Raw genomic sequence first — 70,855 nt, forward strand, 5'->3', positions numbered from 1 at the left:
ACATAACCCTTCTCCATGTGCACACTTTGTACCATCCGACGCGCCGAGAGATCGACGGCCGGAGATGATGAAGCCGGCGGAATAAATTCACCGTTGGGGCCTCCCCTTGAAGAGACAAAGCCGGACAAAAAGCCGACTATGGTCCTCATAGCCAACGGGTGCAGTTGGGCAACGGCAACGTTCATGGCCCTAATGATGGCCATAACGTGCTCATTTAGCGAAACCGAGCCCGTACTCCAAGTGTCGCATGTATACGCCGATGTGGCCCGATGGAGGAGGGCAACAGACGGCCTGACCCTCCTCGGGGATAACAATTTTGTATCCCCTGCCAAAGAAGAAATGGCCCTCGAAAAATGTCTCGCCGAACAATCGGCTAACTTATGGGTCCAAGCACGGTCAACGCGTACCTTACAAAAGCGTCACCGTGATCCATAACGCATCGCCTCCCCTCTTTAGGACGAGCCTTTTCAAAGATCATCACCAAAATCGTCTACGTCATCATCGACATCATCGTCATCCTCCCATTCCTCCAAAATTTGAGGATCAACTTCAGGAGAAGGAGACCTAGGGCCCCCGTGCCTTATCGGAGGGCGTCCGGCTTCTCCTCCTCATCAAGACGCGACGGGGAACCCCGGCGCCCGGTTTGCTAGTCCCGGCATCGCCGAAGACATGTTTACTGAAAAAACTTACAAAGTTAAAAATTGGAAAGTTTGTTTGTTTACCTTGAAGAAAAACACCCGCCGGAGTAACAACTCTGAAAATTAGAAGACAAAGAAGCCCTTGAAAGTTTAGAGAGAAGAAAATTTTGGAGAATGAAATTGGTGGCCAATTTCACGGAATAACTGCCCTATTTATAGGGAAAAGCCCATAAGGAAGGACCAATCGTGAATGCGACCCCATGAAGCGTCAACCAATCAGCGTGCAGACACGTGTCGGACATGCAACCACGGGATGTCAATCGTTGCAACAGTTGAACGTCAATCAATGCAACAGTGACCAAGCGTCTTCAACACGCCCATTCACATCTCTCCGCCTATTCACCTTCCTCAAAGAAATTCCCAAGCATCCGTCCTCCGCCGCCACATGATCAACCAAGCTAGGTAGCGCCGGCCGGGGCAAGCAAAAACAACCGCTCTCTCAACCCCGGTCTCGGCCGGCGTCGGTTTCTTTTCCACATCGGATGCCCTTTACACATCCATGTGGAGGGGATATGGTACGGCCTAAGAAAGACCAGTAGCCGAGGTAAAAGAAGCCGACGCATGAGAAGAAGCCGATCTGAAAAATTTTTACAAATTACTTACGCAGAATATACGCTCAAACATACATCGGAGCCCATACCACGGCATAGACTACGCTGGGGGAAATTGATGGGGCATATTCTGCACCGCTGACCAAGTCAACATATTGAGCAAGGTCAAAGATATCCACAGCAAGTCAACGACTTAGACAACTTAGCCGATGCGACCCATCGGCTGTCACTGGTCTCGGCATGGCAACCAGCCAGCCGGGACACATATCCGCGTACTCATATCCAAGAACCCTCGGTCGGCCTGCCATAGGTCCATCGGCCGAGGGTAGAACGGTCTTTTCACCTGCTAGCCACTTGGCCACTACGTGACAAAAGGTGAAAGACTATAAATACTCCTCAACCTTCATTGAGGAAAGGATCCACATTTTAACCTAAGAAACACTATTCATCTGGTATTATCTTCCTTATCTCTCTACAATATACATTTAGTCAAGTAACAACAACTTATCCCATAAGTTTACTGACTTGAGCGTCGGAGTGAGTTCGCTCGGCCCCAAGCCGAGCCCTCAGTTTGTTCATCGTTTCAGGAGACCGAAAGGAGGATTCAAGCAAAGACGTCATTCTACGAGCTACGAGTGGTAACAAATATCTGCTCTGGAATTACACCCGGAACAGGCATATAACTAGTATATTGTGTATAACCTTGGGACAAGGTTGTTTAAGAAAAACTCTATATTGTGTATAACCTTATGACTCCTAAGTCCTAACCGAGATAATGATGAGAATGGCATATAACTTGGGAGTAAATGGAACGAGAATGGCATATAACTAGTACGTATCTATCCAAACGTTTTTTCCGTTTCTCTACTCGGATGCCTGACCAACCTTATTCCTCGTACTACAAAAGGCATTCTACTTGTGTCTTTTGTATCATATTTGATCCGTCTTAAGTTTATAGGCTGACCCTTTTACCGATCTAGATTTAAGATTCAGTACTGTGTGCTATTGAAGATTTATAGTTTCTGATCCTATTCTGTTGCATTTCAATTTATAGGCTGCAAGAAAAGCAGCAGAGAATGCAATCAACCTACAACGAGTCGATGACCAAGTTAACAAAGCAGTGGCGGGTGCAAATCGAGTGCGCCACGGTAGCTAGAGTTCTTCTTTGTCAAAGCCGTTCAGAATAGAATGAATGGGAAATTTTATGATATAAATGCTTAATATAGGATGAATTTGGATTTACCCTTAGTAAATGTAAAGTTTTCGCCAAAATAGCGGTTTTTAGCAGGAAGATCACCCCCAGTAGCGCAAGCTCACGGGAGGTTGAGAGAGTTTTGAGCTTTTTTTCATCATTTTTCTTTCTCAATGACCCACAAGGGCCACAACCTGTGAAATGTACATAAATTTGATTATCTGAATATGTAGATCTAATGAAGATTAATTAATCAGTGTTCATATTTGTATTCCCACAAATTTTTGTTTAAAACGGCAATATCTGTTTCTAATGGAAAAGTGGTTGAATCACCTATTTTGCAATATTATCTTCTAGTTTCGGCAATATTATCTTCTAGTTTCACAAAACAAGCTCTACGATTCACAAAACAAGGTCTGAGATTCACAAAAAAGAGCAAAATTCGTAATTTCAACCATTTATGAATAATTTTTATAATATTGCCTTCTAGTTTCACAAAACATGCTATAAAATTCACAAAACAAGATCTATGATTCACAAAATAAGAAAAATAGCAAAATAGGTGATTTCAACCACTTATGACTAAGTTTCGGAATATTATCTTCTAGTTTCACAAAACAAGCTCTAAGATTCACAAAACAAGGTCTGAGATTCACAAAATAAGAAAAAGAGCAATTAGGTGATTTCAACCATTTATGACCAAGTTTCGAAATATTATCTTCTAGTTTCACAAAACAAGCTCTACAATTCACAAAACAAGGTCTGAGATTCACAAAAAAGAGCAAAATACGTAATTTCAACCATTTATGAATAATTTTTATAATATTGCTTTCTAATTTCACAAAACAAGCTCTAAGATTCACAAAACAAGATCTATGATTCACAAAATTTAAAAAAAGAGCAAAATAGTTGATTTCAACCACTTATGACTAAGTTTCGGAATCTAGTTTCACAAAACAAGCTCTAAGATTCACACAACAATGTCTGAGATTCACAAAATAAGAAAAAGAGCAATTAGGTGATTTCAACCATTTATGACCAAGTTTCGGAATATTATTTTCTAGTTTCACAAAACAAGCTCTACGATTCACAAAACAAGGACTGAGATTCACAAAAAAGAGCAAAATACGTAATTTCAACCATTTATGAATAATTTTTATAATATTGCCTTCTAGTTTCACAAAACATGCTGTAAAATTCACAAAACAAGATCTATGATTCATAAAATAAGAAAAATAGCAAAATAAGTGATTTCAACCACTTATGACCAAGTTTCGGAATATTATCTTCTAGTTTCACAAAACAAGTTCTAAGATTCACAAAACAAGGTCTGAGATTCACAAAATAAGAAAAAGAGCAATTAGGCGATTTCAATCATTTATGACCAAGTTTCGGAATATTATCTTCTAATTTCACAAAATAAGCTCTAAGATTCACAAAACAATGTGTGAGATTCACAAAATAAGAAAAAGAGCAATTAGGTGATTTCAACCATTTATGACCAAGTTTCGAAATATTATCTTCTAGTTTCACAAAACAAGCTCTACGATTCACCAAACAAGGTCTGAGATTCACAAAAAAGAGCAAGTTTAGAGCGGGTGAATAAGATGGACTTAAATTGAAGATAAGTAGTAAAATTGAAATCAATCAAATAAAAGATTGTGAAGATTTGACCAATTGACCAATTGACTTGAAAAAAGTCACACTTGCATCGTCATCTTCACAACTCCTCTGCCTCTTCCATTTTTTGTGGCAACATTACTCAATAAGGAGTCAAGGGACAAGCACCAAACCACCATTCGTCCTCAACTTTACTTTCTATTTGCTCCGATGTCAAAACCCGATTCCATGGTTCGGTTTTATCAACCACAAATTCTCCACTCCTCATCATCATTCACCATTAATGTACAACCACCATCACCATTTACCAAACCTTCAACCACCAATTCCACCACAAAACCGACACCTGCCCACATCACCTCCATCATCCTCCCCTGCTCATTCTCGGCTCAAAGCTACCACCAGCAGCCCGTCATTGAAGACCCGAATCTGCTCCACCATCACCTAAAACGAATCTACCTTATACTGGAATACACCACCATCAACTCTAATTCCTCTAAAACTGGTGCATTTTCCAGGAGGAAGTGGATGAAGACATAGGTAACTTCGTCATTGCTTAATAGACTGCTTCCTTCAGTTTCAGAAATACCATAGTCCACGAAATCGGCATCTGAACTGACAGAAGAATTTTTAGGCCTTCACAAATGCCTGCTGTATTCTTCGTGGACTGGATGTCCTGGAACAAGATCCACTTTGTTTCCAATGCACAACAAGATATCAAACCTTTGGATATCAGTTTGAGAAACCCACTTTTTGAGTGCAGCTAAAGAAGACAACTGCAAATAAAGATGTGAATCCCTTCACTATTAGTACACTATCAGTCACTATAGATAATGAAAACTTTGTCAAAACAAGGCCTTTTGTATCACGAGACAAAGACTTAAATATGCGACGGGACCACCTGTCAACATCTTACCGTGAGATTATACAATAATTACAACAAAAAAAAGGAAATACCTGTTTCAATAGCAATATTATCATCAAGTATTGTGATATCTACAATCTTTATGACTATTAGAGCTGCAAAATCATCAAAAAAATGTAATAAGTAGCAGGAAATCTCGAGGTAAAGGAAATCGCTTAATTTTGATCAAAATCGAGCCTTATAATAAGGAAATCGTTCAATTTTGATCAAATTCGAACCTTATATTTACGAAATCACTCAATTTTGATCAATCGAACCTTATATTTACGAAATCGCTTAATGTTGATCAACCGAGCCTTATATCATCAATTTATGATTGAATTAACAGAATTATATGAATATGCTAAATTTTGATCCAAAATATGAAATTACCTGTAAGTTAATCAAAATCTTCTTCTTAAATTGCTTAAATCATGTTGTTGTGTGTTGTTTTGATGAAATCTACGAACAATTGATCTTCCTGATTCGATTTTGGAAAACGAGAAATCGTGCGCTGAATAGTTTTGGGTAGCTTCTACTTCTTTCTTGTACTGTAGAGAGAGAGTAAAGTATTATAATTTTTGTGTGTTTATTTTAGATAGAGAAAATATTTGGGCTAAATAAAAAGTTAGGAATGACCCCAAATTTCCAGCCCAATGAACATTGAAAATCACTCCAATGAAGGAATTTGGTGAGTAGCCGCCTCCACCGTAATTAATCTACCTCACCGGATCCGGCCTCTCTCTCTCTATATATATATATATATATATATATATATATATATATATATATATATATATATATATATATAGAGAGAGAGAAAAAGGATCAATGTAAGTCACCTTTTATTTTGGTTGAGTCCATAAGTCCCAATCTAGACCTTTGGATCAAATAAATGAATGGCCAAGATTAGATCAAAATAAAGTGTCTAGATTAAAACACTCCAAAACCCTAGCTCTCTCTTTCATTTCACCGCCTCACAACACACTTTTCTCATTCTCTCTCTTCCTCCCACTTTCTCTCTCCCTCCGATCTCTCCCTCACAACACACCCTCCTCCTTCTCTACTACCATCCACGACAGCCACTACCCACCACCGACAACAACACCCCCGTCGCTCTCCCTCTTGCAGCCGCCTACCCCGCCACCATCCGTCCTCCTCCCCTTCTTTTTTTCTTTTTTTTCTTTCGGATCTCGAAAATTGAAATGATTGTTGATGTTGGTTGTTGATGGGTGAGTTGTTACCATTTTTTTTTTCAGTTTTTGTGTTATTTTAATGGTGGTGTCGTGGTGGGTGTCGTGGTGGGTTTCTGGTGGTTTTTTTTTTCTTTTTTTTTTTTACTGTTGACGTGGGGGATGGGGGCAGAAGATTGGGATGGTGGTTGGTTGTTGGTTGTTGCCACCACGCCGCCTCCTCCTCTTCTCCTATCTTTTTTTTCCAGATTTAAGAAAAAGTTGTGGGTGTTGTTGGTTGTTGATGGGTGAATTTGGTGTGTCTTTTTGTTCGTTTTTTTTCTGTTTTTTTTATGGTGGTGCCGCGGTGGAGAATGGGTGGGGGATGGTGTTTGTGGTGCGTGATGCGTGGTGGTGTATAGTCGCCTCCCTCTCTTCCTTTTTTTTTTTTTTTTTTTCGATCGAGGGTGGTGGTGGTGGTGGTCATGGTTGTATTAGCTTCTTGTCGGACTAAAGTTACACACTTAGCGGACTAAAGTTACACACTTGACGAACTAAAGTTACAAGCTATCAAACTAAATTTACAGCCTTATCATACTAAAGTTACAGTTGTATCGGACTACAATTACACTCGTATCGGACTAAAGTTACACTCTACTTTTACAATAGAAAAGTATATTAATTCAAATATTTACATTAAACTACTATACGACTAAAGTTACAACTTCAACGACTAAAGTTACGACTTCAAAGACTAAAGTTACACTCGGAAAAGTATATAAATTCAAATTTATACATAAAAATCACCACATGACTAAAGTTACATTTTTCACGGCTAAAATTACACCTCAAATGACTAAAATTACACTCATAAAAGTATATAAACTCAAAGTTTTACATACAAACCACCATATTACAAAAGTTATAACTCCGACGACTAAAATTACACTCCCAATGACTAAAGTTATATTCGTAAGACACTAAAGTTACATAGATTTTTGTTAAAATTACATAAATTTTAATTTACAAATTCAAATTTGTGTATATAAGTTAGCCTTAAAAGATAAGATACACTTACAAATCATTAAATGGCTAAAGTTACACTCATAAATCAATAAAGTTACACTCAAAAATGATTGGCTAAGAATGGGACTTAGGGACTCAACCAAATTTGTGGACTTACCTGAACCTATCTCTCTCTCTCTCTCTCTCTCTCTCTCTCTCTATATATATATATATATATATATATATATATATATATATATATATATATATATATATATATAGAGAGAGAGAGAGAGAGAGATTTTTGTTTCTTATATTTATTTTATGTTCTTATTTATTTTAACCATCCATTATTACTTTCTCTAACTAAAAAATTCGTTTCTCTCACTTAAAAAAATCAGTATATTTTTTTTCCAAATTTAATAATCCCTAAAAAAAAAATCGTTTCTCTCAATTTAAAAAATCAGTATATTTTTTTTCCAAATCTAATAATCATATTTATTTATTAAAATCTCATACAATATTTCAATTGTATCGACACCACCATCATCTTTCAAGTATTAATCCTTGTTTATACATCGGCTTCTCTAGTACGAAATGAGCCACTTCAAAGAGATTCATTGCTCCGGCCCAAAATACGATTAATCCGGCATGGGCTACATGAGCTTCAAGTAGTTTACCAGATAAATTGATAAGTCGAGCGTTCCCGGCCCACCAAGCGAAACCGGTGGTTTCCTGGTCACGACCGGCTAAAGCTAAAGTTTCATTAACGAGCGTTTCCACGGGGTAGAACCTCCTCAGGGAATATAAGGTTTTCATGAGGCTGATCTGGAGCTGCCATCCAAGCACGAATACCTTCGTTTAAGAGAATATTTTTTGTGTAGAAAGTCTCAAATTCAGGATCTTCGGCTGCACGGATTTCCTGGGAAACGAAGTCATAGGCACGTAGGTTCAAGGCCAGACCGACTACCCCAAGAGCACTCATCCATAAACCGGTTACTGGTATGTCAATCTTGTCTTGCGATTCACATTGTTATCATAACTTGTTCCAATTCATCAACTCGTGAAGAAAAATGGACCTAACAAAGGAAGTTTTTTTTTTATCGTTGTCCCTTATGGAAGGTATATTTATGTTTATAGCTCTAAATAATTTAATTAGTAGAATATCTATGTTTACAATTAGTCTTGCTTATAACCGTTGTAAATTATAACGGAGCGGTGTATCACCCCGAAAAAAGGTGTTGGTTGGGTTGGATTTATACCTCCATTGTAAATAATAACAGATGTAAACAAGAATTTGTGCTATGTTTATAGCTCTAATTAATTTTTAATGCATCATTAGACTGAAGATTGTGGTTACTTCATATGAGAAGCGTGGAGGTTGATCGTAACATGAACAGGTTGATTGATACCTACAAAATAAAACAAGCAAAAACAGTACCAAATTCTACAAAGCAATATAAATCGCATTATTTAACTAATATTCTATTAAATACTAAAATGAGTAAATACCGCTAGCTCGAGTTATTTATTCAATCAAAGGGATAAAATAAGGGATAAAAATATGTAAAATAAAGTGTTATCAACTAGATTTTTTGCTAGCTTCGTAGAATGAATTCAAACCCGTAAAACCTTGGGAGTATTATCTACTAAGTAAGAGTCGACAAGTAATTAACGAAATGATAAAATTCTCATTTTGTAAAATCTATAATTTTCGTGTTCTTTGTTTTCGAGGCATTAACATAAACTCATCAAAAATTTGAACCATTTTTTCTTTCCCGAGTGTTGTCGTTCATTTATAACATATGAGAACAATTTTCAATGCAATCTTATACAAGTAATACAAACTCATTTTTTAGAAAATAATGTTCTCTTTGGGATTGATTATATGTGCTACGTGAACAATTATTACACTAAGTGATATGACACAAATTAAGAATCCATTACACAAGGATGACAATGGAAGAAAACTGAAATTAAGCTAAGAATTGACATCCACCACCAAGATTAACTCTTAATAGTGGACATTACGTTGACGGAGCAATTACGTTGTATAAAGTGGGAGAAAATTGATTAGCATAACAAAATAAGGCTAAAGAGAGTATTATTATGGTTAGTTAACTTTGAGTATAGGCTATTATGTTTCAAAAAATAGCAAGTGGTTTGCCCTATAAAATCCACTCATTTTTCACAAAGGTACTGCACCACTTGAAGAAGCTAAGCATAAACAAAAATAAATTTAAATATGCTGAAATACGTAATTATCATATTGGCCTTAAAGCTCGCAGTGACAGGGGTGTCTGCACCACCACCACCCGTTTCTCCTCCTCCCGCTCCTGCAAAGGCGTACATTGCTTCTTTTCAATGGCCAATCACGGTTTGCTCCACCAATAATTGCACGGATAAAAAAGATCCTCTTCCCGAATCCTTTAAACTACATGGACTATGGCCGACGGCTCCTAGTTGGTATCCTTCTTTGGTGAACTGTACCGGTGGCGATAAATTCTCTGGGAATGTAGTGAAGGTAAGTCGTAGTTCTTATCTATCAACAAGTCTTTTAAATAATTTATTTTAATACCACCTGCCACATCTTCAAAGCTTTTATCCTAGCTGACGTATCAACACAATTCTGAATTTGACTCACTATCCGTCGTTCCCAAAAATGGCAGCCATTCAGGCAAGATTTGGTGAAGTACTGGCCGAGCTACTTCATGAGGGAGAATGCTTTTTGGGAATACGAGTGGAACAAGCATGGAAGGTGTTCGGGGATGCCCGTACAGGACTACTTCAAGGAAGGTGTTCGACTAACAAAACTACATTCACCGAAACTCTTAAATGGCCTTGCTAAATCAGGTTACTTTTATTTGTGCTTTTCCTTGTTCATTCATTCCTAAACTTTGATACGAGTATGTAGTACAACGTACAAATTTTGATTTAAAACTACAGTTGTGTATAAAACGGATTCAAAATATCTCACGTAGTCACATACCACACTAGTTGTGGGTATTGCTGAATGTTTGTTGGAAACATGTACTGATATAAAGCCATCTTATTTGTATCTTTTTGACTAAATATATAGAGAATGTTTTTCCTATTTTAACTTATGGAGTATATTTTTTGTTACAGCCATCCGGCCAGGATCATACAGTGCGACCCCGGATGCCATCCGCAATGCTATTAAAACCAATTTGGGAGTACGTTCTCAGTTAACTTGTGCGTTCAAAACCATCTTCTGGCTTAAGGAGATCCATCTTTGCATGGACCAAACCTTCCGCATCCAAGACTGCCCACAGGACGGCTGGATATACGAGTGTGGTGACGATCATAAGACGGGAATAACAGTAATAAAATTCCCTAACTGATCAAGTAAAGTTGAGTTATAAAGGATGATTGTCGTATCATTAATTATGGTTTGCTCATACAATTACTGTTATAAGGAGGATAACAAATAAATATGTATGAAGTTCTACGGTGAATAATAATGTATGAAATTGGGTGTTGAATGAATGGTTTTTGCTTCAACAAAACAGTTAAAAAGTCTGCCACCGAGAAAAAAAAAACGTAGCTAACCGAAAAATAAATATCTACTATTGCCAGTCTGCTACCGGAAAATCCTACCTGGTTCAAGCCTTCATATTCATGTTGCCTGTGACTTTCGTGGGCGAGAAAAAATAAAAAAGTGAAATAAAACGTATACAATTATACGAGACAATTTAAATATTTCACGCCCAACAATGTTTTCTAACTTGCTCCGACAACCAAACCATTTACTGACCCCTCTGGTGCATAGGCAAAGGGTGATTTTTTGTTGATATAAAACTAATATTCATATACAAAACTCGGCTTTAACGAATTTTACAAAATGAGTCATATAACTCTAGTCAATTAACTGCATTAAGAAGAATTACCACATTTGGGAATTGGTACTACTTATAAATTGTGATGCCTCCCATGATCTACTGCCTGAAATATGATTTAAGAATAGATACATACGAAAAGAAGACGATTCTTTATTTCCGTACCCTTGCTGTAAGCATAAGGTAAAGATAAAATGCGACATTGACCAAAAAAAACAACATGAATGCCTTCAGCAACTAGACTCTTCTTCCGCCATTCTTATTTAAAAGGAACTGTGCCTGCAAAGACAATAAGATTACCTTTACGAAGAATTATCCCGACACAGAAAACAAGCTCTCCACATACTTAAAACAGGAACAAAATGATAGTCCCAGATTGTTGAATGTGTGTGTAGAGGGATCATAGAGGCAGGCCTCATAGTCCTTGCCATAATTCCCACGCTGAACAATAACAAGCAGATCACCATAAGCTCGAAATGCCCTCACAGTTAATGACCAAGGGAATGAGTGGATAGGTTCAACTGTAACGACAAGTTCCCAAGACAACGGAACTCCATGATCATCCTCTCGAAATTTTGTCACTGCCCATATTTCAAAACTACAATTCATGTTTTGTAAGGTACGTGTAACAAAGAGCGCAAGCCCCTCCTTATACTTTCCTATTGTCTGCTGGTACTTGCAATCGCACATTACGTGTCCATTAAATATCCTCGTACGATGATTACTACGACACCCTGAACCCTTGGGAGGTTCAAATTCCTTGAAAATTTCAGTGCTGAAGTTAAAACATAAGATCGGATTTTCATCACTCCAAATATCCTTAATTGTGAGCCAATAATAAACACCGTTATTCAAGTAAGCGTCTGTGTCAGAAAAAATAACACTTAGACGACAACTTGGACCCTTCTTAATTCTCTTCCAAGAGTTGGACTTGAGCGAGTACAAATGGAATTCATAAATGGTACTTATATCATCGTTCTCACCACCATCGAAATTAATTAGTCCCAGAATTTTAAAATCGTTAGCTTGTTGATCAAATACTAAGCCATGAATATCACAGCCAAACTGTTCAGCGGCTTTATTATTAGGGATATTTGGCCAACGAGCAACGTCCTTAAATTCTCTGGTGGCTGGATTCCATAACGCCAAGCGAGTGCGACCCCATTGAAGGCCAATAACACCATTTATAATCCCCATACATCGAAGAGATAGCTTACGTAGTTCACAATCATTGCTAAACCTTGGCGGAATATCACGTTCGAAATCAGCAGTCATATCTAAAACAACATTGTCACCTCCAACTTTCGACAAAAGTTTAAACTGAACCGGCTTTGAAATTTTTGAAGGCAAATCAAGAAAGAGAGGTCCAGCGTCATTATCAGCTCCGAGCATGGCATATTGAAAATGGTAATGTTTCTTGGCAAACTCATAATCGGAAATGAGAGTGTACCAGTGTTTAGAAACACATTTCCATTGAAGCAAGTATTTTACAGGCAGCCTCACAAGTATTTCCTCCAATATATCATCAGGAAGTAAGCTGGTTGTTTCCATGGGATCCGCCCACATGGTTAATAATTTCAAGTGTGCCTAAATCCGAATCACAAAGATTACTTAAAGGATCAATTTGTAAGTAACAACGGCAAGGAGAGAAAAACTAAGACTAAGACTAACTAGTGTAATAAGCAAAACATACAGGTGCGGAACAAGTACTATCTAGTTATCTGGTTAATGAAACGGTCTCATACTCTCATATGATTTTCGATAATAGTTCAGACTTAAGAGGTTGATTTCATTGTTAGTCAGTTATTCCCATGAAGCAATCAATTATTCAGGTTCGGAAAGTTTTGCAGTTTTTTCTTTTGAAATGGAAGATCTCCTAAAGATGATCAACTTGAGACGCAAAACTTATGGCTTTCAGAACTTGTGACCAAGACCCTGTCAAAGTTGTCTCGTTCAAAATGAGGGGTAAAACTTAAGAATCTACCTGATGCTTAACATTTCACTTTAGAAATGGGGATTGGTGGGTTGGTGACCCAAAAAGAAAACAAAATGAGGGGCACTGACTCGGTGAGATTTGAATCCGTGACCTTTTAGTCACATGGCTCTAGATACCATAACAAAAAATCATCTCAACCAAGCTATCAATAGTTGGAATCCCAAAATTGATTTTATACTCTAACAAAACATACGATAAATTTTCCCTAAAAAATGATAAACAAAGCCCGATTATACTTGTTTAATTTCACAAAATCACTCCCTCCGTCCCATTTTCACGATGAATATAAAAGGTATACAAATGACGGGACATAGCGTGTATTTTAAAAAGATCCTTTGAACTCAAATAAACAAACAAATAAACACAAATTATGAATCCCAATTACAACAAACATAGAAAAATAAAAGGAATAAGTGTGACGAATCAATGATCTTGCCTGATTAACGCTGAAAATTTGGGAACGTCGAGATCGGCTGCCGCAAAGGAAGCCTGCGGCTATTCTCGATTCAAAATACTCTCTGAATAATAATGACGATATTGAACGTTGATGTATTTCGGATGAAAAATCAGTTACTGTCGTCTAAACATATTAAGGGTACACAAATTCTCATTTGTGACATGCAATATCCGTCACTTTGGAGTGACGGATACCATTTTACCTCACAAAGTACCCACTTTTTCTCTCTCTGCAACACTGTTCATGTGGTCCCCTTTCTCCACTAACCCATTTTGTTACCATTTTTACTCACAAATTATCCGCCACAAATGGTAACCCGTCACAAGGGAGACCAATTGTTAAGGGTATAGGTATGTACATGTCAAACGGATTAAACGGGCGGGTTATGGGTCGGGTAGTTTTGGGTTTGGGTAATATACGAGTCCGGTGTATTTTGGGTCGGGTATATACTAGTCAAGTTTATACGAGTTTTAGGACGGGTTCGGGTAAAAAAAAGGGTCGATCACCAACTTTTCGCAACATTTTTAAAAACTTATTTTATGATGTAATTTCTACCATTTATACGTTTTGTCTCCTCTTACTTATCTTAGTCAATTCAATCGTCATCATCCTCGCAATCACCACCATCATCGTCATCATTATTACCTTCACTAGCTCGCTAAGGCCTAAGTACGAGAGTAATGCTTAAGTAAGATGGCAACAATGACGTGGCATGCGGTTCGCAGTGATAATAAGGTGGCAGTGATGTCTGACATACAGATCTACTTTCGACGTAGTAGTTGGCCACGCGGTTCGAGGTGATGAAGAGGCAGTGTTGTTATATGATTACAAAATTATCAAATTATAATTGAACAAAAGTGTGAAAATAAAAATTATGAGATATTGTAAATCTATTTTTTATGTACTTATTTGATTACAAAATTATCTTCATGATTTTATAATAATAAAAATTAATTATTTAAGATATATTGTATTACAAATCTCAACCTTAATTGAGTTTGAAACTTCCAGAAATTCTCAGGAACTTCTAATACCTACATGATGTAGGATTTGACCTGCTTTCTTGATCATTGGAAGTTCCCATGAAATTTAATTCTTAAATAAACAACTAAACACTTTTGCCAAATTCACCCAAATTGGATGCAAGAATTTTGCCAAATTCACCCAAATTGAATGCATGAACTTAATTCTTATGAAATTGAGGGTTCGTTTGGATACAATTTTAGGAGGGAAGGGGAGGGAAGGGGAAGTGAGGGGAGGTGAAGGGAGGGGAGAGAAGGGGAGGGCTAATGGGACGTGGGTGTTTGGATAACAAAAATTATGAAGGGAAATGGAAGGGGAGGAAGGAGGGAGATGAAGAATGGATGGAGGATTGAAGGATGCTGGTGGTATAATTAGAGTCCAAATAATGTTTTCTTTCCAAATCTTGCCACCCTTGGAAAGATTATAGTTTGTTCTATAGAAGGGAAAATAAGTCCTCTCATTTCTCTCCTCTTTCATTTCCTTTCTCCCATATTTTTTATCCAAACAAAGGAAATTAAATCCCTCTCTTTCCCTCCCCTCCCCTTCTCTCCAATTCCTTCAATCCAAACGGACCCTGAAGTTCCTACGAAACTGACTCCTAACTATAGGGACAAACTTTTTTTTTTTTTAGAAACCTATAAAGGAGTTTAATTCATATCATGATCAATTGAAACAACTACATCAACCTTTTGAGGTAGAACCTCCTTCCACTCACGCCTACCAATAAAACCATGAGCACGCATACGTCTAACAAATTAAAAGCAAATTCTACGTAAACAAGCTCTGATGTTGCGCTCTTCACAATCACACCACATCATAGTGCATTACAACAACTCGTTTCAAATTAGAGCTTCTGAATGCAGTTAGTTGCATCATACTCCCTTCATTCAACTCCACTTTACATGTTTGCTTTATCATGTTTGCCAACGCGACTTTTACGCGGTAAATATTTTTAGTTACGTATTTGCAAAAATTATAAAAGTTAGATAATTTTAATGTACTCTTAAAGACGAATCAAATAAGATCCCACATGAATATATTTTAACTTATGTATCGAGAGAAAATTGAAGTTGAATGTCCGCTTGTAAATAGTGTGCAAAATAGAAACCTGCAAACAGGGGCGATTCTAGGATATGATCATAGGGGATGCAAAAGTTTAACAATGATTTCGGTGATGGAAACGAAAATTTAAACACAAAAAATTGATGAAACTAAATTTATAGAAGGAATTTATAAATTTTAGAAGGAATTTAAATACCAAAAAACAACAAAAATAATAGAAGGAAATTATGAAAATGAATGACTAAAACTAGGTATTAAATAGCATTAAAGACAGAATTTATAACTAAATGAGATAAAAATTGATGAAACTACCAAAAAACAACAAAAATTATAGAAGGAATTTATGAAAATGAATGACTAAAACTAGGTATTAAATACAGTAGCATTAAAGACACAATTTATAACTAAATGGGATAAAAGTGCAAAAATGATAGTTATAGGAATTGAACTCATGACCTAACCAATACAAACTAAGTTTTCAACCACTGCACCACCAAACATTTTATGATACTTATTGAAACTAATCTGTAAATATTTCAGAATAAAGGGGATGCAGGTGAACCCCCTGCACCCCCTCTAAAACCGCCCCTACCTGCAAAGTGGAGTTGAATGGAGGGAGTAATGCACTAACACAATTTAGTACCAAGCGTGATAGTGCTTCTTAATGCACTTGGTTGTGCTTAGTTAATTATAGTTACTTCAGGTAAGGAATGCATCGTTCCTCACTTGCTGCCTTTTTAGAATCATGAAATCTTACTTGTGAGTTGTAACCGTCTTTTTAAAAAGACTTTTCACAATCCTGTAGCCTTAAATTAATATGAATATAAATCCTTTTTTGGGTTGTGACTTGTTTATTTATACAATATAAGTGTAAAATTATCTCACAACAGATTAATACTCGTAATTGTTTTGTCCATGTATGCTCTTAAATGTTTTTTAAGGAAAATAAAAAATAAAAGACGTTAAAAAAACAAAATAATCCAACATTTTTTTTCTCAAACAAAAATACTTGCAAAAATAGAATTGAAGTATTTTGAAAGCAAAATCACGTGAGAAATTGAATGCAGGTGGGAACAGTGATAGCATGGGATACTTTATGTAGCCAGGTTGTTGAATCGCGTATTGATTGGAGGCAATGGCAATAATAGTCGATCTTCGCGGAAGTGAGTGGCAGAATTTAGAACATTAAATTAAATATATTTAATACGGCTTCAAATAATACATAAACAACTTAAATGAAACATGTGCTAATTTGGTTATAGTGGAACATACTTCTTCACTAGCATCATGGCTGTTTCCTCTTAATGAGTTTCGACCAAACAGTTATATTTGTCCTAAGTATAAACAGATTTAATATAATGCTATATAGGTGGATAAAAGAAGGGTTTGTCATTCCCCGGTTTATGTTTTTTTGTCTCATCCATCTATTTGATTTGTTTTATATTGTTCATGATGGATATCCCGACCATAAACAATAATTTTGTGAAGTTATAAACCATTGGTAATATTGTTGGTTTTTAATGTTATTTACTAAAATATTTATCACTTCAATAAGAGAGGTGCGCGGTTCGATTCCTAACAATTACATCCGTGTGTTTTTAAATGTAATGGTACTTGGGCTTTGAACCTAGCCACCTAGGCCTTACAGGCATAAAGGGAAGACAAGCAAAATTTATCCTGGAGGATAAGCAAGTTTTTTTTGGTGCCGCTAAATCTATTTCACCGTAATTCTGTGTTCGTTCATAAAAATTTTGTGTTGGGGAATTTTTTTTTTCTCGAAACCTATAAATGTTTTCCTAATGTAGATTCATGTTTTACAATATTTCAATGTAAATAACTTAATACTTATATACAATTAAATACGTAAAATACTTTGATTTTAAATTTTAAGTTGATTTCCAAATAAAACAGAAGAAAGGCTATTTTACTGAAATCCTAGGAGAAGATTGTTGCAAGAGCACAAGTCCGCATTGTGTACGGTAGTACTGGCGCAACAATTTGTCTGATTATTACTGGAAAAAACAAGTACATTTCGTAGAAAGTTAAATGATAAGTTTGTCTCGGTAAGTTATCGCATACTCCGTATCTTTTTGCTGGTGACGGGTGACCGACTTTCCCTTCCACTTGTTCTTTCACTTGCTCTTTGTGAAAGGTCATAAATTTGTGTGACAGAATAGTGTCATCACAAATGAAAATTTGGGAAGTTATCAAGTAATCATTTTTCCCATATTCATTTATTTATTGTTTGTAACTCTTTTGTTACTCCGTATTACACTTGGCTTAAAGTGATTATTGCATTTGACATGTATTTTCAAAATGATTGTACAACAATCTATTTTATCATATATATTTCATCTTAAATTGTAACAATTTTTACTAATAAACCATTTTATATTACAATTATTCATATTACTATTTTTTATACCATTTTCACTCTAAAAAAATGAAAATTGTACATAAAAAAACATATTTCCCGCATTTTCAGTAGTGTTTGCCCGTAACCTCATTAAAGAAAGATCATCACTTTCAAGAAACCCATAAAATAATCACAAATTCTCATTTAAAACCTACAATATCCGATTTAAGTTAAAACGGGTCAAGTATTATATACATAAGGCTAAAACAAAATGCATGGAGATTAGCAAAAAAAATTATCCCCTATACAAATAGAATATTATTTAATTCAACTATTTTATTCTTAAAAGAAACATATCCGTCTCATACAAGATCTATTGTAAAATAATTCACAATTTATTCCCAAGTTTGTCTCCCATGTGCTAATATGAACTCACTCACTCAATCACTCATTCACTCATTCACTCATTCACTCATTCACTCACTAACTTGCTCAATTCCCTAGAGACTTTCCTCTATAAATAGCAACTCTTACCATATTTATTCATCATCTCAACAAATTACATTAATTCAGCAGAAAAAATGGCTCTTTTTATTTCTTTCATCTTTCTTCTCTTCTCAGCTTATGCAACAGCTCAACTGTGTGAACAATGTGACACCTCTAAAGCTGCTTTCTTTACTACCGATTCCGGTCTTTCCTGTAAGCATTTCTTTCGGAACAATGTTACTGATCTTCTCTTTACTACCATTTTGAAATCTTGTTCATTTGACCCGTTTTAATCTTAAAAACGTTAAGCCGGCCCATATCATTTGTAGTTAGAATTAGCTCAAATTAACAACTACCCAGATGATATTTTGTGAAAATATTAAATGGGTAATTTCTAATTTGTTGATTAAATTAAATGTAGCTGGAGCATGTGGGTATGGTGCTTTGGCCTTGAAGATGTATGGTGGCCATGCTGCTGCTGCTCGTCTTAATATATACGAGGATGGTCAAGGTTGCGGTGCTTGCTATAAGGTACCCTAAATTATTTAGAGATCTCAATGTTGTTAACCCGACTTTATTTCCGATACTCGACACTCGGACATGGTATAGACTATAGACCCATTAACTAGTAAGTGTCAAATGAGGTAAAATATAGGGGGAAGGGTATTATAACCCGTGACATGTTGTCAGGTTACCTCAATCTTAACCACTGGGCTAAGAATAACTAGTAAGTGTCAAATGAGGTACAATATAGGGGGAAGGGGATTAGAACCCGTGACATATTGTCAGGTTACCTCAATCTTAATCACTGGGCTAAGAATAACTAGTAAGTTTCAAATGAGATACAATATAGGGGGAAGGGGATTAGAAACCCGTGACATATTGTCAGGTTATCTCAGTTTTAACCACTAGGCTAAGACCTCTTCGGTTGGAAACTGAATCGACCAATTGTACTTTAGATTAACTAGTAGGTGTATTAAGATTAGTATCTCAGTTTGGATATTGCCTTTCAATTTTATGATTGAATGATGTCAAAAGTTGGAAACTGAATTGGGATTACTTTGATGTTATGCACAGATAAGATGTGAGAACATAGCTGTGTGCAGTAAAACCGGGACAAACATAGTGGTGACCGATATCCACAAAGCACCGACTAACGAAACAGACTTTGTGTTGAGCAACAGAGCTTTCAGGGCCATGGCTTTGCCTGGCAAGGACAAACAACTCTTAGGCCTTGGAATTGTGGATGTTGAATATAAGAGGCAAGTAACTATTTGAAATTTCGATTTGCTGTTTTTCGTCCTAATTCATGGTAATTGGTAAGCCATAGACTTATATATAGAGTGCTGAGACGGTCTTATAAATGTTGATTGAGACTAGATCATGTCTCACACGTCTCAATGACTTTATCAGCTAAGCTTTTTCTCACGTCTTAATAAATACACAAGAATACCGTCTCATATTGAACATACTTGTCTAACACATTTTTCCGGTCTACTGAATATTTAACCTTAATCAATGTTCACATCTCAATGACTTTACCAGTTAAGCTTTTACTCACGTCATAATCCATGGTTGGTTATGCGCCAGGGTACCGTGCGTTTACAAAGGCCAAAACCTAGCCATCCAGGTAGAAGCTTACAGCAAACCCCCGAATTACCTGGCAATCAAGATTCTCTACCAAGGTGGCCAAACACGAATCTTAGGAGCTGAAGTAATAGCGGTAAGCATTAAAACATTTCAATGTACTCAACTTGTTTATGTGATTTGAATCTATGATTTAATTCTCCTACATTTTTGTGATCAACAGGCTAATACTTCGACATGGGTTTCAATGAGCCATAACTACGGTGCAGTATATGATACAAGCAAAGCACCGACAGGATCATTGCAGTTCAGATTTATAATTGCATCAGGGTTTGATGCACAATACTTCTATACTAATGAACAAATTCTTCCTGCTAAATGGATGCCTGGAGCTGTGTACAACTCTAATGTTCAGATTAGCAATATTGCTATTGAGAAATGCAAAGCTTGCAAGGGATTCAAGCAGTGAATTCCGTGGATTACCGTTTGCTTTTAGGAACTCCGATCCTATACTATGTAAGGTACTCGATAAGCAGGCAAAATGCGCAATGTGGGAGTTTGTTTCCTGTATTGCTTGTAATTTCAGTATCAAAATTTGGAGGCAAAGTACTGCTATTTCTGCAATAAAGAAAATTTAAACCTTTTAGAGCATTTTTTTTATAAGGTAAGAAAATTAGGTTTATCCTCTGGAATAGGCCTTGTAGGGCAGTTGATTATATTCATTTTAATATCAAATTTTAGTTGCACATGTCAACTAACTTAATACGGTCTAATCCCGTAAACATCAAAATCGTCCTTATGACTCTCTTTACAACAACCAAAAAAAATAGCTCTTTTAATTATTTTGCTGATGTCGACTAACTTAATACGGTCTAATCTCGCAAGTGTTGATAGCTCTGAATTCCGATATGGATTATCTGATTTATATTAAAACAAAGAGTTACTTTGGGCTAATTTCGTTAATAGGCCATAAATGGGCTTGTGTACAGAACCTAAGAAGATGGGGTCTCAGTTATACAAGAACAGAGCTTCTTTTGTTTATTCAAGAGGTTAAAATCTTGGAAACGATAATACAACAGGTGAAAATAGAGCCTTTAAAATAGCACAAATTCTTGTTTGTGACGGCACATATCCGTCACTCTTGAGTGACGGATACCATTTTACCTCACAAAGTACCCACTTTTTTTCTCTCTGCAACACTATTCATGTGGTCCCCTTTCTCCACTAACCCATTTTGTTACCATTTTATCTCACAAAATATCCGGCACAAATGGTAACCTGTCATATGGGAGACCAATTGTTAAAATAGTTGGATGTCGAGATGGAAGTGGACACGTGTTAATAGATTGGCACGGCCCAACATGGGTTTAGCATTACCCAATACGATACGACCTGCCATCGGCTGCGTGCCACTCCAAAGCTGTTGTTTTAATAAAAAAAAACTGTGCCTAAGCCCAGCACGGACAGCCCACCTATGCCCAGCCCACTAATAGCACACAGGATGGTGCGGTAGGCTGGCCCACTGGCACAACCCATTAACTAATACGAGTAAAAAATAATAGGTCTTGCTTAAGACGACTATCCATTTTGATCTATAAAACAGATCCAAATACTATCATATGTCATAATGGTGATAAAACTTATAGCGTTTCCTAGGCAACTTATCATGTTATTTGGTATTTATTTGACCCGTTTTAATGAAGAACTTGTGATAAAAAAAACCATTTATGGTTAGGACGCCCCAAAACCAAAAAAAACAAGCATTTGTGGGCTAAAAAGCGAGCAGACACAACATGGGAAAAGCCATCAATCTCAAAAATGAGGTATGGTATATATACGCCACCGACGAGTGTACGTCCTGAGCCAGTTATTTTCTCAGGCACGACGGGCAGTATAGAGGGAAGTGGGCACAAGGGTTGTTGGTTCGACACGCCTAACACTGTCCATGACCCATTTTAACACGACAGGGAATTGACAGTTATTGTGAAACTTTTGTTTTAACCCAAAGTCCCCATTTGCAATAGCACTTCTACCTTAAAGTTGTAACACCCCCATATATCAAGGAGCCTTAACAAGACCTTTCCTAGCATATAAGGGCGTTACCATCTCGGTTGCCCGATGACACAACAGAAACAAACAACAAAACAAACCACACAAGGTCAGTAACTGAAGTAATTACATACAAAACAGATACAACACAAGCACAACAACACACACACACACCATATCTCCTCCAACCAATCAACGTCACCGACTATCCACTGGACCAGCCCTGCCAGTGGGGGACCGCAGCCGTTCCCATCTAAGCCCCGCTCATCAAACTGAGCGATAAACCCATATCCATTAATGTGCACATCCCATCCCGTGGCGGCTTCCACGGAGGGCGAACTACGGGCGTGAAGCCACTCCCGCAAGTGACTCCACTCAGCCGAGGACGCACCTCGAGAACCAGAGACAGACAATCATAATCAGCTGTACCACAACAACGATAACCAAAACAACACAACACCAACCAATTACCACAATCAATCAGCCACACCGACACTACATCAACCAAACCACATCAAAAGACACTCTAGACAACCAACAGTACTGAGTACGCGAACCTACCTTTAGCCAACAGTAGCGATTCCGCGCCCGATCACACGATATAAATCAACCAAGCAAGACACCTATACACACAGTACAATCATCTATCACTATCACTACAACCCTAACTGAAAACAACGATGGCGATGATGATGACGATAACATACCTATACATAGCAATCCGGCGTCAAGACCGCTACCCGACTCAAGCAACCCATCCCCATGGTGCAAGCATCTTCAAGGACCTCAAAGGAAGGGATTATGGTGAAGGGAAAGAGAAGAGGCGACATCTAGGGTTAGGCAAAGGGTGCGAAAATGATTTGAGGTTTCACGATTATCGATTTATAATTCCCCGCTGCAAACCCGTTACTCGATCGAGTGACCCCTACTCGATCGAGCTCCCAAGCTACTCGATCGAGTAGCCTCGGCTAGATCGAGTAACACACAAGCCAAAGCTCCCATCATCACCAGTCACCACTCGTAAGGTTTCCGAAGGTCAAGATAGGTGTTTAAGGTCGGTCAACGTCGGTCAATGGGTCCTTAAAAGGACGGGTATTACAAAAGTAATTTTGTGAAATGACGACTATAACATGGGCAGGGTTCGGAAAATGTAATCTTACATAGACACCAATTCGACAATTATCAAGTTTGGTGACAATTTACTTTTTTTTTTAGCATTGTTTCAAAAAAGAAAAATTGAATAAAGTGCACTTACCTACTTATGGAATACTATATCCTTTGTTAACTTTATTTTATTATATTGACAAAAGTTTAAATATGGATAAACAAATAAACTACCTATCAAAGGAACCACATATTATCTATATTTTTTTCCTTAAAATCATGAACTTTTTAATCCTTTATCAAAAAAGAATTATTCTCTGTATTGCTCCAAAGAGATATTGATAAGGTTTAAAACTAGAAAGTAAGGGTTTATGATGAAATTAGTTGATGATATTTGGTATTAAAATTTGGATTATATGCTTTTGGTTCAAGGTTTAAGAGTGAACTAGCAAGCACTTATGAGTTCCTCTCTTTCCTATCATTTGCCGCCTCACCAAACTTATCTAAACAATTGTTATATTCAGTGCATCTCAATGTTAGCCGCAACTACTCACCAGCTACAAGCTTTATAACCGCATTCCTAATCTGTTTAATTACAAATTTAAATTACGTTTTACGTAATCTAACTTAGTTGGTCGAGTTATAAAGGATGGTATTAAATTACTAATAGCCTGAATTCGAATCATGTCAGCAAATATTTGTTCTGGTAACTCCCTTCGCACCAAAAGAGAAAGCTATATTAGTTTGTTCACAATTTAATTTGTTTAATTTCATCTCTATTCATAAATGACCTTGTTTGTAGTCAGGGTTATATAAAGGCTATAATATTAGGCTCTATTTGATAAACTAAACTGAAAAGGTAGCTGAAAAGTTAACTGAAACTGTAAAGGTAACTGATAAGGTAGCTGAAAATTAGGAACTGATAAGGTAACCGATTATATAAAAAAGTGTTTGACAAATTAACTAAAAAGCTATCTGATTTTGATGAAATGACGTAAAAGGATATGATAATTATTTAATAGTATAAATTTAAGGGGTAAAAACGGAAAATTAAATCAAATCAGGTACCCGAAATCTCAAATGCTACTCTATGTAGCATTTCATTTCCTGTAGCTTATTTGGTTAAATAAGCTACTTGTCAAACGCTTACAAAAAAAATAAGTTACCTGAAAATTTGATCAAATAAACTACTTTGACCAAATCAGGTACCTGAAATGTCTTATCAAACGGAGCGTTATACTTCCTAAAAGATCTTTGGATCCAAAAACCAAAAAGATCTTGACAAGGCTTCGTGAGGTCATGCTAAAAACAATTAAGGTAGAAAACAAAAACAAAATTGTGATGGAATTAGTTGGGGAATAATGGAGTAAATAAGATTATCAAAATCCATCCCTAAAAAAGACAAAGCGTCTTGCTTGTGACGAGCTAATTCCGTCACAAGCTGAAGACCTCTCACAAAAAGGGAGATGGATAAGGTGGGGCACCCCCATGTGTTTCCCCACTCACCTCTTATGGGTATTTTGTGAGAGGAAACGGTATCCATCACAAATTTGTGACGGATATCGCCTTCTTCAATGAGATTTTGTGAAAAAAAATAATAACAAACGATCTAGGGACCATCGTACGATATCATGTTTCTCTAAAACATTTGTGAAAACCGTTCCCGTATGTCCATATCCAACTCATAATCCGACTAGCCATAAAGAAATTACTCCCTCCAATTCACAATAAACCTCCCTATTTCCTTTTTCAATTATTCATAATAACTTCCCTATTTCCTTTTTTGGTAAGTATTTGTGTGGTCCAAATTTAATTGTATGGTGGGGTATTGTATTTGTGTGGTCTAAATTTAATTATATAGTGGGATAGTGTGTTACCTTAATTTTTGTGCCAAAATAAAATGGGAGGTTTATTGTGAATTGAAGGGAGTAGAATATTTCTATTTATACTCCCTTCCATCCAAACTAAAGGTAACACTTACCTTATTCGGACCATCCAAACCAAACTACCCATTCCTTATTTGGTAAAAAACATGACTAAAGACCCCTCATACACCCTTATTATTTACAGAAAATGTCATCATATTTGTGGCCCTCCTTTAATTAAGCTACAATTGATCCTACTTTAATTCCAATATTACCTTTACTTTTTCTCTATTTTCTTAAAACTTGTGCTCCCTCCCATGTTACCTTTGATTTGGATGGGGAGGGAGTACAAATTTCTATTTAAGGCAGCACATGTTCTAAACATAAATTCGATTAAATAGGATAAAGAATACGGAGTACTTCCTCCATTCAACTCCACTCTACCTATTTCTCTTTTATACACTATTCATAATTGTATATTCAATTTCGATTTTCTCTCGATACGTAAGTGAAAATATGTTCATGTGGGATCTTATTTGATTCGTCTTTACGGCTACATTAAAAATATCTAATTTTTATAATTTTTGCAAATACGTAACTAATGATATTTAGCGCGTAAAACACGCGTTGGCAAACGTGAAAAAAGAAAGTGATAGAGTTGAGTTGAATGGAGGAAGTATTATTCAATTAATTCGTTTTAATCTTAAAACGACCAATGCGGATTTACCAATTGTCAATTTATATAGTTGTCACTTTGTGTTAAATCAACCGTTCACTTGTCAAGTAGATGTGAACCTAAAATCCCACATCACTTTTGTTGACGCCAACACAGCAACAGCCAACAGGCTATAATGCTATATCCCACAAGTCGGCCATCATAGTCTCCTATCTTTTCTCCCTTCTATCTTTTCCGCGTTTTCTCTAGTACTCTACTCATTTACTCTTACGTAAGTTTATTCTTGTAATCTTATCCAACTTGAGTCTTTTTTAAGACGAAAATATCTATCGATTAAAATGAGTTAAATAACATTTCAGGGAAATTGACAGGATGGACTTCTTGCTAAGCTATAGACGTTAGGACAGAGCAAGGATTGGATATTCGATCTAAAGTGTTACGAAGTATTTCGGATCGGATATTTATATTAGAAATTTCTAAAATCAGATATCCATATCCAAACCAAATGTTTCAGATATCCAAAATAATTCGGACCGGATGCAGATATCCGTATTTTGAGATTTATTTTAAAATTAAGTTTGAACAACGATCATATTCATTGTCTTACATGATTGATTTTTTTTAGTATTCTTACTCAGTGTTCTCGACATAAAATTGAAGTATCACCTACATATTTCTCTAATATTTTCAACTTTAACTAAGCCATTGTATCAAATATAATCGTATTTTCTCAAAATTATACTAGAAAACTACACTGTTGGATCGGATCAAATATCCAAATATTTTAATTTTAATATTCATATCCAAACCAAAACCAAAGATTTCGGATCGGATATCCGATCCAAACTTAACTTTGGAATCGGAAATTGGTTTGGTTTGGATAATTAGATTTTTTGCTCAGCCCTAAATTAGGTATTAGGTTTTCGTCATATTCATTCATTTTAACCCGTTTCAAATTAAAAAAGAATATACCCGTCTTAAATTAAATAAATACACAGTCAAGGACTATAGTCAATCTTATCTGTCCCCCAAAACAATACGAATATAATACTTCCAGTTTAACCCAATCATATTTACTCAACCGTGTTTCTACTGTACTCCGTATATGTTAGTGTGTTACAGTCTACACTCTACTGGGCACTTCCTCCCTATAAATACCAAACATCACCATCTTCATTTTCATAACACACATCATATTCATACATATCTTGAAATACAAAATCAACTCCTAAAATCTTAATCAAACTCATTTTAATAAAAATAATGTCTATTATAATCTACTTGTTCTTCACTCTCTTCTCCATAGCAACAGCTTGTGAAGAGTGTGTGCTATCAAAAGCAGCTATCTACACCAAAGCTTCATCTCTTTCTTGTAAGTCTATTTATTAATTAATTAATTTGATTCAGACCCATTTAATTTTTTGTTCATATAACATCAAATTAAGATCGACCCAGATAATATTTTGGCATTTAATTAAGTGGGTAATCTTTAATTTTTGAATTTGATGTAGCTGGAGCTTGTGGGTATGGTTCCTTAGCTTTGAAGTTTAATGGTGGACACGTGGCAGCTGGTGTTCCTTCACTTTTCAAAGATGGTGCTGGTTGTGGTGCTTGCTATCAGGTTTGAATATGTTATCCATTCTCTTAATTTTCCGATCATTTCTTTACGTTTTTCTTATTGGGCTGTCTCGCAATCACGGCGGAGTTGCCCCTAGTAGCAAAGGGTAGCACTCGCTATCCCAAGTCCCATAAAATAGTTAAAATTAGCGATTTTGTATTAAACAACGAGAAGAAAGTTTGATAACCCGAAATTTCATTTTTGGCTCTGCCCCTACAGAGTCAAAGTCAACCAAATATATAAACAAATGATTGGGACAGTGTGAATATTTAGTTTAATTCATAGAGAACATGGTTTTTTTTTTTTTAATTTATTTAAATTGGGGGTAAGAATCAATTCTGAATTTTGAATTTGTTGGACAGATAAGATGCAAGAACAGTGAAATGTGCAATAAAGCAGGGGTTAAGGTGGTGTTGACTGACATTAACAAAAGTAATAAAACAGACTTTGTGCTAAGCAGTAGAGCTTTCAGAGCCATGGCCTTACCTGGTAAGGACCTTCAAGTTCTGAAGCTTGGAGCTTTAGACGTCGAATATAAAAGGTATGATTGTTATTCATTCATTATTTCAATCAAGTACTATTTAATATGCTCATAACCTTGGTTCAATTCTGTTAGTATCAAAATCGCTCTTGTGGCCTCCCTTTACACTAAAAAAAAACATATTGATCATAATACCGTTAAAAAGCTATATACAATGTTAATGTTGGTAATATGAACATAGTGTCATGGACACCTCTATATTAACCCGATTAAAGAATCAGACAAAATCCTATTTTTTACACGTTCCGTTAAAATGTTTACCAAATTTCAAATATTTTGTCGAAATCGAGATATAATGATTTAGTGGCCCCTTCTGATAATGAATCAAAGGTGTCCTTGTGTTGTGTCTCTCCGCTCTCCCCTCATAATGATCCTAATTAAAAACATGGAGCTACATAGCATTAAATGGTACGCCTTCGCTTGTCCGACATTTAGCGCACATTTTATAACTGGCAATTAATCAAAATTCGACATATCCGCATATGTACCAGTAGCGTAACACTAGTACAAATCTAGACACCCATACTATATCTGATATCATTGTTTTCAACTATCTTGAGTATGACAAAATAATACAGCTAATTCCGCAACTTGACCTTCTTGCATACGGAGTATTAGCTAGTACAACTGGTTGATGTTTACTAATCGGAATGTTACATTGTATGTGCACCAGGGTACCTTGTGATTATAAACGTCGAAACATGGCCATTCGTGTTGACCAAACCGAAGTGTCTACCAGAAATCCCGGTTATCTGGCTATCCAAATTCTCTACCAAGGTGGCCAAACTGAAATCGTAGCTATTGATGTTGCTAAGGTAAATTACAGCTTCTCAACGTCCTGCATACGCATATATTTGCCAGTTTACGGAATGACAGTCTCTTTAAGTTTGAAACTAACTTGTTAAGTCAATTGTCTAGGTTGGTTCATCACGCTGGACATTCATGACGCGCAAGTACGGCTCAATATGGGAAACAAACAGGGTTCCTGGTAGCGGACCATTGCAGTTCAGGTTCGTCATAACTTCAGGCTTTGATGGAAAAACGATATGGGCCAAAAATGTTCTACCAGCGAACTGGAAGCTCGGTGGTATATACGACTCCAAAGTCCAAATCGACGACATTGCGTTGGAAGGTTGCACACCTTGTGCTGATAGCCACTGGAATTAGTCACTAGTTTACCTGTAGTACTGTGTTTCTTTCCCCTTGTATAGAAAATTTTAGCTCTAAATTATTTTAGCTCGAAATTTTTTCTATAAGTTAAATAATTTTGTTTTGTTATTTGATTATTTTTTTTTATATTACAAGTTTATAAACAGCTTTGTAATTCCTTTTGGTTCATTTTCAGATTTCATAGTATTCTTTTATTTTCACCATTTTAATCGGATGTGAGAGCTTTCTTAAATTAATACCGTCTTAAATAACAAACTGTCAAATTATTTACGGAGTTGACTATTGAGAACATGATTAGAGAATCATGCTGATCAAAATTCCTAAGATCTCATGTTTATTGTCTTGATTTCTTATTGATCTCGGCTTTGACTTCTGACTCTTGACCGAGACTTGGCCGACTACATGAGAAAGGCTACTATATACAAGTATAGTTTATTAAAATCAGATGTAAACATTCCACGTTTTCTTATCTTATTTTCCTTCTAAAATGTTTACTCGATATTATACAAAATTCCTCCATTCTCATCATTTGTGTTAGAGTCAAAATTTACAATTTTTATTAAGAGACACGTGGCACAATCCGGTTGGGTGAAGACAAGAGGTGGGGATAAATGACGTGGCAAAAGCAAGACCACAGGATTAGAAAAGAGAAAACACACATGCATATGGTCAAAAGAGGAGGAAAAAGTCAGGAAACCGTCTCCTACTTTATAGGTAACGGCTGACTGAGAATCAGGAGCCTGACCCGGAGGAGCCTGCAGAGACCAAACCCTAGGGGAATAATTATAAAAAGGGAGGCAAAGCAAAGGAAAGAGGATCGATTATCAACATCAGAGACAATATACCATTGAAACTTATTAAGTGCTCAAATCCACTGTAATTCCTTGCTACAAATTATTCCGATCATAGTGAAAATTATTGGAGGGATTCCGACTCCCCCCGCGGTTGTTCCCACAACGGGTTTTCCGCGTCACCAAAAACTTCTTGTGTCGATCTCTCTCTCTTCATCTTTTATGTCACTCGTGCGTTAACTTCTTAGACCAATCGTAGTCATTGACGATCACTTTGACCTCACACATTAACATTTAATCGGTAAAATTTACCCAAAACAATTTGGCGCCCACCGTGGGGCCTCAGTGATCAATCTCTCATAAAACCGAAATTAAGCAATCCGTCTGTCATCATGTCTGGAGCCGCGCAAGTTCGTGCGCAAAGACCCGGGGCGTCCTCCCAAACTTCGGGGAAGACCTCTACCAATGAGCACGGATCGATCCATCGCTCCGTCGAAATGCCCGATCGGATGGCCCCCAAGACCTCTCCGAGAGCCATGCCACCGCCTTTCAAGCCACCCCAAACGCCTAAGGCATCAGCAGCACCCGTTGTTACGAGATCCGGCAGGGAAAACAGTCCCAGCAGGATCCAGACTCAGGAGGCTGCATCAGGAGGAGTCCCGAAAAAGTCAGGAGCCTCATCACCAGACCCAATGCGAGTGGTGTTGGAGGGAATGGATACCCTGCACCGGGCCATTGAAAGCTTGAGGAAGGACAACCAAGACCTCAGGAGCCAAATCGCAGCAGTAACCAGGACCTCCTCAGCCGCGCTGTCTCCACCTTCCGAGGTCCCAGTTTCAGTCACCAGCGCAGGTCCCAGACAGATCCCATCAGAGTTGATCACTAGACTGGATCTTGAAGGAGTACCACCCAGAGGAGCCATCGAGCCCAGTGGATTAGGGTTCCTGTCCTTTGATCGACCAATCAGTTTGCAGCCAACCCCAGGTAGTGCTCTGTCTAATAGTCAGCCGGGAACTAACTCGCAACTTTTTGCAGGAACACCCCTCCAGCAGGTGGCAGGATGGAATCCAGGACCCAACATCGGCATGAGGAACCCAGCAAGCGGACATTTCTCAGGAGGAACCTGGGTGGGAGGAACCCCTCCTCAACAAGCACCAGAGTGGCAGCCAGGAACCATCATCCACGCCACACCCTTAGCAAGTCAGCCGGGCAGTCAGTTCCCAGGAGGAGCCTGGTTGGGAGGTACATCTGTTGGCTCTTTTCCGCCTGTCTCTAACCCTCTTGCAGGAACAGGCAGCTTGCTGGAACAACAGTACCAGGAGCTGAGGGACCTGATGTACAGGATTCCTGGTGTAGCAAGACCCCTGGAGAAGGTGGCACGAGATAGCTACGCAGATTCCCCCTTTGTGGATGACATAGCCCTTGTCGGTGTCCCAAAAGGGTGCGTGCCACCAGCCATGACGCTTTACGATGGAACCACGGATCCTCTTGACCATATCAACCACTACAAGCAGAAGATGATGGTGATCACCGCGACAGGCTCCTTGAAGGAAGCCTGTATGTGTAAAGGGTTTGGATCTACCCTGTCCGGAGCAGCCTTGCAATGGTTCGTCAGCCTACCAAACAGAAGTATAACCTGCTTTGCCGACTTAGTCAACGCCTTCCACCAGCAGTTTGCCAGCAGCCGCAGACCAGAAAAACAAACCAGTGACCTGTACCGGATAGTGCAGGGGCCTGAGGAGGCCACCAGAGATTTTCTGAACAGGTTCAACAGGGAGAAGGTGGCAATCCCTCGGTGCGACATAGCCACGACCATAGAAGCATTCCGCCGGGGGGCTCCGCCAGAGTCGACTTGTATAAAGATTTGACCAAGTACCCGTGCACTACCTTCGAGGAGGTACAGACAAAGGCAATTGCGTGTGCGGGTGGAAGAAGACTCGGGGCCCGGAGAACGGTTTTATGGCACGATTCTACATCCGAGAAGGCACCTGTGGAGAAGCGAATGAAAGAGCCAAACCCTACAAAAACCCGTGAATAAAGTATCGGAGGGCCCAGGAGGAAAGAACAACTCAGAGCCACCTCCGAAAGTAAGTGAGTATAAATTCTCAACCAATCTTGCAGGTGTACTCAAGGCCCTAAAGGAGATCCGAGGAGTCAGGTGGCCCAGGAAGCGGACTGACGAGCGTCCTAACGACAAGAGAGACTCCAGTAAAAGGTGTGAATACCATGATGACATCGGCCATGACACCGACGAATGCTACACCTTGAGAAAGGAAGTCAAATTCCAGTACGATCGAGGAAACTTGGACCATCTATTGCCAGGAGGCTCCACCAAAGTTCATTCCACTAACCAGGTTCTACCTACTCCTCCCCCTGTGTGCAGTAGAATTGTGAATGTTATTACAGGAGGCTCGGAGTTGTGCGGCCTGACCTATTCAGCAGCCAAAAGACACGCCACACAAACCAAAGGAGATAAGCCAGAGTTTTCCTGCAGAGTCAGCCGCCAGACCTCCCTGCGGTCACCTTTGATGAAACAGACGCACAAAATGCTCCAGAACAACACCACGACGCTCTGATCATCACCCTCCCCATAGGAAACTGCGAGGTACGGAAGATCCTGGTGGACACAGGAAGCTCCGTCAACCTGATTATGCTGGAAACACTAAAGGTCATGGGATTCAGCGAGAAGGATTTGGCAACGAAAGAGGTACCCCTAGTCGGCTTTAGTGGCGAAACGAAGCACTCTCTGGGAGAAATCGTCATCCCGACCTATGCCAAAGGAGTCAACAAGCAGGTAAGATACTTGGTTATTGATGGGCCCTCTACTTACAACGTGATTCTTGGCAGGCCCTGGATCCACGAAATGAAGGCGGTACCTTCAACTTACCACCAATGCCTGAAATTCCCAACACCTTGGGGAGTGCAAGAGATACGTGGGGATCAGGAGGAAGCCAAGAATTGCTATAAGATAGCCCTAAAACCAACGGCCAGACCGCCAGCATAGCAATTACAGAGCCAGAGCATCCAGGAAGAATACGTCGAGCCACCTCAGGCAGAGCTAGACGAGATCAGCCTGGATGAGCTGCAGCCAGAACGAACCATACTCATCGGGTCAGAATGCACAGGTAAAGTCCGTCAGGAACTTGTTCAATTATTGCGAGCTAACATGGACTGCTTTGCTTGGTCCCACAATGACATGGTAGGTATAGATCCAAGTATCATAACACACAAGCTGAGTGTGGACCCAAGCTATAAACCTATCCAGCAGAAGAGGAGGAAGATTGCTCCCGAGAGGAACCAGGTCATAAACCAGGAGGTAGACAACTTGCTCGCTGCTGGAAAAATCAGGGAAGTAAAGTACCCGGAATGGTTGTCTAATGTGGTGGTAGTCCCGAAAAAGAATGGCAAGTGGAGGGTTTGTGTTGATTTCACGGACCTAAATAAAGCTTGCCCTAAAGACCCGTTCCCGCTGCCGCACATAGACGCTATGGTGGACGCCACAGCAGGCCATGAAATGCTCACATTCCTGGATGCTTGGAGTGGCTACAACCAGATCAAGATGCACCCAGATGATCAAGAGAAAACGGCATTCAGGTCAGAGCGAGGTATCTATTGCTATAACGTGATGCCCTTTGGTCTAAAGAATGCAGGTTCCACCTACCAACGGCTGGTGAACACTATGTTCAAAGAACAAATAGGCCGCACCATGGAGGTGTACATCGATGACATGGTGGTGAAATCAAAGCAAGCTACCCAGCACGTTGAGCATCTGGCTGACACTTTCAGCACCCTGAGAAAATATGAAATGAAGCTGAATCCCTCGAAGTGCACTTTCGGAGTCTCCAGTGGGAAGTTCCTGGGATATATGGTCACCCAGAGGGGGATAGAAGCCAGCACTGATCAAATCAAGGCCATACTCCAGCTGGAATCACCTCAAAAGCCAAAGGACGTGCAGCGCCTGACGGGACGAGTAGCTGCCCTGAACAGGTTCATAGCAAGGTCCTCAGACAGATGCAGGCTGTTTTATGACATCCTGAGAAAGAGCCAAAAGTTCGAGTGGACGGAGGAGCATGAGGCAGCACTCAACGAGCTGAAAAGATATCTGAGCACTCCACCACTACTATCGAAGCCAGAACACGGAGAGCCCTTGTCTTTGTACCTCTCGGTAACGGAGGTGGTCATCGGTGCGATGCTAGTTCGAGAGCAAGAAGGAATACAAAGATCCAAAGATACTATGTCGGTAAGTCCCTGCTACTGCGAAAACCAGGTACACCTCACTTGAAAAACTTGTACTTGCGCCGGTCACGACCTCCCTATAAGTTGCGACCTTATTTTGAATCACATACTATCTCTGTGGTAACTAACTACCCTCTTAAGACTATAATGAGGAAACCGAGTTATCGGGAAGAATGGCCAAGTGGTCCATACACCGAGTGGCTACGATCCAAATTCGAACCTCGGACAAAGAATAAAGTCCCAGGCTCGCGGACTTCGTCTCCGACTTTTCCCCCTCCCTCCGGATGCGGTGAGAAGGAAATCCTCACTCTAGAGGAGGATAAGGGAGAACAGTGTGGGAGCCGAATGTAGATGGAGCCTCGAATATGAAGGGAGCGGGAGTTGGTCCGGTCCTTAAGTCACCCCAAGGAGACCTCTTTTGGTCCAGCGATTCGGTGCGAATTCAAAGCTACCAATAACGAGGCGAATATGAGGCCTTGATCTTGGGTCCGCACTGCTCTGACCTAAAAATCGTGCACCTCCGGGTATACAAATGACTCCCAACTCATCGTAAACCATGTAAATAACTCTTATGCAGCTAGGGACCCCACTATGATGGCCTACCTGGAAATAGCGCAAGCATTGAAACTCGGTTCCGGACCTTCAACATCAAGCAAATCCCCGGGGACCCGAACGTGGAGGTCGACGCCTTAGTCGCCCTGGGGGCAACATTTAAAGCAGTATGCATCCCACCGTACCTATCGTCCACGTACTAGAACCTGCAATATCAAAAGCGAAACAGGACAACGAAGGCACACCTGGCTCGCCAAAATCACGGAAGAAGGGGTGTTAGCAAACACCACCGCCAAGAAGAGGTCAGAGATTGGAGGAAGCCTTATCAAGATTGGTTGCGAACGACACACTTCCAAAGACAAAAAGAGGTAAGAAGCTTTAAAATGCGAGCCTCGATTTGTACTGATTGATGGTGTCTTGTTCAGAAATCCCATGCGGGACCCTACCCGAGGTGCCTGGATAAGGAGGAAGCCAGTCGTTTTGCATGCTATCCACGGTGGTGAATGCGGAAACCATGCGGGGCGGAGCACATCCAACAAGGCCCTCAGCGGGGGTACTTCGGCCCACGATGCGCAAGGATGCTATGGAATACGCGAAAAAGTGTGACGCGTGCCAAAGGCATGCAGCAGTCAGCCACCAGCCTGCAGAACCTCTGCACCCAGTTATTTCCCCCTGGCCCTTTATGAAATGGGGTATGGATATAGTAGGACCGCTACCCAAGGCACCAGGAAACAAGGTCTATATGCTCGCCATGACGGACTACTTCTCCAAATGGATAGAGGCAGAATCATTCTCTCAGGTTACCGAGGCCCAGGTGATATCTTTTATTAAACGCAACATCATCTGTAGGTTTGGTATTCCATCTGAAATAATATGCGATAATGGGTCTCAGTTTATTGGCAATAAGACAGAGGCATTTTGTGCTAGTTGGAACATTTCATTGCAGTCTACTCCCGAAACCCTCGGTCAATGGCCGGGCGAGTCCAAAGAATAAAATCATAGTGGAGAACCTGAGAAAGAAGCTGGAAGAAATTGGGGGCAAATGGGCGGAGGAGCTACCACTAGTCCTATGGGCCGACAGACCACCCCTAAAGTAGCCACAGGGGCAAACCCCTTCACCTGGTGTTCGGGGTCAAGACGCTTATCCCTTCGAGGTCGGGGTTCCTACCCACAGTGCGGGTGCCCGACGGAGGAGCGGAACCAGTGGAAATGGCAAGCGGTTTAGATACGGTGGATGAGCTCGGAACCGGCGCCCGGATCGGGATGGCCTCATACAGGCGGACGGTGGCCGAAGCTACAACAAAAATGTAAAGGTCAGAACCCTGCAAGTAGGAGACTTGGTCCTGAGGAAGGTTTTCCAGAACACTAAAAACCAGAAAGCAGGCAAATTCGCCTACAATTGGGAAGGACCGTACCAGGTGGAAAGTATCATCGGAAATGGAGCCTACAGGCTCATGACAATGGAAGGGCAAATGGTCCCTAGATCATGGAATATCATCCACCGAAGAAGTATTACATATAAAGCGACCAGAGCGATCGGCACCGGACATGAAATATGACCCCACCAGTTCCGGGTTTTGCAAAAGTGTTCTTTTCATTTCTAAGAGCTTCAATTTTTCAAATAGAACCTTAAAAATCCTTTTATGAGCTTCCAAATAGAACTTTTGACTTCAAGTTATCAAATTGTAATCAAAATTTCAAATGCCTTAAACAAATTTAAAATTTAAAATCTAAAGTTTTATCAACAATACGCTTTGGGCTTATTTCAAAATTTGCATGCTCTAGAAGATAGGAGCTGCAAAGCTAATCTGTGGAGTTTCTATGTCCCTACACAGAGAAGCACGGACTTATGGCTAAGTACCCACAGATCGGATGAACTAGGCTCCTGCAGACTCGATCCGTGCAAGCGAGGTTCCTCCGAAACAGAGGGGGCAATTAGATCCCGAGCCTCCAATCAACGAAGCGCAAATTATACAACGAAAAAGGTGCACGCACGACAAAATAAAGGTACGCCAGAAAACGGCAGAATATTAACTTAAGCGCCTGAAAACGGCAAAATGTCAAAGTACGCTTCGCTCCCATGAGCAAAGCCAAAACATACCGAAAAATTATCCGAAAAACTAATAAAAGTTTTATGCCACACAGGCCCGAAACTAAAATATGCGAGAATAGAAAAGGAAGGCTGGTTCGGGAGCCTCGTCGATCCCGGCTGACAACGCGCTCCACCACTACATTAGGAGCGGAACACCTCCGGAGCGCAAACAGAGTCACCTTCTGGAGCCAGGTTGTCAGCAGTGTGGGTTCCTCCCTGAACCTCTTCCTCCTCGGCAGCAGAGAAGCCGTCATCCTCCTCCAAGGCGTCAATCTCAAAATCCGACAATATTCCCAAATCAACCTTCTCGGGAAAAGAGTCGGAAACAACCGCTCTTCCTCTTCTAGATCCCAAGACAGTGCTTCCCCTCTTGAAACTCCTTGATACAGGGCGATCTTCATCTCCCGGAGGAGCAGTGCGCGGCGTCGGTCGGGGCCTTGGGCAGATTGGCCTTTTTCTCCCGCAGACCTTATTCTCGGTCAAAGAATTGTTAGCCTCCGAGCTTGAGCAAGTCTTTCCTCGGACTCCTTCAGATCGCTACGAATCGAGACAATATCCCCTCGGAGGTTGGCCTTCTCCTTCCTCTCCTCGTCCAGCTGGCCAAAGAGCTCCCTTTTTTCTGTCCGGAGGAAGCACACCTCATCTTCTAGCTTGGCAAGCTTCTCTCGGATAAGGAGCGAAATCTGCAACGACGACTGCAGAGAAGGAAAACCCTCGGCCAAAAAAAAAAAAAAAAAAAAAAAAAAAAAAAAAAAAAAGCTTCACCTCAAAAGCATGTTCAGCCTCCAGATCAGCCATCTCCTTCAAAGGCCTCTTCTCCAAAGAAGAGCGAGGACCAGGAAGCATCAGCCGCTCCAAGTAAGGCCAATGCCCGAGGGCCCTGGACCGACCAAAACCCTCTGGAAGCTTCAGGGTCATTTCAGAAAGAGGAGCACAAGGAGACGCAGGGGGTAGAGGACCCTCTATTCTCGGGAGGCGGGGATGCCGGGGGGCGTAATATCGCAAGGACGGAATCGGAGGAGGAGGTAGCGAGGCTTCTTCGAGCAGGTGGCCTCAGCATCCAGAGTGGAATCCGTCTTCCTCTTAGAGGCAGGCTTGGGGGCACCACCAGTGGCCCTCTTCCTCCTCTGGGCAAGTATCATTTGCAGAGTAACCTTGGGCCTAGCAGAGTCTAAAACCGAAAGTGGTCAGGAACCAGAGAAAGATAGGAATCATGAACTAAGCCCGTTAAAGCAAGGAACAGAGAGCATACCAGACATTGAAACTTCTTCTTCCTCCTCTTCGTCAACGGAGGGTGTGCCACCAGAAGAAAACCCGAGCAACCGGTTGAACGATCTTTGATCAGGAGTTGGACCAAACAGCTTGGTCAAGGAGGCAGTCTCGTCGGCCGAAGGCACCAAACGATTCAAACCTGCACGAACGAGCAAGTAAGGAAAGTAAGCAAACAAAGGAAAACAGTAAAGACGGAACAAACAAATACCTGCGGTAGATCGCCACTCGGAAAATACATAGTCAACCGGAGGAGGGAGAGAATTAATCTCCACAAAAATAAAACGGCGGAACCAGTCACTGTCATTGGGTTTAGGAGGAAAAACAATGCAATGTTCCTCGTTTTCCCGAACGCGCAAGGTCACCTGACCATGCCCCAAAGACCTCACTGTAAAAAGATGGCCCAAATCCTCGAGACCAATCTCAGAACCATATAAATCATTCATAGTGCAAAGAGGAATCAAGGTGCGCCAAGCATAAGGGGCAACCTGGCACACGGCTAATTTGTTCAAGCGAAGGAAATCTTGAATCAATTTGGGAAAGGGAAACCTTAACCCCAAAGCAAAAGGGTAAAAATAAAAGCAAGTCCACCCAGGCCTCCGAAAATCGGCCCTTTGACCTGGAAGAGGAACATGCACAACCACATCATCCGGGAGCCCGAACATTTCCTAATCATAGGAAGATCGGCCGCCACAAAATCAGAATCACATGAGTGTGTTGGGGTGAGAATGGCGGCGGAAGGGAAGGGATCTAGAGGCAAATCGGAAGAGGAGCCCGGAGCGGCGGAGCTAGAGGACCGAGTATACTTACGGGCCATTTCGCAAAAAGAAAGGAGAAACAAAGGAACAAGAACAAAGACAAAGAAAGGAAGTACCTGAGAGATGTATTTTGGAAGGAGGATATGAGTAACAAGATGAAGAAGGGAGAGTTTATGAAGGAAAGCAGTTGAGGAATAGGAAAGGGATTATGGGGAAAGATGAAGTATTAAAGGGGGAAAGTGGACGGTTGAAGTGAGAGAGAGTAGCAGCAGTTGAAAAGACGTGGGAAGTCAGATCAACGAACTCTTTTGCGGCTCTTAAGACAAAAATTCCCGCCTAAGCATGAGATACTTACACGAGAATTTGGGGGCAATTGTTAGAGTCAAAATTTACAATTTTTATTAAGAGACACGTGGCACAATCCGGTTGGGTGAAGACAAGAGGTGGGGATAAATGACGTGGCAAAAGCAAGACCACAGGATTAGAAAAGAGAAAACACACATGCATATGGTCAAAAGAGGAGGAAAAAGTCAGGAAACCGTCTCCTACTTTATAGGTAACGGCTGACTGAGAATCAGGAGCCTGACCCGGAGGAGCCTGCAGAGACCAAACCCTAGGGGAATAATTATAAAAAGGGAGGCAAAGCAAAGGAAAGAGGATCGATTATCAACATCAGAGACAATATACCATTGAAACTTATTAAGTGCTCAAATCCACTGTAATTCCTTGCTACAAATTATTCCGATCATAGTGAAAATTATTGGAGGGATTCCGACTCCCCCCGCGGTTGTTCCCACAACGGGTTTTCCGCGTCACCAAAAACTTCTTGTGTCGATCTCTCTCTCTTCATCTTTTATGTCACTCGTGCGTTGACTTCTTAGACCAATCGTAGTCATTGACGATCACTTTGACCTCACACATTAACATTTAATCGGTAAAATTTACCCAAAACAATTTGTTTACGTTTGTTATTCGGAGTTGCTAAATCATACTCCCTCCATTTCACAAATTCTACCACAAACGTATAGAATTAAATGGAACGGATGGAGTACAAATTCCATTACATTTTTCCCAAACTAACATTTTCATACGGTTTTATACGATCCAATCAATCTACCTATTTTTTTCTAAAGCTATATTTTAAAATCTTCTGAGACAAAAAAACAACTAAACACATTCACATATGCTAGAAGAAGAAATAATTCAGAAAATTGTATTATCAAATATCAAATAGAAAATGTTAACAAAAGTAAAGAAAATGAAATGTTGACTCCAATACCAACAAATTTTGAAACCCGATTATATCAGCTACTCCGTATAATCTACTGGCGGGGGGATTTGAATATAAGACCCATTACATATAATCCAGGATATATTCGACTTAAACAATAGGCTAAGATATCTACGATAGAACCCTTCGGTTTGTTAATAGTCGCAGACTGGAACACCAAATTTGAATTTTATGAGCCGGAATTATGGGGCAGTGTGGGACACAACTCACATAGTACCGAGCTGGTATGAAATCCTTGTATGTAATTATGCTGTAATGCCTATAATGATCGCCCAAGGCTGATTGATATTACATGTATATACGAATATTAAATCGGTTCAAGGACAGAGTAACATCAGTTAATTTGAGCAATGCAGATGTTTGGTAAGATCAACTAGAGTTACCAGATTGATGTCGGTGCAGTTTATTTCGACAGCACCGAGATGACTATTTTTAGACTGTTGCCACTGTATAATTATTATTTGCAGTAGCACCAGTATGACGGTACTAAAAGTGACTAAACAATTAAAGAAAGTGATCTTACGAATCAAACTCGGCAAATCAGCAATGAACCACAAGCATTTGCAGATAAATAAGTGCTTTGTTTAAACAAATGCCATGAAAAGATTACAATGAAAACACACATCCTCCATTGTGCAGCTACAAGCGCTAACTATGGACCGTCTTTCTACAAAAATCGGCCTACAAATGCTTACTTTGAAAACAGGGTAGTGCAGTCATGAACTAATGTTGATGTCAAATTCTTTCATCATTCTAAAGATAAAATCTTCATGTTAGTCCAGTTCATGGACCAATGAGAATATTGCATGATATCAATCAACTCGTAAGATTAGACCAATTTCTCGAAATTCGCTCAAAGCAAACAGAAAACTCGGTATCACCCTAAGCTCCCTTCAATGGGGACTCGATCCATCCTTTACTTTCAAATCCAAAACATTCTACCCCTTTAAGACCTGCACCAAAAAACAACAATGGGGTCACCTTTAACACTTGCAGATGTGCAGGCACAGCAAAGTGATGTCAATTCCTTTTTTAACAAAGCTAAATGAAACCTAAAGTACACAGAGAAGCTAGCAACAATTTTCAGGAAAAGACGGCAATTAGAAGAAGAGAATGAAAAGAATCCCCAAGTCTGTCAACCCTAAGGCCTTGTTTGGATACCAAAATAGAAGGGAAAGGGAGGGGAGGGAGGAGAGAAAGGAAAGGGAGGGAAGGGGAGGGGATGTTTGGATACAATTTCCCTCCAAATCTTTCCTAAGTTGGAGAGGTTTTGATTAGGCTTGGAGGAGGGGAATGGATCACTCAAAATCCCTCCCCCTCCATTTCCCTTCACCCTTGCTGCATATCCAAACAAAGGATTTAAAATCCCCTACTCTCCCTCCCTTTCCTTTCCCTCCAAATCCCTCCATCCAAACAAACCCTTTGTGGTTCAAATCACGGGAAATTACTAAATTAACCCGGAATTTTCCCGAACAGTTGCAATATAAGGTGAAAGTTTCAACCAGTAGACACCATAATACTCTACTCATCCTGTTTATATTGTCCCCTACTGACTTTGATGATCATCCTAAGCTCTAAGGCATGGTTGATAAAAGGTTCTGGAAACTTAGAAATCGGCTATTACCTTAAAACGCTTTGTTGCCTCCCATCTGGGATTGCAAATAAAACAATCGGCTTTGAACGTCTCACAAAGGGTACATCACATCTGAAGTACCCTTTCCGCTCCAACTGGATAACTTCTCCATGTTTCAGGTTCCTCATATTTGCATCACCAATGGCAAAAGTCTCCTTCTTTGTCACAGGATTCAGCACATCAAGGAAATCTTCATCCTCTTCCACCTGACATAGTTATAACAGGAAAATGGTTATAAAAGATGATATTTGCTCTATTCTATCTTGCAAACAGACGTGAAACTATGCCAGGCTCGCTTGGTTTCAGCCAAGAAGGTGTCATGTTAATATAACACAACTTATGTTTTAACTTTAAATTATTCACATTAACTACCCAGTGAATTCTTCTCATAAGAATCAACCATATGATCAATATTATCTACGAGACCATCTCATACAAGAATTGTGTTACAACATATCAAACAATAAAGAAAAAAAAAAGTACCTTCTTCTTTGAGATTAAGTAATCAAACTCCATGAGTTGAACTTTAACCAATTCATCTATTTCAGGCAGCCAAGTTAGTTTCAACTTGGTGGTCTTGACAGATCCTTGAAGATTCAAAACACCCACTAATTGTGTCACATGTCCTGTTTCGTCCGTCTTAATCTCTTTAATAATGGCATTACCCCAGTCCATCAGAGTGACTTCTTCATTGGCAGAAATGGCTATTGCATCAGCATACTCAACCCATATGTTCTTAGTGAATGTTGTGCACTTTTCCCCGGCACCCTCGTACTTTTTATGTCGGGGTATGATGCGCACAAATGGCACATCAGGACCATCAGTTAGAGTGATTAAAACACGATGCTCCTCAACCACAGCAGTATGTCGCGCACACACAGGATCAATGATCTTTTTGTTTATTGTCCAGAGCTTGTCCCACTCCATGAGATTTAGATTTTTTGAAGCCCCCTACAACAAAGATAAACAGTAAATATTTGATCTGTTTATGCCAACAAAAATATTCCAGAAAAGCAAAGGGATATAAGTATAAGTTGTACCTGCTCAATAATGAACTGAATCAAAGCATCTATTTTCAGCCCTCTACGTACAATTCCTTGTACAGTGGGAAAACGAGGATCATCCCAGCCATCAACCTTCCCATTTTGGACAAACCAAAGAAGCTTACGTTTGCTAAGAAGAGTATAAACCATATTCAGCCGACTAAATTCATACAAGTGAACTTTTCTTAGTCCCATATCCTGCTGAATCCTATGATACTGGGCGTTACGATCATGATATTCACTAGACCGAAGTGCATGTGTAATACCTTCGACAGAATCCACAAACGGGCAAGCAAAGTCATAGGTCGGATACACCTTATACTTGGATCCAATCCGATGATGAGGAATAGGGTTACACCGGTAATAAACCGGATCTCGTAGAGATTTGTTGGGATCCTGCATATCCAGTTTACCCCTAACACAGCACATTAAACCCCTTTCGGATCCAACAATCATTTCTTTCCACAACTCAAGGCTCTTCTCCACAGTCTCATTCCTGCGTTTTGAATCAATCCCATCCATCCTTTCTTTTTGCATTTGCTCACGTGGAGTGTCATCGACATAGGCTTTGCCCTGTTTGATTAAATTCTCAGCCATTTCCATCAACTGAGGAAAATAATCAGAAGTATATGTTACAGCATCATAACCAATAGCCAAAGTCTCTATATCCTTTAGAAGATTCTCCACAAACTCGTTGCTTTCCTTGGCCGGGTTTGTATCATCGAAGCGAATAATCAGCTTACCCTTATACCTTTCAGCAAAATACTTATTAAGCAAAGCTGCTTTTGAGTGTCCTATGTGCAAATACCCACTGGGCTCTGGTGCAAATCTTAAACATACTTTCCCTAACTCAGCATCCGGAAGATCTATTTCAGAGCGACTGGGTGCTTTAACCTTTTCATTGTTATTTCCAGCAGCAAGTTTTGATTCAGTTTGGGAAAGTTGATCTTTTGATTTTCCTGTCACTTGCTTCCCAGAACCCTTTTTCGAAGTAAAACCTTGCACAACCTCATTCAGGCTATTGTAATCGGAGCTTAGAGATTTGTACCAACGCACCACGTTTAGATACTTCTTATTTGACTTAATCAAGCTCTCCCATCTCATCCCAGTGGCTACAAAAGAAGTCCAAGAATACAAAAATCAGAAACAGAGGAAATCTTACATCAGAATATGAAAAACCAATTTGGAGGTAATGCACCATAAATCAATATAGCAAAACTAAACTCAGCAAAGGGAAATGGTTACCACAAGTCTGTAAATTTACATTACAAATTAAGTTGAGTAAATAACTTCACATGCATTGTAAACATAAGAAAGCTTTTAATACCAAGCATAGTAGACTTCATTCTAAAAGGATCAGTTTTGGGATTGGTCGATAGTAGCAACATAAAATATAGGTATTTGTAATTTTCTTTGCCTCATATAAAATCTGATTATCTATTCTTTATCAAGGGAAGAAAATCCTTTTTCTTTTTCGGCACTATAGCTATATCTTCCCACATGACTAAATTCGACATCGAGACCAGGATAAGATGTTATATGGCCATTAGTTTATTACGAGGATAACTTAATATGCATAGTAAACATAAGAAAGCTTTGAATGCAAATGGAATATTAGAATTGATATCCACAAAAATAAAACATCAAGCAGAAATATACCCAAAATCATAACAAACAACAAACATTGAGACATCATAGACTCCCCCTCTATTCGCCACCCCTACTATTCGATTGAACGACTTCCAAGGACTCGAAGTAATGAAAAGAGGTATCACACAGAGTTTAGAGTGAATATAAACAGCTGAGTTAAACTGAATATAAACAGCACCTGCAAGGGCAGCCCACAAATAAATGTCTGCAATAGACACATCATTGCCAACCAAAAAGGTGTTAGTTGACAAGTATGTGTCAAGATAGCAGCAGCCCGCTTCGAATTCTGATCCTTTCTCAAGAATAGCGAGGTATTCTAACCACTCATCAACCTTTAAGATAAGAATGAAATTATTATACAATAATTAAAAAAAGTTCATGTTATAAATCTAGTAATTTAAAAGCATCAAGAAGCCAATACTAACTTAGCAAATGAGAATACAAACCTGTCCTGCCCGAAATGCATCATTCTCATATAAGTTTGAGTTGCTTGCTGCTCTGCCTATGTATCGAAGAATTACAAGAGATCCATGGAGCTTCAACCTATTGCAAGAGAGATTTTACGGGTTAACTATGAAGGACGGACCTGCCTTATGAGAAAATGTAGCAATTTACCGCAACTATAGTAATCTAGTTTCGAGGACCTATTCGCAACTTCAAATGTTTTATTTTTCTACTAGCTTACTGATTACGTAGCCTTTTCGGAAGTTTTTTTTATCAATAATGCTCATTAGAAAAGTGGGGTTTCTTTGAAAGTTTGGTTTGGTCAAGTAAATATTCGGAATAGTATTTCATACTCTAGCAGTTTTGGCTTCGCTATTGGTCAAGACTACGAGATTATAATCCTAACAAACAAGCCAGGACGAGCTTGAATGAAATAAATTTTATCATCATAGGTCTAAAGAGATGAATCTTTTATGCGCTCATACACTTTCATATTTGTAGTAATTCGTTAAGCAATACTAATGAAGCACAACTAAACCGTATCACATAGTTTCCAAAAATCTTACAATCACAGCATTCATAGAATAGAGATAGCCCAAAGTTGGTTTTTCCATAGAATCGTCAATAACTATCTCGGTACCACATTAGTCAGAAATTATTACTCCCTCCGTCCCGACTGCCGATCATTTATTTAGCTTTGATTAAATACCACTCACAATGAATCTAAAAGTAAACAAATTACTGAGACGGAAAGAGTATATTAACAGAAACTATATGAGCTAATTAAGACAGAAAGAGTATATTAACAGAAACAAACCCATTGGAGAAGACGATATGAGGAATAGACCCAGATGGGAGAGATGAATCAAGGGAGAGTGAAATCCCAGCAATTTTGGAAGCACAAATAACCGCTAACGGCGGATTATCAACTGCAAACAGTAACTTTATCTCCATCCTCACTAAATTCGGCCACTATGCTTGTTCAAATTGTAACAGCCCTGAATTTTCCGACAACAAAATAACAACAAATACGGAAAATCAATTCAATGTCGTAACTCCGCACTTAGTTGTAGAACTAATCGTAAATCGTAATCTTGGAACATAATCAAACACTAATCGAAATTGCACTATGTTTAAAACGATATTTGATCAATAAAGCTGAGCATAACAATAACGAGTGAAATACTTACAATTGTATAATAATACTTGAGATGGAGGGGAAATGCAGCAAGGGACGATCCAAAGCTGTAATCGGCAAGAAGTAGGGAGAAGAAACAATGAATAGAATGGATTAGGGATTTAGGGTTGAATGATAAAGAGTAAGAGGTGGCAATCGGGTCGGATCACGTCGGGACGGGTTATATCGGTTTCGGGTCATATCGGGTCACCATACCCTTTTGGGTCAGGTTTGGGTCGTTATCGGGTTGGGTTATTTCGGGTCAAATGATGTGTCGGGTCGGGTTTTGGTCAGGTCATTATCGGGTTCGGTAACTTAATCGCATTACTATAATTTTTTACCATTAAATTTAGTTTTTAACATATTATTTGTTTTAATTACTTCATTTCTAAGTCAAACATATCAATCTAAACACAAAATCACTTTCATTTTGATCAAAATTAAGCTTAATAATTATCGGGTCAGCATCGGGTCGGGTCAATATCGGGTCGGGTTGGGGTCGGGTCGGGTTGGGGGTCACTGATAATCGGGTCGGGTTATGGGTCGTCATCAGATCGTTTCGGATTGCAATATTTTCGGATCTTGCCCAATCGGGTTCGGGTCGGATCAGACTTGTCGGCTCTATCAAGGACCAAACCAAATACGACTAGTAACAACTTGGGTCCAAAACCAAGTCGGGTTTAAAATACGGAAAATGCATGGTGGCGCGATGCTCTTGGTTTGACATTTTACTTGAAATATCCAATTTTTTTATTCGGAAAACTTTAAAAGGCCATAAATCGTATTTCAAATTTCAGAAAGTGATAAATTTTTTTCAAATTGATATTTTTCTGAGAACTACGATTTGAAAAAAAAATAAAAATTGTTGTATTTGGATCCTGTGGTCAGAAGTTTTTGTATGTCAAATGTTTTTTTTAAACGAACAAACTCGACAATATATTGAAACTTTGTAAAGAAATCGAACATTTTACGCTAAAATGTCATTATACTCAATTATAACAACTATTTAAATTAAACATTAGTTCAAATACTATTTTACTTGATTTGATGAATTTAAAATCTAATAAGTTAATAATCATATACTCCGTACTAGAAACCGACAAATCCTACTTTTCGGTCCATTTGGGTACAAAAAATCGGACCAAACTGAAATATTCGGGTTTGGTCCGGTTCAGGACCAAAACTTTTAGGTCCGGTACTTGGTGCACTAATTTTATTTTTTCGGTCTTTGGTTCGGCCAGGTCCAGTGCTTAAAACGGGTAGTGTACCCAATTGATTTTAAATTTAAATCTTATTTCCCTGAATTATAAGTGTCATATATGAACGTATGACTCATTTTACATACAGCTAGTTTTGAAACCCGTAAAAAATCACGGGTCCTAACAAATTTCCTTTTTTTGTTAATACTACTTGTATAAAATAGATTTTGATTTGGAAACATTACAGACGATAAAATATGATGGAAATTATGAGATTGAACATAATAATAATAATAATAATAATAATAATAATAATAATAATAATAATAATAATAATAATAATAATAATAATAATAATAATAATATAATAATAATAATAATAATAATAATAATAATAATAATACCCCACACGTTTCTTGCGTTAGGGTTGCTTCCTCTGCCACCGGCTGCCGCCAGGGCCTTACCTCACCACAACACGCCGGCTTTAGACCCCACGTCGCCGTCGTGCGTGACTGTTGGTGGTGTTTCTTTGCCGTTTGGCTTTTCGCAGATTTTCGCATTTAGGGCATCCACCTGTGTCTTCTTCGATTGCGGCTTTACTCTCCTGTGTTTGTCGTACGTTGGCTTCCTTCTTCGTGCGTCCACTCTGTCTTCCATCAACCTTTCATCATCACAGGTGCTTGCCGGCGTTGTGCGTGCGTTGGTGGTGTTGTTGATCGGGTTGCTGGCATTTTGCGGGTTTTCGGTAACTGCGAGTTTTTGTCTGTTGGCGGTTTCTCTTGGGCTGTCGGTTACCTTTGTCGGAGAGGGGTGTTTCTCAGGTGGGGTTGGTCGTCGTCGGCGCACTGGTTGGTTTTCCTTTTCTTTTTTTTTTATTTCTTCCTTTTTCTTGCGGTGTCTTGTTGCTCATTTGTCATTTCTGCCCACACATTGGTTCTTACGCCGGCGTCCTTGCTGCCTGCCTGTGCTTTTGCCACCTCTGCCATTCTGCTGTTGGGCTGGTGTGGGTGATACGGGCAGCGGCTTGTGGAGTTGGGGTTTTGTGGCCGTGTTGGTTTCTAGGTTGATTATTGATCACCACCGGAGTGGGTGGTGCATTGGTGGTCAGCTGGGCTGCCCTTTTGGTTGCTAGTAGCGGGTACTTTTTGAGCTCTTTTGGTTGGTTGTTAACCATCACGGGAATAGGTGGTGTGTTGGTGGTCAACTTCACCGGGAGTGGGTCTTGCCTCTTTTTGCTCGTGCGGTGGCCGGTGTGGTGGTTTTTCGTGCGGGTGTTTCTTTTGGTGGCTACATTGGTGTTTGTGCAGGTGGTGTGTTTTTCATTCATGCCCGAGCTTGTGCGGTACCATTGTCCTTTTTCGGGTCTTCATGGATGTCGGGATGGTTCTGGTAAGGGACTTACAAAGGCAGCTTGGCAGAAACATTTACAGGTCCGACATTGTCATGCCGGTGCGTTGGCCCTTACGCGTCAGACTCTTACTGATAGTTTGACTGTTTATACCAATGCCGAGAGTGTTTTGAGTCGGATGGGGCTCTGGTTGTGTGGGGTGTGTTTTATGACCCGTACTATTAGAGCAAACAGACGGCATAGTCGGGGTGATTCTGTGATGCATCCGGAGTGTGTTGATGGCCTTTACACCTTCCATATACATGGTATTCCGAGACCTATGGCTCCTTCTACTTCGGTTTCTTCTGATGCTAGTGTAGAGCTCGTTCAGTGGTCTATATCTTCGTTGGATCGTTTATTGTCTTTAGGCCTTCGCACCGTGAAATCTATTCCTCCTAAGTGACGTCTTGGGTTTGCTCGGGCTTTGAAAGGGGCCTTGGATGCGGTGTTTGATGTCCCTAGTGATCTCTCCCGCTGGGTTCGTTTGCTTGTTCTACCACTCTGTTTGCTCAGAACTTTCGCTCCTCGGAGTAATCATGAGTGTCAGATTGCTATTCGGCGACAGCGTCAGGAGGAGAGTATTGTCAGGGCTATCCTTGCCTGGGGGCACCTGGGGGGGTTTGCAGTTGTTACAGGAGTGTTTGGATGAGGGTCATTCTTCATTTTCTGTGGATGAGGGTCTGGATTTGAGTGAGCTTAACCTCCGCCAATGTCGGCGGGAGATTACTGATGGCCATTATACTGCTGCTGTACGGGTGCTTTCTTCCTCTGGGGTCGCCCCCTACTCCGATGCCACTCTCGTGGCCCTGCGTGAGAAGCATCCTGTTGCCCCGCCTCCTTCATTGCCTCCTATGTCTGGGGATCATCATCCTCTGGTTGCTTCTTCGGTGGTGGTCTTGGATATGATTCGGAGCTTCCCTCGTGGTACTTCCTGTGGGAGGGATGGTTTTCGTGCCAAAGACCTTATGGATCGTTTTGAGTGGCGCTACTGTGGCTATCTCCGACGATTTGATCACTTCTATTACTAGGGTGGTTAATCTTTTTCTTGAGGGCCGTGTCCTCTTCCTGCAGGGTGAGTACATTGCCGCGCCCTCTCACACCGCTCGTTAAACCGGGTGGGGAGTTCGTCCTATTCTTTGTTGGTACGGTTTGGAGACGGCTTGTCTCTAAGGTTGGTGCTTCTATGGTTGGTCCGTCCTTATCTTCTTATTTTGATGGGCTTCAATTCGGGGTGGGTGTGTCCGGTGGAGGAGAGGCTATCTTGCATGCCTTGAACCGCTCATTGAGGCTCGGGGAGACCAGTGGGGCTTTCTATGTTCTTTGGTAGATTTCGAATGCGTTCAATCTTGTTGACCGTTCGACCATGCTACAAGAGGTCCGCCGTCGTTGCCGATCTCTCCCGTTGGGTGGAGTTTTGTTATTCCACCCGACCCGCCTTTTTTTTATGGGGAGCACTTGTTTATGGTCTTGTCGGGGTGTTCACAGGGTGATCCGTTGGGGCCTTTGCTTTTCGCGTTGGTTTTGCATCCCTTGGTTTGCAAGATCCGGGACACTTTTGACCTCACTTTGCAGGCATGGTACTTAGATGATGGCACCATCGTGGGTGATACTTTGGAGGTGGGGAAGGTTTTGGACTTGATTAGTGTGGATGACCCTCGTTTGGGACTACATCTTAATGTCTCCAAGACGGAGGTCTTTTGGCCTGTTGAGGATCCACGGAGTCGGCTTCCTGGGGTTTTTTCCACTTCTATTTCTCGGCCTTTGCGCGGTGTTACGCTTTTGGGAGGACTGTCAAGATTTTGTCCCGGTTTTAGCAAAGTGAGATTGTGGCGACGAGAGTAACTAAGACCATTGAGCTAATGGACTTGGTTGCGAGGATTGAGGACCCGCAGTGTGAGTTGCTTCTACTTCGAGCTTGTATTGGTATTTCTAAGCTCTATTTCTCCCTTCGTACTTGCTCCCCTAGTGTTTTTGGGTCCGTCCATCTTCCTTTTGATGCCGCTCTTCGTTCTAGCTTGAACGTATTGTCACCGCGTCGTCGGGCGGGTTTTGGGGATTAGCGGTGACGCCTTGCTACGTTCCCTTTTCACCTTGGTGGTCTTGGTGTCTATGCGGCGGGAGATGTTTTATTTTATGCTTTTATTGCGTCCCGCTTGCGGTCTGTTTGTTTTGCGGCTAAGCTCCTCGCCCTTCCGGTGTTGTAGCCTGCCGGCCCCTTTTGATGATGTCGCGCGGTGTTTTTACTTGTGACTATAGGTTCGATATATTAGGTCACCCTAGTGAAATGATCGCCCCAAACTTATGAAAAAATTGGCAGACATTTATTTCACGACGGTTGCTGCTACCTCAGAGTCTGTTTTCTCTTTGACACCACGTCAGCTTGCTTTATGGTAGTCTCAGCAGGGTTCTCACTCCTCTGATTGGTTACGTGTAGTTCCTATCTCGGGGTTGGGGCAGACTATGAACGGGAGGACTTACCGTAGTGTTTTGGGGTATCGTCTGGGTGTTCCGTTATTCACGGTATCTAGGCCCCGTCCCCGCTTGCTCTCGGGTTTTTCTTTGGGGATGTTTTTGGGGACCACGCTGTTTCTTATCTCTTTGATCGGTGTGGGCGTTAAACATCGGCATAACCTTGTCCGGGACACTCTTTTCGACATCTGCTATAGATCCGTATTACTTCGCTGGGAAGGAGGTTGATATCGGTTTGGTTGATGGGCATGGTGGCTCTCTTCGTCCTGCGGATTTATTGCTTTATTCTTGGGACGGGGGTGATGTGTGCGTCGACCGACGGGTTCTTCACCTTTGACTCACACCGGGTTGGCATGTTTTGTGCTTAGGCCGGGTTGTCGGCGATCTTTCGGCTCAAATGAAAGTGTGCTAAGTATGGGGATTTGTGCGCGGTAGCGGGTTATGGTTTCCTACCTTTCTCTTTCTCTTCACTTGGGAGCTAGGTTCGGATCTTTGTTGCCTTGCTCAGCGGATCCGAAATTCTCGGTATCTCAGGATGCGGGGCTCGGGTAGCCGCTTACATTTTTACTAGACTTAGCTTTGCTATTACTAAGGGTGTGGGGGCCCAGATTGTTTCTCGGCTCCCCACCAATTTCATGTAAACTTTTATTTTTCTTTTAATGAAAGCTGAGCGCATAATAATAATAATAATAATAATAATAATAATAATAATAATAATAATAATAATAATAATAATAATAATAATAATAATAATAATAATAATAATAATAATAATAATAATAATAATAATAATAATAATAATAATAATAATAATAATAATAATAATAATAATAATAATAATAATAATAATAATAATAATAATAATAATAATAATAATAATAATAATAATAATCTGTGCTAGGTCCTGGATCCTGCCTCAGAATGCCACTTGCTAGGTGGTACCTCAACATCATTGAGTGAAGATTCAGTTGCCTTGAAGGAGAGGATGGATTCAGAATGCTCTATGCTAGGTCCTCCTACTCTAGATGGGCCTCATGATTCTTCCTCTATTGGTGTTGTAATGCACTCAGAATACAGTGTGCTAGGGCATGACACTGGTCAGGAATTGGACAACTCAGAGTTGGGTTTTGTAGAGCCTTTTTCCCCTGTGAGAAACTCTAATACCTCAGGTCTGGTTACATCTCCTAATAAGTTCAATGTTTTGTAGCAAGATGTCCCTTCATGTGACATTGATTTAGATTCTGCTCCTTTAGTGGCTGAACCCCCTGATCCACACTTAACATGATAATAACCTCATGGAATATTAGGGGCCTAAATAAGCATGTTAAGCAAATAGAGGTTAATAAATTTCTTACTCAGAATAAACTGGATATCCTTGGTATCTTGGAAACCAGAGTTAAGGAAAATAAATCTCAAAGGATTTTGAGAAATAAATTTAGGGGTTATAGTTCTTTTTGCAATTATAGTAAGCACTATAATGGTAGGATTTGGCTTGTTTGGAATTTTTCCACTACCAAAGTCACCATTTTGCATGTGCATGCCCAAGTTTTGCATTGTCATGTTCACCATTTGGCTACTGGTCGAGCTTTTCACCTGTCTGTAGTCTATGGTAGCAATTGCCCTGTCAAGAGGAAAACTCTCTGGGATAGTTTGACTGATATGGCTCCTCGGGTTGGGCCCTGGGTTGTCATGGGAGATTTTAACATTGTTAGATATAGTCATGAAAAAATTGGTAATCTGCCTGCTCATTTGCCTGATATGATTGATTTTAACAACTGCCTCTCTTCCTGTGGCCTTGATGATATGCAAGGGACTGGAAATGATTTTACTTGGTTTAATAAGCAAGACCCTTCCACTAGAGTTTACTCTAAACTTGATAGGATTTTGGTAAATGGTGACCGGCTTCTAACCTTTACTCAGACTGCTGCTCAATTCCTACCCCTGTGATTTCTGATCACTGCCCAGCTCTACTGACCTTCCCTGGTGATCCAGCACCTAAGAAGCAGTTTAAATTCCTTGATTGTTGGATTGACCATCTTGATTTCCACCATCAAGTTGCTGCAGCCTGGACTAGTAGGGTCACTGGTAATTCCATGTTTAGGTTTATAGCTAAATTGAAGAATACTAGGGGTTGCCTCAAGCAGTTGCATGCTGTTCATTTTTCTAGCATTGGTGACAGAATTGAAAATTTGAGGACTGAGTTAAATCAATGTTTCCTTGATCTTCAACTAAACCCTCTATCTGAGGAGCTCATCACCAAAGAGAAGGAGTTATCACTGGTTTTTTGGAAACTAAAGGATGCTGAAGCTAAGATCCTGATACAAAGAGCAAAGATTCATGATATAAAACTTAATGATGGTGGGTCCAAGTTCTTTTCCACCAGGATTAAGAAGAGGCAACAGAGTCAGCTCATTGGAGAAATTCAGGACTTGGCTGGTTACACTCATCAGGGGCTCCATGAGATGGGTGGTGCTTTTGTTGACTACTATCAGCAACTTCTTGGCTCTTATACCCCTGTCTAGAGTATTGATCTTTCCTCTGTTAACCAGGGGTGGTGTCTAGAAGAACATGATAAGTTGATGCTCACTGAGCCTGTGTCCAAGGGGGAAAATAAGTCTGCTTTATTCTCCATTGGCTCTAACAAAAGCCCTGGCCTGGATGGTTTCTCTTCTGGTTTTTCAAAGCCACTTGGGACATAATTGTTGATGACTTCTGTCTTGCAGTTGTTGACTTTTTCAGAACTGGATTCATGCCTAAACAAGCCAATGTCACTCTTATCTCACTCATACCAAAGAAGAAAGTTGTCCAGACTGTCAAAGATTTCAGGCCTATCTCCTGCTGTTCTGTAATCTATAAGACTATTAGCAAGATTTTGACTAATAGATTGCAGAAGGTGGTGGCTAAGCTAGTTGGCTATGAGCAGACTGCTTTTGTACCTGGTAGGAGCCTCCATGAGAATGTAATGTTAACTCAAAGTTTGGTTAAGGGTTACCAAATAAAGTACCTCACTCCTAGATGCATGCTAAAAGTAAACATAAGTAAGGCTTTTGACTCTATCCAGTAGTCTTTCCTTTCTAATATGCTCAAAGTACTGAATTTCCCTGCAACATTCATAAAATGGATCATGGGGTGTGTTACTGGTGCATGGTTTACGCTTAAAGTCAATGGTTCAACATGGGTTTTTCAAAGGAAGGAGTGGAGTTAGGCAAGGGGACCCTCTGTCCCCCTACTCTTTGTCCTTAGTATGGAGATGCTCTCTAGGCTTCTTAGGACAATGTGTGCCACTCAGGATGTCTTCTATCACCCTAAATGTGTGAAACTTGGCCTCACACATCTCATTTTTGCTGACGACCTCATGGTATTTACCAGGGGTGATTTGCCATCTGTTCAAAAAGTTGCAGAAATTCTAAAGTCATTGAATGCAAACTTTGAGAAATCAGAGGCTTACTTTGGTGGAGTCAACTCTGTTCTGAAACAGCACATCCTTAATGCCATTGGACTAAAGAAAGAGTCTTTCCACTTTAGATACCTTGGTCTTCCCATACATCCCTCCAGGCTTACTAGTACCATGTATGATCCTATTGTTCAGAAAATCCAGCACCTTGTACGAAGTTGTGCAGTCAAATTCCTCTCCTATGCAAGTAAAATTGAAGTTCTAAACTCTATGGTCTTTGGTTTGGAGAACTTCTGGTGTGGCCGCCTGCTCTTGCCACATAATGTTTGCATCATCATTACAAAGCTATGTAAACAATTATTCTGGGGTTACCAGGAAGGGCAAAGGAAATTAGTCTTTAAGAGTTGGGCAAGTATCTGCAGCCCTTGGTCTGAGGGTGGCTTTCAGATTAAGAATCTTGCTATTTGGAATTAGGCCAACATGCTTAAGTGGCTTTGGCATTTTGTACATGGATCTGGCTCTATCTGGACTGACTGGATTAGGCAATACTTCTTGGCCAATACCTCCATTTGGGATTTGCAAATTCATGAATATCATTCTGAGAGCCTTGGTAATGTCCTCACTGCTAGAGATATTTGGGTCACTCACTGTGGTAGTAGGCAGGCGGCTATGGATATGTTGGACATTTGCATTACCAAAGGCAAATTCTCTATTGGTAAAGCTTATAACCTCCTCAGGCCTAGCTTCCCTACTCATGCTTGTTATAAAGCAGTTCAGGATCCCTTTATTTTGTCTAGACATAAGTTCATTCTTATGTTGGCTCTCCAAAAGAAGCTTGCGACAGCTGATCAGTTTTGCAAGACGGGGGTTAGCATTGTTAACATGTGCTGCATGTGTAAGCAGCATGCCGAATCAGCTAGGCATCTGTTCTTCCACTGTCCCTATTCTCAGGCTGTCCTTTCTTCTGTCTTTACTTGGATGGGACTCCAACATCGAGACTTGCAGCTTAGGAGCCTTATCCTCTGGTGTCATCGCATCAAGCCTAAAAAACATTGGAGGAACAGGTGGTTCAAATGCAGTATTGCTGCAGTCACATACTACCTATGGATGGAAATGAATTATAGGTTATTTGAAGGCAAGGAGAGCATGCCTCATCAAGGATGTCCAGCTATGTGTTAGTGTTCTACTTTTACACAAATCACCTACCATTGTACATGATGAGATACTAGAGGCCTTAAATGTATAGGAGCTTTCTCTAGCTTATAGTTGTATAGTGGTTATGCTTGTAAGAAACTCATGTAATCCTTCTTTGGAATATATGAAAATATCATTCTTGCAAAAAAAAAAAGAAAAAAAAAAGAAAAAAAAAGATGATAATAATAATAATAATAATAATAATAATAATAATAATAATAATAATAATAATAATAATAATAATAATAATAAGGGTGTGGGAGCCCAGATTGTTTCTCGGCTCCCCACCAATTTCATGTAAACTTTTATTTTTCTTTTAATGAAAGCGCATCTTTATAAATAAAAAAATAAAAATAAAATAATAATAATAATAATAATAATAATAATAATAATTCTCGGTATCTCAGGATGCGGGGGCTCGGGTGGCCGCTTACATTTTTACTAAACTTAGCTTTGCTGTTGCTAAGGGTGTGAGAGCCCAGATTGTTTCTCAGCTCCCCACCAATTTCATGTAAACTTTTATTTTTCTTTTAATGAAAGCTGCGCGCATCCTTAAAAAAAAAGTAATAATAATAATAATAATAATAATTATAATAATAATAATAATAATAATAATAATAATAATAATATTTTCTGCAAAATAATAATAATAATAATAATAATAATAATAATAATAATAATACAAATAATAATAATAATAATAATATGAGATTAGTGGGGAATAGAGGCACTGTATTTGTCGTTAAAATATTGATCTTTGTAAGAGATAAAAAAAATCTAATCATGACTAACTCTTCTTCTCCACCTCTATTAACAACCTAGTAAATTAACGGGATTTAGGCATTTAATAAAGAGTTTTTTTTTGAACGTATACGCTGAACGGATGACGTTGCTCATGCTCTGATAATTCATGATTTATGCTAACTCGTAAATTCAGTAATGATTTGCATTCTCAATTCATCATACTCAAATTAAATAGTCTAATTACATGTATTAGACATAAGTTGTTTATGTAGAAATCAATGATTAATACTTATACATGGGTTATGTATTATGTAACTTCAAGATATTGGTGCTCCGAAGATTGAGGACTTTCTTAACCGACAATTTACCAAAGGCGGTCTAGTTTTTCTCCTTCAATAGGTAAAACAAAAATAGCCTAACAAAGTGAATGAAGTGATCAACGGCATAAAAATTATCCGTCAATGTTGTGTCGATACTATCACTACAAATTTAATTATCATTTGATAGTTTTTGTTTTCTCTTGTAAGAATTATCCGTCAATGTTGTGTCGATACTATCACTACAAAAGGCCAAGAATAACTAATAGGCTAAAACCCTTAGCATAATTATGGGAACAAAAATAGATAGGCTAATATCAATTAAAATGATCAACGGCATAAAAATGCATACTCAATATGATGATTACTCCATTCAAGAGCTTCAGATTTGATCATCCATATAACACATCCTCCAACATCAAATATCGCGTTAACTGATATTGAACTAATATATGAAATAAAAAAATTGATAATTCTTAAATTGTATTTTGTACTCACCGATTGTCACGTATTAATAATTAAAATATAAAATCTCCCAAAAAAAAAATTTCAAGAAACAACCTCTTAAAAAATCTACATACTTGTCGATTGTCATTTGCACGTATTGATCTCCAAGTATGTCATGCTCCTAAAAATTCAATCAATTTGTACAAATTAGTATTATGCCAAAATCAAATGTACACGAAATACAAGTTTGCATAAGATATACCAAGTATATGTAAAACATTATCAAATGAGTTTTGTATTAATAATTAAAATAGAAAAATCTCACAAAAAAAAGAAATTCCTAGAAAAAAATAAGAAACATCATGCTACCTCTTAAAAAATCCACATACTTGTCGATTGTCATTTGCACATATTGATATTCAAGTATGTCATGCTCCTGAAAATTCAATCAATTGTACAAATTAGTATTATGCTAAAATCAATTGTACACGAAATATAAAATTGTATAGATATACTGAGTATATTTACAATATTATCAAATGAGTTTGACCAATATAGTAAAATCTTATAATGGAAAAGAGAACATGAGAAAACCGAATGAACTGTAGGCTGATAAAAATTTATAATAAAAATGCATGTCTATTGTTGTGCTCATGAAATAAACATTATCATCTCAAGGAAAAAAAAAAGTAGTAATTAAGAAGTCATAATATCATCAAAAGTTTCAAGGTAAACTAAAAATATGAATCATTATAAAAGAACTTGAGAAATGAGATATGAAGAAAGAAGATGAAAAGTATGGTTAAATGCTTGTGGTGAATTGAATAAAGTATTGAAGTGGAAGAAGATAAAAAGTTTATTGTCTTCTTTAATTTTTTCTAATATTGTAATTGTAAGAATAAATATTAGGGGAGATAAAGGAAAATAATTATGATATAATGGGACTTGTAGTATGGCTTCTTGAAATAATGTGATTATATCACATGTCATTTAAAAATGTACTCAATGTTAGCCTTTTATACTATTATTATTATATAGATTTTAAAGAAATAAATAAATGTATACTTTAATTCTACGAGTTGTGTTAATATGAAAATTTTAACCGATCTACTAATATCTATGTTCTCTTCCAAAAATTTCAATTAAAATGTGAAATATAATTGTAAATTATGAAACTTTTATGTGAATTTTGGTAAGTTACATTTTTTTTTGTTTTTTTTTTTATCTCATCAAATCTTTAATATATACATTTAATTTAAGAATATTAATGATGTATTTTGATTTTCTTTATTTGTATGTTACACAATATGTAATGACATATTTGTAAGCACTTTTAGTAATCATTCTTTTTTATTTTAAGAATTATATCAAATAGCCAATAATCTAATACTCCGTAATAATTAATAATTAAATAATCAATAAAAATTAAATTAAATGTTAATGCTATGTGGAATTAAATTAAATGCTTTAATCTAGCCTTTTAACTATATTGTATAGATAGATGTATAGATAGATAAGTCAATAATGTATTAATTTTCAATATGACTACTCACTATCATAGTTGATGGGGCATATTCTGCACCCTCTGACCAAGTCAACACATTGAGCAAGGTCAAAGATATCCACAGCAAAGTCAACGACTTAGACAGCTTAACCGACGCAGCCTGTCGGCCTGTCTCATGTGCCTCCGCGAACTCATATCCAAGACCCCTCGGCGGCGAGTCAACAGGGACCGCCGACTGCCATAGGTCCCTCGGCCGAGGGTAGCTCAGTCTTTCCACCTGCTAGCCACTTGGCCACTACGTGACAAAAGGTGAAAGTCTATAAATACTCCTCAACCCTCATTGAGGAAAGGATCCACAATTAAACCTAAGAATCACTATTCATCTGGTAATATCTTCCTTATCTCTCTACAATACATACCTCGCCAAGTAACAACAACTTACCTCTCTAAGTTACTGACTTGAGCGTCGGAGTGAGTTCGCTCGGTCCAAAGCCGAGCCCTCAGTTTGTTCACTGTTTCAGGAGACCGAAAGGAGAAGCCAACCAAAGACGTCATTCTACAAGCACGAGTGGTAACAAATAACTGCTCTGGAATTACACCCGGAACAATAGTAAAATTAAATCATGCACTTTCTTAGTCTTAGACTTTCAGTCATTTGTTTATTTTTGATTTGACATAAAAACCAAAGAAAAGTGAGATGATCAATATTAAATATCAAGTGAAAGATTAAATTATCTATCAAAAATATTCCTAAGAATTAACTTAGACACACAAAATAAAATAAATAAACAAATAATTAAAATGGTGGATGTAATTTTCAAGACAGCTCATTACTCAATAGTGCCCAACTGCTGCCACCAAAAGAACTAGAATTGGTATGTAGGATTACTCACGTATCCTAATTCACATGATTTCCCTTTTGCGATGTTTTTGCGCATTTTGGTCCGTCGTTTTCCTTTCCTTAAGTATATATCCACAAGACCACAACAATTTTTGTACAGCTAAATCGGGAATTATTTGACAAATTAATTGATGCTTTGGACTTGGTTTCAAATTATTTGGGATTAGTGGATTCACGTCGCTAGTTTCATTTTTTTTTCCATTTGGAGGTAAAATCGCTAATTTAACTAGCAGCTTTACATTTTGTCATAACGCCCGAATCTCATGTAAATGCTTAAATTATGTGACTTATAAAGCCGTCTGATTAACCCACGACTTCACTCCTTGCGGTAACTTTTGCAATCAATGTCCATGTTAGCCCAGTAGAATTCCTGAAACACAAGAAGTCGCTGGTCCAAGGTCCGACTTTACTTTTTCTCGGTTTCGAGTTACTGGCTTAGAACTTTGTTCTTTAACTATTTCTAAAAATTATTAGTTATTGTTGTTTTAACATTTGGGATACGATAAAACACCTACTCAAACTAGACTTAATCTCGCGGTTTTACCTAAAAACGAAAAAAAAAAAAAAAAAAATAGATTTGATGTGGACCGAGTAATCCCAAATGATTTGAAATCAACTCCTAAATTCCAATTAATTTGTCAAAGAACCTCATTTAGCCAAAAAAATTCCTAGATCCGTCTTAATCCACATTATGGTACGCATACCTTTATAGTGTACATCACTTTCTATGATCACTTCTCTATATATATCCATCAAAACTGAACCATTTGGTGTCAATTAAACAATACATAATTAAATTAAACAATATATAAGGATGAATGCTTTAATTTTGTTCTTGTTTGGGTCAATCTCGTATGTTACAGCTTGTGATCGTTGTGTTCATCAAGCGAAAGCGTCTTATTTCCCTTGCGAGTGGCCACTTTCCTGTATGCATGGAATTTCCCCTCTTTTCCTACATTTTTTTTTCTTCCATAAACCGTAATCAAATTTTATATTAAAAGAAAAATGATTAATGACGTACAGTAGCGGAACTAAGGAGGGCTAGTAAGGACGGCCTCTCGAAATTTAGATTTTTTTAGTTTATCCATTATTACATTAGTAGTTCGTGACAGAAAATTCCCGCTAAGTAATTAATTACAAATCAAGGCTCCGCTACTAACCCAAGTGGTATTTTGTGACATTAATGCAGTAGGAGCATGTGGGTATGGTTCCTTAGCTCTGAAATTCAATGGAGGATTCCTAGTAGCCGGTTTCCGTTCGCTGTACGATGATGGTGCTGCCTGTGGCGCTTGCTTTCAGGTAATGTTACGATTGCAATCGTCGACATTGATCTGCCTCCTTTTTATACTCAAAAGGTTATATAATACGTATGATGTTTAGTTTTTAATGTTGTGAACAGATGAGATGCAATAACAGTGCATTGTGCAGTAAAAGTGGAACTAAAGTGATAATGACTGATAATCATAACAGAAGCGACATTGATTTTGTGCTTAGTAGCACTGCTTTCAAAGCCATGGCTAACCCTGGCATGGACCAAGACCTTCTTAAGCTTAAGATCGCAAACATTGAATATAAACGGTATTATTCGCCTTTTTTTTAAATGATGTGGTGTCGCTGTTTTTTTTTTCCATTTTATCTAAATTATTCGTGTGACATAGTAACTATAATGGTGACGATTATATTATGATTGATTTCTAAAGGATGAGGCATGAGGACGCAAATATCATTTATTTATGAGTGATATTCGCGTCCTATTATATAATTAACAAATAACAAATTAAACGACTTCTGATCGCGACGAATATGTTTGGCAGGATACCTTGTGACTACGGAGGTACGAATTTGGCACTTCAGATAGAAAGATCAAGCTGGTATCCTACTTACTTAGCAGTCAATATCCTCTATCAAGGTGGTCAAACTGAGGTTCTAGCCTTCTAGGACTGGATGTATCCCAGGTAAAATACTCGAGATTCATTCGTATTCTTAAACTATTCCGTATAATTATCAAAAATATATTCGACTTAATCAGTAAACTAAGGCCCTGTTCTTTTGGACTGAAATTGTCTGAATCAATCAATCAACTTAATGAAGTAATCAATCGAATCGAATCAATCAATGGAATCAATCGAATCAATCAATCGATTCAATCAATCAATCAATCAATCAACTTAATCAAATAAATAATAATAAAAAGATTATAATAATAATAATAATAAAAAGATTATAATAAAAATAATACCAATAATAATAATAATAAATATTATTATAATATTATTCATTAATAATAATAATAATAATAATAATATATTAATATAATCTAATAATAATAATTTAATAAGATATATAAAAAATAAAATAGTAATATAATAATAAATATAGTAATAATAATAATATATTAGTAATATAAATGATAACATTATTAATAATAATATAATATATTAATAATAATAACTAATAAATAAATAATAATATAATAATAATAATAGGTCTAATATAATAACTTACTAATATAATAATATTAAATATAATAATAATAAATATGTGATTAATAATATTAATAATAATGAGTATATTAATAAAATAATAAATATAATATTATAACTTATTAATATAATAATATTAAATATATTATCAATAATATTAATAATAATGAATATATTAATAAAATAATAAATATAATATAATAATAATAATAATAATAATGATAATATGATAATAATAATAATAATAATAATAATAATAATAATAATAATAATAAATATATTAAATATAAATATAATAATATAAACAATACGAATTAATTATTAATAAATATAATAGTAATATAATAAATATAAAAATAATATAATAATAATAACAATAATAATAATAATAGTAAATACATTATAAAAAATAATAATAATGATATCAATAAGAATAATAATAGTAATGTTGAAATAAACTAATATGAACTGAACTGAACTGAACTGAACTGAATGGAGCTGAACTGAACTGAACTGAAATGAATGGAGCTGAACTGAACTGAACTGAACTGAACTGAACTTATTAGAACTGAAATTAAGTCCAAAAGAACAGAGCCTAAGATATCATTCTGTATAATTTTGAAACCCAATTACATAAACTATTCCGTATAATTATTAAAAATATATTCGACATAATCAGTAGACTAAGATATTTCCGATAAATCCCTTAAATTTATTAATGCTCGCAGATTGGAACACCAGATTGGATTTATATGACCCGGAATCGGGATAATGGAGCAGTTTGGGAGACGAGCAACGTACCAAATGGGCCGCTACAGTTCAGATTTATAGTGATATCAGGCGACGATGCCAAATATATTTGGGCCCAAAATGTGTTACCTGAAAACTGGGGGCCCGGTGTATATGACACCGGAGTCCAAATTACTGATATTGCTCCAGAAGATTGTTCTCCTTGTGATACTTCTCAATGGAAGTAAAACTATTAGGTCTTCTTTCACATTCAAAATTAATTATCGTTAATAAACAGTCATACGACATCTACCTTGAGTAATAATACTGAGACACATGGAGGATGAAGTACTTATTGTAGTTCTCTATGTTAAATTGTTTTAATATATTCTTTGTATGGTTTCGAGTATGAGACTCGTTTCAGTTTCATGTATACTAGGGCTTTAATCTTAAGTACACCTAGTTTATTGTTTGCCTTTATATTTTAGAAATGTCTTTGATATTTAATTAGATCTTTCAAATTTAATTTGGTCAACTTTTCACCTATTAAAACAATCAATAATTTGTTTGTCTCTTAGCTCTCTTTTTCGTCTAAGAGAATGTTCACTACTTACTCTAAAATTAGAGGAAGTAGAACATTTGTCCTTGTCCCAACTATCTAATGCTATTTTTTCTATGTGGATTATTTGTATTTTTTTCATTTGAAAGAAGTTGAAATATAAATAAATAGGTAGATGATGAATAAGAGAATCTTCTCTATTGTGAACAAAAATGTATAAGAAGAGATGAACATAGTCGAAATGAAATCGGGTCATAGTAATAATTAGTGACAAATATATGCATCTAAAATAAAGTCTAACAAGCATACACGGAGCCACAAAGGGTTAAATTATGCATGAAAACATCTTATTAGTCTAGTGTTTAAAATTGAGTATTATGCTCAACTGATTTTAAATTTAAATCTTCATTTTCTGAATATGACGCATTTAACATACAGAAATGAATTAATTTTCGATATAATTACCCACTATCATGACGAAATTAAATTTATGTAAATTTCAAGACAGCACACTAGTTGGTAGAGCACTAGTGCCGACCACCAAAAGAACTACAACTCTAGTAGTAGGTAAGATTACTCACATATCACTAATTCATATGATTTACCTTTTCCGACGTTTTTCGTTCGCGTTTTGCGCAATTTGGCCCGTCATTTTCCTTTCCTTATGTATAAATCCACACCAATTTTTGTACAGCTAAATGCGTCTTAATCCACATTACTATAGTCTATAGTACACCTACCTGTACACCACTTTCTTTGATCACTTCTCTATATATATAGTCAAGTGACCGATCTTTTAAGTTGTCAATAATTTCTCATATATTCTTCCTATTCTTACCTAAAACATAAGCAAATTAAACAATATATAACGATGAATAATGCATTAATTTTGTTATTGTTTTTGTTAATCTCCTATGTTACAGCTTGTGATCGTTGTGTTCACCAATCCAAAGCGGCTTATTTCTCTAGTGATTCTCCACTTTCATGTATGCATGGAACCGAATTTCCTCTGTTTTGCTACTTTTTTTTTAGCTTCCATAATCAAATTTTGTAGTAAAAATAAACTAATCACGTACGACTAAGGAGGACTAGCAAGGACGGTCAATATTTGGAAAATGAGAATTTAATTAACCCGGCCTTTTAGTAAACATTTTAGATTTTCTTTTGTTTAGTTTACCTATTACGTTAGTAGTTCACAACTGAAAATTCCCGCTCATTAATTAAAAATCGCGGTTCCACTATAACCTAAATGGTATTTTGTCAAATTAGCAAATGGGTAATCATGAATTAATTAGTTTTACAAATTAATGCAGCTGGAGCATGTGGGTATGGTTCCTTAGCTCTAAACTTCAATGGAGGATACCTTGTAGCCGGTATTCCTTCCCTATACAACAACGGCGCTGGCTGTGGTGCATGTTTTCAGGTAACGTAACATACAAGTTATCACAGTCGTCGACATTGATACGCCTCCTTCTCAATATAATCGAGTAAGCTTATGGTGTTCAATTTTTAATACTGTAAACAGATAAGATGCAATAACAGTGCGCTGTGTAGTTCGAGTGGGACGAAAGTGATCATGACGGATCTTAATAAGGATACCAACGTTGATTTTGTGCTTAGTAGCAGAGCTTTCACAGCCATGGCTAAGCCTGGCATGGACCAAGGCGTTCTTAAGCTTGGTATCGCAAACATTGAATATAAACGGTATAATTCCTTTTAACTTTTTTTTTCTAATGATTGGGTGTCGCTATCTTATTTTTCATTTAATGAATGACATTCGCGCCTGATTATATTCGCGTCCTAACTCGTCGCTACTAATTAATTGTATTTGTAACAAAAAAAAACGAGGACCAACTTAATTAACGCTTAATTTGTTTCGAAAAATGTGTGACGGAGTTACCAGGATACCATGTGACTACAAAGGTAAGAATTTGGCAATTCGGGTGGAAGAATCAAGCAGTAATCCTGGTTACTTAGCAGTAAAAATCCTGTATCAAGGTGGTCAAACTGAGATTGTAGGAATGGATGTGTCCCAGGTAATTGTTATTTCAAACTGTGTTTAAGACTTTTTAGTCCTAGTGATCCAATCCGACTCAAATCCAAACTACAACGAACTCGTGTCATGGGTTGTTTTCTCAGGTTGGAACATCAAATTGGAATTTTATGAGCAGAAATTATGGGGCAGTATGGGATACAAGCAGAGTACCCAATGGGCCACTTCAGTTTAGATTTATAGTAACATCGGGCTACGATGGTAAATATATTTGGGCCCAAAATGTATTACCTGCAAACTGGAGGCCCGGTGTCATATACAACACCAAAGTCCAGATTACTGATATTGCTCAAGAAAGTTGTTCTCCTTGTGATACTTCTCAATGGAAGTAAAACTATTGTTCTTCTTTCATATGTAAAGATTAAGTATCGTTAATAAACAGTCATACGACATCTACGTAAGTAATAGTAATATATGGAGTACTTAGTTCTCTATGTTATGTCTTCTTTTGATATTTACTTTTTTAGTTTTAACTTTAAAGTATTGTATGAGATTTCGTTACAGTTTCAAGTATATCAAGGATGTGATTCGAAATACGTTGGGTAACATAAAACATTGGAATTAGACAAATAAATAGTCACAAAATCTCATTGAAGACGGCGATATCCGTCACAAGCTTGTGACGGATACCATTTCCTTTCACAAAATACCCATGAGAGGTGAGTAGGAAAACACATGGGGGGTGCCCCACCTTGTCCCCTCTCCCTTTTTGTGAGAGGTTTTCAGCTTGTGACGGGATTAACCCGTCACAAGCAAGACGCTTTGATAAATAGTTGGCTATTACAATAAGTGGGTTTTATTTGTAAAATTTGGGGATTATTCTACTAAATAAATTTTGGAAAGAGAAAAATTCAAGCAACAAAAAATGGGTAGCAACCTTTTTAATGTAAACGCTCATCGAATTGAAAGGTTTTAATCTAGTGGCTAAAATTGAGAATTTTTTTCTAAAATGGTGCTCAATCACAAACAAATTAACAAAATGGGTGTTGTTTTAAAGTATTTACCCAAAATTGGTCCACGTCATAACCGAAATTAGGCTCGGATTCAAGTCGCTCTCCCGCTCAGCGACCTTACCCAAAATGTCACTTAATGTCCACCCAAAGGTCAAAACACCCTCCCCTACATCGACTTGGGTCTTTGAAAAAAAAAACGCTGGTAAACAGATTCGAACATAAGACCTCTTATAAAACTAACATTTAGTCTCTAGATCTAACCACCACTCCAGACAAATTTATATTTTAAAATCAAGTGCTTAAACATAATATTGAGTATATTGTTCAAGTTCCAAAACGCATTTATACTCTTAGCATTAAATATTTAATATCAATTGCCCTAATAAATCATTAAATTATGCTTGGTGTTTTGGTTAGAGTGTGAACTGTGAAGTAAAGGATTTTAAATCGCGGGTTCAATTCCCAATGTGCCACATTTTTTTTCCTTTTCTGGTTGCTAAGTTGCTCGGCCGCTGAGCGGTTTGGTCTCAAATCGCACTCCCGCTCAGCAACTTTAATCCTAAACCTAGCATCCCCAAAACCGAGCCTACATGGACCCATTTTGGGTAATTAGTTTCAAAATCACCAAATTTCGTTAAATTGTTTGTTATTAAACTCATTTTTGAAAGAAAAAAAATCTAAAATTGAAGTATCTAGACAATAGATTATAGGTTCAAATCCCCCCCTCCCCCCTCCCCCAAAAAATGCAAACATTCATCATTTGTAGTACACATGTTCTTTTCTTTAAGAAAATAATTCAAACTCGGTTCACAATTATTGAGAGCGTTAATAACTACACATGACAAAGAAAATAATTCAAACTCGGTTCACGGTTATTGAGAGCGTTAATAACTACATAACTACACATGACAATCACTAAATCCACGGGAAAGGATAAGTAAGAGAAAAACGTAAACTTAGAAAAAAAAATTGAAGATTTAACTTAGAAAAATAATTCGGAGATTTAAGGTAAACATGTAATATCCCATTTTTTTTTATATATCAAAAATCGTAATATCTAAACACTACCGTAACATATTTTAAAAATCTATACACACTATAAAATCGAGGTTAATAAATGAACGATTACGACTTACGAGTAACTAATTAGGGCTTGCTTGGGATGAGAGTAATTATTAAGGGAGTAATGAGAGCTAAAATAAGAAGAAATGAGAGGAGATTGGTGCTTTGTGGTGGTTGTAGAGGGTGGAAAGAGGAGGTGAGCGATGAATTATTATCTCTATATGACTATATGGAGGTAATAATTACTTGGAAGGGGAGGTGGGTAACAATTACTCCCTTAATGGAGGGACTATTACACTATATTTACCCATTTCTATCCATTTCTATCTTTAACCTTCATCTCTTCCCTCCATTTTTTAGTTTATTTTTAGCTCTATTACTCCTTATTACTCTCATCCCAAGCAAGTCCTTAGAATTAGATGAGGAAATAGGAAAGGATAGGAAAATGGGGACGCGTAAAAAGAAGAGGAAAAACAGAGTATGAAGCTAGAATAGACTTGGTAAATTGAATTGGAAAGAGGGTAAAAATTGGGAGGACGATTGATGTTAGACAACATCACAAATTCCCAACAGAGATTTCTGACGTGAAATAATGATTGCGCCGTTCTGCACCACCCTACTCTATTTCTACCCTTCTACGGTTCATCTTCTACGCAATTTATGTTATTGTCCTCTGGAATTTACTCCCATAAATCCCTTTTAATTACTCCTTCAGTTCCGAATATTTATTTCATTAATTTTGCAACAAAGACCACAATGAAGACAATGGCGAATTATTAGATGACAAATAGATCAAATTAAGAGAGCAAAAACAATCCTAAAAATAGAAAGACAAACAAATGACTAAGACACCTAAAATGAAATAAGCATACAAATGACGAGGACGGAGGTAATTTTTGGTGTGTGACCGACAAACAGTTTCACAAAGACAATCTCATCATTATATAAAAAGACAACTCATTTATTAGCATTAAATAAATAAACTTCTTATAAAAATAGACCGTATTACGGTGTGAGACTGTCTTAATCTTGATTTTGTGACTTTTAACTACACAAATTATTGGGTAATACCTCTTTGTAAGTCCTAATTTAAGAACAGTAGGACCAATTTAGTTACTTAATAAAAATATAAAATATGTTTTTATTTTAATAACCTACTGAGTAATATTTTAAATTTATAACTTATCTATTTGACTATGTATGTTTTCGTTATAAAATACTTGTAGAATATAAAGTTATTAAAATAAAAATAAGAGCTCAATATATTCTTGTTTTAATTATGCACACCACAAATTTAAAAACACCTTTTTACCTATTGCAAATATTACCCACCTTTATTTTATAATCAAGAATTTATTCATGTCCTTGTATGTTGTAATTTAAATCTGTTATCGTGTGAAAATCGAATACGCAACTTTACATTTAGGTAAAAAAGTTCTTACCAATAAAACTAATTTCTATACCTGAGACTTTTTAGTAAGAGTACTTAGATATTAATCCATTTGTGATGAAGATATACAATGACAATAATTAAAACGAGGACATAGTAATTGATAGGGTGATAATAAAGTTTATGCTAGTTTATGATGGTACGATATTGCAATAAAGTTTAGTAAATTATCTTATATAACGATTTTATGTAAAATTATGTTTATAATAAGACGTATAGCACTATCTCATTTGTTGCGAGTCACTTTTCACGTGCATATGAGGATATATGTTTTGTGTGCTCCAAATTTATCATTCTTTACTTAATCGTTGCGTCAACGTAATCAATAACTATAAACCGGGACGGAGAGAGTAAATGTCACTGTTACACCTAAATTAAAAAAATTATCCAAAGCCTAATTGACAGAAATACATTTTTTTTTTTTTTGACAAATGTGACAGAAATACATTTAAAATTTATACCCTCGTTAATTTACATAAATACATGTACGACGACATGACGTATACATAAATCTGAAAAACAGTTAAAATAATACGAATTGAAAATTCATAAAGAAAAGGTAGCAGACATCCTCCTCTCATCCAGCTAAAACTTGACAAGTGTAATAAGTCAGAAAGGCTACGTTGATCAGTAGGATCATGATCATAAGTTACCTTTCATTTATTATTGTTGATTTTGTCTTCTCAAATTGCGCCTTTCAAATCGAATATCACTTCTCTACTCATTTTTTCTAACCCAATGATTCCTTGTAATGGTTTAGAAATCTGTTACGTATCATAACCGATTTAAATAATGAGATAAATGATTTTAAAATGTTATAAGAACTTTTTATTACGAATGAAAATAAATATTTTTAAAATGATAAGAGGATGCGTATGTAGTAGCCTAGTAGGTCAGGACTCGTATAATATAGGGCAAACAAATACTTACGGTTATAGGGTAGGTCAAATATCCGATTATCCGAACCGGTCCGATAGCCGATTTGTATCACATCCGAATAAGAGGGTAGCCGATCCGAAAAATGCATTCGAATAGGTATGTTACAATGTGAAACTTAAGTTTGCTATAAGAACCTTTTTATTACGAATGAAAATAAATATTACAAAGTTAAACTTAAGTTTGTTACCCAAACATTTAATCCTTGCTTGGTCACACTAATCACCATTTAAGTAGAAAATTATGGTGACCTTTGGGGAGAAGAGGTCAATTTATGACCTTTGGTGGAGCAAATTGACTCAACTCATGACATTATATGTGGAGATATGTGATAGGTTGATAATATTAATAATTAATAAAAAAAATATATGAAAATATGATATAATGTGGATAGAGATAAATTGGTTGGAAAGTGAAAAAATATTGTGTTGATGACCTAGATCGTGACTCGTGGCCTTCTGCTTCACTGTTTGGAAGGGTAAAAGTAGGTCAAGATAAATAAAGTGAGATTAGAGTAAAACTGGGTCGCGACCTAATTAACGCGACCTCTACTTAGGAATGGTCTAATACCATAACCGTAAGAACTGTATTTAACATTACCACAACAGTGAGACGATACACGTAGCTAGAGATGCAGATAATTATGGTAATCATTAAAACTAAACGTGAACTTCTGTACTGGAGCATTGAAAGGTTAAATCTAATTAAGTTGTTATAAGGATTTGTGTTGTCTTAGTTACGGCATATACGAAGTATATCAAATTGTAAGAACTGAGAATGTGTGATCATGATTGTTCCGGGTGTAATTCCAGAGCAAGTATAGTTACCACCCGTGGCTTGTTGAATGATGTCTTGAGTTGGATTCTCCCTTGGTCTTAATCGTTCCTCTCGGCCTCTCCCGCAACAATGAACGAGGCGAGGGCTTGGCTTTGAGCCAAGCGTCCCACTCCGACGCCCAAGTCGAAACTTAGATGTATAAGTTGTATGCTAATTGGCTAGGAATATATTGTAGAGAGATAAGGAAGATTATACCAGATGAATAGTGTATTTAGGTTAAGTTGTGTATTTCTGGATTGGATCTCCTCCTCAATGAAGGTTGAGGAGTATTTATAGACTTCACCTTTTGTCACGTAGTGGCCAAGTGGCCAA

The 70,855-nt window shown here is 38.1% G+C and overlaps 8 protein-coding genes, 1 long non-coding RNA gene and 1 pseudogene across 9 annotated transcripts; 7 read left to right on the top strand and 3 right to left on the bottom strand.

The window, feature by feature from the left end:
• Positions 1-3,923: 3,923 nt before the first annotated feature.
• LOC141612774 (uncharacterized) lies at positions 3,924-5,700 on the bottom strand. Its single transcript, XR_012529198.1, has 3 exons — positions 5,359-5,700; positions 5,019-5,081; positions 3,924-4,837 (listed from the first exon to the last, which is right to left on the bottom strand). It is a non-coding gene; the product is annotated as an uncharacterized LOC141612774 (long non-coding RNA).
• A 3,530-nt stretch (positions 5,701-9,230) lies between these two features.
• LOC141612775 (uncharacterized) lies at positions 9,231-10,679 on the top strand. The gene is made up of 3 exons (XM_074431529.1): positions 9,231-9,666; positions 9,812-9,995; positions 10,269-10,679. Exons 1-3 carry the CDS (start codon positions 9,388-9,390, stop codon positions 10,502-10,504), a joined length of 699 nt encoding a protein of 232 aa, XP_074287630.1. The 5' UTR covers positions 9,231-9,387; the 3' UTR covers positions 10,505-10,679.
• A 229-nt stretch (positions 10,680-10,908) lies between these two features.
• LOC141612776 (F-box only protein 8-like) lies at positions 10,909-13,549 on the bottom strand. The gene is made up of 2 exons (XM_074431530.1): positions 13,432-13,549; positions 10,909-12,586 (listed from the first exon to the last, which is right to left on the bottom strand). Exon 2 carries the CDS (start codon positions 12,563-12,565, stop codon positions 11,312-11,314), a length of 1,254 nt encoding a protein of 417 aa, XP_074287631.1. The 5' UTR covers positions 12,566-12,586; positions 13,432-13,549; the 3' UTR covers positions 10,909-11,311.
• A 4,772-nt stretch (positions 13,550-18,321) lies between these two features.
• On the top strand, positions 18,322-20,612 carry LOC141611299 (expansin-like A2). Its single transcript, XM_074429813.1, has 5 exons — positions 18,322-18,592; positions 18,801-18,910; positions 19,457-19,641; positions 19,970-20,102; positions 20,190-20,612. Exons 1-5 carry the CDS (start codon positions 18,475-18,477, stop codon positions 20,433-20,435), a joined length of 792 nt encoding a protein of 263 aa, XP_074285914.1. The 5' UTR covers positions 18,322-18,474; the 3' UTR covers positions 20,436-20,612.
• Positions 20,613-26,720: 6,108 nt separating this feature from the next.
• On the top strand, positions 26,721-29,198 carry LOC141611298 (expansin-like A2). The gene is made up of 5 exons (XM_074429812.1): positions 26,721-27,032; positions 27,172-27,281; positions 27,641-27,819; positions 28,493-28,634; positions 28,738-29,198. The coding sequence occupies exons 1-5, from the start codon at positions 26,924-26,926 to the stop codon at positions 28,984-28,986; spliced, it is 789 nt and encodes a 262-aa protein (XP_074285913.1). The 5' UTR covers positions 26,721-26,923; the 3' UTR covers positions 28,987-29,198.
• An 11,320-nt stretch (positions 29,199-40,518) lies between these two features.
• LOC141611300 (glutamate--tRNA ligase, cytoplasmic) lies at positions 40,519-46,050 on the bottom strand. The gene is made up of 8 exons (XM_074429814.1): positions 45,939-46,050; positions 45,566-45,746; positions 44,751-44,847; positions 44,483-44,636; positions 42,652-43,766; positions 42,095-42,562; positions 41,603-41,817; positions 40,519-40,931 (listed from the first exon to the last, which is right to left on the bottom strand). Exons 2-8 carry the CDS (start codon positions 45,700-45,702, stop codon positions 40,925-40,927), a joined length of 2,193 nt encoding a protein of 730 aa, XP_074285915.1. The 5' UTR covers positions 45,703-45,746; positions 45,939-46,050; the 3' UTR covers positions 40,519-40,924.
• Positions 46,051-52,261: 6,211 nt separating this feature from the next.
• LOC141613052 (uncharacterized) lies at positions 52,262-53,502 on the top strand. The gene is made up of 2 exons (XM_074431786.1): positions 52,262-52,874; positions 52,973-53,502. Exons 1-2 carry the CDS (start codon positions 52,262-52,264, stop codon positions 53,500-53,502), a joined length of 1,143 nt encoding a protein of 380 aa, XP_074287887.1.
• Positions 53,503-54,224: 722 nt separating this feature from the next.
• LOC141613053 (uncharacterized) lies at positions 54,225-54,848 on the top strand. The gene has a single exon (XM_074431787.1). It carries the CDS (start codon positions 54,225-54,227, stop codon positions 54,846-54,848), a length of 624 nt encoding a protein of 207 aa, XP_074287888.1.
• A 5,413-nt stretch (positions 54,849-60,261) lies between these two features.
• LOC141612778 (expansin-like A1) lies at positions 60,262-62,975 on the top strand (annotated as a pseudogene).
• A 1,062-nt stretch (positions 62,976-64,037) lies between these two features.
• On the top strand, positions 64,038-65,793 carry LOC141612777 (expansin-like A1). The gene is made up of 5 exons (XM_074431532.1): positions 64,038-64,238; positions 64,566-64,675; positions 64,778-64,956; positions 65,156-65,288; positions 65,392-65,793. Exons 1-5 carry the CDS (start codon positions 64,124-64,126, stop codon positions 65,635-65,637), a joined length of 783 nt encoding a protein of 260 aa, XP_074287633.1. The 5' UTR covers positions 64,038-64,123; the 3' UTR covers positions 65,638-65,793.
• The last annotated feature ends 5,062 nt before the right edge of the window (positions 65,794-70,855 follow it).

This window comes from Silene latifolia, chromosome 11 (genome assembly GCF_048544455.1).
Source record: "Silene latifolia isolate original U9 population chromosome 11, ASM4854445v1, whole genome shotgun sequence".
Taxonomy (NCBI): Eukaryota; Viridiplantae; Streptophyta; class Magnoliopsida; order Caryophyllales; family Caryophyllaceae; genus Silene; species Silene latifolia.

Coding starts and splice junctions, on each gene's coding strand:
- LOC141612775 (XM_074431529.1), top strand. CDS start 9,388: ATGCTGAAATACGTAATTATCATATTGGCCTTAAAGCTCGCAGTGACA. Junction 9,667..9,811: donor TCTCTGGGAATGTAGTGAAG/GTAAGTCGTAGT, acceptor CAAAAATGGCAG/CCATTCAGGCAAGATTTGGT. Junction 9,996..10,268: donor AAATGGCCTTGCTAAATCAG/GTTACTTTTATT, acceptor TTTTTGTTACAG/CCATCCGGCCAGGATCATAC.
- LOC141612776 (XM_074431530.1), bottom strand. CDS start 12,565: ATGTGGGCGGATCCCATGGAAACAACCAGCTTACTTCCTGATGATATA.
- LOC141611299 (XM_074429813.1), top strand. CDS start 18,475: ATGGCTCTTTTTATTTCTTTCATCTTTCTTCTCTTCTCAGCTTATGCA. Junction 18,911..19,456: donor GTTGCGGTGCTTGCTATAAG/GTACCCTAAATT, acceptor TGTTATGCACAG/ATAAGATGTGAGAACATAGC. Junction 19,642..19,969: donor GTGGATGTTGAATATAAGAG/GCAAGTAACTAT, acceptor GTTATGCGCCAG/GGTACCGTGCGTTTACAAAG.
- LOC141611298 (XM_074429812.1), top strand. CDS start 26,924: ATGTCTATTATAATCTACTTGTTCTTCACTCTCTTCTCCATAGCAACA. Junction 27,282..27,640: donor GTTGTGGTGCTTGCTATCAG/GTTTGAATATGT, acceptor TTTGTTGGACAG/ATAAGATGCAAGAACAGTGA. Junction 28,635..28,737: donor TAGCTATTGATGTTGCTAAG/GTAAATTACAGC, acceptor TCAATTGTCTAG/GTTGGTTCATCACGCTGGAC.
- LOC141611300 (XM_074429814.1), bottom strand. CDS start 45,702: ATGGAGATAAAGTTACTGTTTGCAGTTGATAATCCGCCGTTAGCGGTT. Junction 44,637..44,750: donor ATGCATTTCGGGCAGGACAG/GTTTGTATTCTC, acceptor CTTATCTTAAAG/GTTGATGAGTGGTTAGAATA. Junction 42,563..42,651: donor TTCAGTTCATTATTGAGCAG/GTACAACTTATA, acceptor TCTTTGTTGTAG/GGGGCTTCAAAAAATCTAAA.
- LOC141613052 (XM_074431786.1), top strand. CDS start 52,262: ATGATAATAACCTCATGGAATATTAGGGGCCTAAATAAGCATGTTAAG. Junction 52,875..52,972: donor TGATAGGATTTTGGTAAATG/GTGACCGGCTTC, acceptor CTGGTGATCCAG/CACCTAAGAAGCAGTTTAAA.
- LOC141613053 (XM_074431787.1), top strand. CDS start 54,225: ATGGAGATGCTCTCTAGGCTTCTTAGGACAATGTGTGCCACTCAGGAT.
- LOC141612777 (XM_074431532.1), top strand. CDS start 64,124: ATGAATAATGCATTAATTTTGTTATTGTTTTTGTTAATCTCCTATGTT. Junction 64,676..64,777: donor GCTGTGGTGCATGTTTTCAG/GTAACGTAACAT, acceptor TACTGTAAACAG/ATAAGATGCAATAACAGTGC. Junction 65,289..65,391: donor TAGGAATGGATGTGTCCCAG/GTAATTGTTATT, acceptor TTGTTTTCTCAG/GTTGGAACATCAAATTGGAA.